The sequence below is a fragment of the Lissotriton vulgaris genome, chromosome 3_1 (genome assembly GCF_964263255.1).
Source record: "Lissotriton vulgaris chromosome 3_1, aLisVul1.2, whole genome shotgun sequence".
NCBI classification, from domain to species: domain Eukaryota; kingdom Metazoa; phylum Chordata; class Amphibia; order Caudata; family Salamandridae; genus Lissotriton; species Lissotriton vulgaris.
The window spans coordinates 782,024,140-782,096,228 of NC_141689.1; positions in this window are offsets into that span (position 1 = coordinate 782,024,140).

Here is a 72,089-nt window from a genome sequence, read left to right on the forward strand (position 1 = left end):
AAGTTATGTGGTGTCGCTTAATGTCATTTTTGACACTTTTTCTTTCTGGCTTTAAATATATGTTGTGAATAGATTTGTCATATTAGGCAGGTTGGCAGGTGAGGTGATGATTGGTGGGGAGATACTTCCGATCCCTTTATGGCATCGGTTTAGACCAAAATAACATCGGCGTCAGTGGACCTTCCCAGGGAGGCTGGCAGCAAGTTAAAAGGAGGTAGCAGAGACGCAGATGTTGGGGGTGTCGCTGACACACGGCTCTTAACTGTCAACTTCTTGCGCAGGCGCAGTTGGCGCAAGCAGGCACAGGCTCTTGGGGAATGAGGAACTTGTGTGTAGGTGTGCCAAAAGTAACTCACCTTAGGGCAGCTGGGTCCTTCTGGAAGGGGGATTTAAGAAGAAGGTTTACAGAACCAATCATGATCTCACTCAGAAAAGTGATTCATTTTTGTTCGTTGCACAGGGACAAACTAGTTATGGTTGCTAATCCAATAGTATCAGGCAAAAGGCAGAGAATGATGACTTGCTATCACATATTTTCCATTTCTAGGCATCCACACCTTGCAAACAAATCATGTTAGAACCCATCCCCAAGTGGTACCAATGGCCTAAATTTGGGGTCCTGGCTCCTGGACTAAATCTAAAAGGGAGGAAATAACACAAACTAGCCAACAGACCTGAGACGCTGCAAGAAGAAGCTTCCATGTACCAGAGTCCAAAGCTAGGTCTCACAATATGTTAATAATTTGGTTACTGTGCACATTTTTTGATGTGTAAAAATGTTTTTGTGTGTGTGAGATAAATCCGGCTGGGGGTCTTACGACCCCCTAACCCAAAGAGCTGGTTTCAGGCCTTTTTATTGACTTTGATGGTATTGTGATGGGCGGGAAGGTGCAGAGTGGTGTGTGTGCAGGGTGGGGGGGGGGTTGGAGGGGGGGGGGGGAGGTACCCATGGAACAACGGCAACTCCTTGGCTATAAAGATTTAAATCATCACCATCTTTTGAAGAAAATTTGCAAAAAAGAAATTAAGAACGAATTTGGTCTTTAACTAGCTATATATTTAACCCATAGCTTTTTGCATAGATTACTGATGAAAAATATAATATATAAATAGAATATTTACCGCCCACACAGCTCGCTGCCTCGATTCTGCATAAAGGCCTTGACCGTACCGTACTTCACGTGGAGAGCTCATAGTGCACATATCCCTGTGCACATTTTGTGCATCATTTCTAGATCGGAAATGCTTTTGTTTTGATGTGCAGCCACAAAATGAATTACAACGGGTGAAATAGTCTATTTTCAAGTAGGAATAGTGACCAAATACATACATCTTCCTGTTTTCAGTTTGACAGGTCTGATTTCGTAAAGCATGAGAAAAATACAAATAGATTATAATGATTTAGTAGAGCTGAGTGATGACATTATTAACAGACCATAAAGATAGTGACCTGAAAAAAGGAGATCGAATAGATGTGTACACTAATTTAATATGCAGCAGATGGGAAATATTTGCTCTGACCATCAATACAGTAAACACTATGCTTGATTGTGGAAGGCTAACTATTTTGTCCCCTGACGTAGCTCTTTAAACGAAGGTTATAATTAACCTTTGTGTGCGTGTCTGTCATGGAGGGCAGGTGTCTGCGGCTGTCTGCTGAGGCAGGCATTTCTCTCATACCCGAACGTGCAGAGCTCTGATGGTGGAAGTGTTTAGCCAGGGCCGTGAAAAACACAAACATCTTCTTCAACTGTGTTTTTTGGGACATCTATAGGCAATTCTTATAACCTTCAGAAGCTAAAAACCCCTCCACTTATCACATGTCATCATAGGCTTTGTGTTTTTTTAAAATCTCAAAGGCACATCTCAGTCCTTGACATGGCAGTGATGGAGCAGGGTTTTCGCAAAAAGAAACCTGCTCGAATGAACACCCCCGTAATACATACTAACAGTGTGCAGTGGAAACTAACATACAAAAACACATGAAACACATGGGAAACTGCTTTGCGCATGCGTGCACTAATGTGAATTAATGCATGAAAGACCTAAGCAGCATTTACATTGCACTACGAAAGAAACAAGAGATAATGGGCCGCATTTCATGTCTTGCATTTTAATTTTAAAAACAATAATAAATAATACCACTTTTGCTTAAAACTTTGCTAAGAATATATTAACATGGGATAGTGCAAAGGTGGGTGGTAAACAGTGAAAAGTGCATTTCTGTGTAATTAATGCCTATGTTTTGTTCGTCATAGTGAGATAAATGGGCCTGGACTGTCTAAAGTTGACATGATTGTTGAGCTAGAGGGAAAAAAACATGAAATGATAAAGAAAATAGACAGAAAAGCCTAAGCACAGCAGAAGAGGTGCAAAGGTCCAAGGCCGATCAGCTGAGAAAGACATAGTTTGCCAGCCAAGAAACGAGTCTGGCTGTGGGACCCAAGACTTCTTCCACAGAGATAGCTGAGAGACACATGAGAAATAAATGAAAAAGTTACTTGTAATGAAATAAATGAACGAGCCAAAATGTATGTCATGAGAAGGGCTGTAGAGCAAAAGAGTATAGTAATTTTAGATAAAATCATGATGGTGTGACAGACCACCTACCGGCCCATCCAATGAGAAGCCGAATTCTAAGAATTGTTTAAACTAATGTAGGTTGGACATGTAGGTTTTAGGGTAAAAGTGTGGTGCCTTTGGGGGTGTGGTTGAGAGCGTCAGCAGGAGAGAGAAGAGCGTCATCGGGGAGAGAGCAGAGAGGGATGATGCGTCACTGCCCGTCGGTTTGCAGAGAGGCCTAGCTGTTCCTGTCCCTGTCCCATTCCGTAGTTCTGAAGTCTTAGATCACTGACTCTATTTCAGGAGACCCCCACTACATCCTTGGCCAGGGGGTGGGATTTCACTGATCTTTGGGTTAGTATTTTCCTTCTGCCTGGTACTTTGCATAATCATTTGCAAATGTATTTTTGTCTCTGAAACGTATGTCTCTTCAACAATGCCCTCCGGCATATGTATATATTTTCACATTATTTGCTGAAACTATTGTCTCTTAATCTATCCACTCTGTCATGTGCATATTGTTCATTTGATGATGAGTGACACTGTTTGCAGTTGCTGATGTTTTTCTCTCCCTTTTGTGAATTTCATGATTTGCATTTGTAACCTGTACGTGATGAGCATTTATTATTCACATTTATTTGAGATAAACTTTATCAATCTTACAGAGATTCTGTGAATATTTAGCTAACTAAATAGTTAGGTAGATAATATTATTATTACCATCAATGACTCAACCAATTGGTCCATCAACCAGAGGAAAGAGAGTTGATATACAGGTTTAGTTCTGTATCGAGAAATGTTAGACATGAACCTGTGAAGAAAACACAATTCACGCCATTAAAACTTGACCCCCAGCGCATAAGGGATTAGGGTCAATGTGTATGGGCCATTTGTATGTGATGTTATCGAGTATTGATCCCTGATTAGGTGTCACACTGGTTTAGCAGCAAGACAGGAGAAGGAACATTGTGTGGTGTTGTTAAACCAAATGCTGAAGACTCGACACAGGTACCTCTGGTGAACGCACCTGACTCTAGCGGCATTGCCAGCTGGGTGGAGTGTCCATCTCTTTTCACAGCATCATATTTCTCAGACAATATTGTTCCTGGCATGATTCAAGGGGGTGATTTATGTTGTTTGCTTCACTCAGGCGCCTCCTCTGAAACATGAGCCTATAAATCAGCCCGCATTATGAGGCAGTGATTGGGTCTCTTTTATTTGGCTACTCGCTCAGCCTGTTGAAAGGAGAGGCCATATTAGAGGAGGAACCTGCGTCATTGCTTCGGAATGTTGAGGGTTTGTATATACAAAAAAACAACCACTGGCTGATGTTTTACAACAAAAATCATGACCTTTGGGCGGGATTAGAAACACTAGGGCGCAAGGCACTCGCAGCAAGCCTCATTCGCAACAGTGTTGAGGAGAGGGGACACATATCCGTTTCCCTAAGGTTACATCTCCAAACGCGTGTATTTCTTTAGCATGTGATTAAAAGCATTATCAATAAAAGCAAACACAACAAACCAGGAAAGAAGAAAAACATATTTCTTGCAACAAAAGCTTTTTTCTTTCACTTATTAAAAGTGCAGCAGGATTAAAAGAAGACTGCTGAATGAAAAACGGTTGTGTGTGTTTGTGTCACATGTCGAAGCGGAAATCTGCTCTGAAAGCCAAAGTGAAGACTTAAGTATAAATACCTAAAATGTAGCAGGCCCTCTCAGTCGGATCATAGGATGTAGAATAAAACCTCCCTTCAGAAGCACGTTTTAACATTTCTCAAACATAGGAACACACTGTTAAAGCAAAAAGAGGAAGCACAGCTGTAAGGCGCAGATAAGGACAAAGTCATTGTTTTTCTTTTAATTACGGCTTGATAAAGACGTTTTACTACCTACCCGGAATGGGTAAAATTAGAGTCCTTTCATTTACAATTTTTTTAACAGCTTAGTCATTTGCATTTTAGCAGTCATTTCTCGAGTTGTGTTCAAGCAATCACAGATCGCATAGCGAAGTAATTAGGCTATCACAGCAAGGATGGATAAACGCGCCGACAATTTATTTGTAGAAAAGCATCAAAAACTCATTGAAACCTGCCGTGGTTTGTGACTGCAGTAGATTAAAGTGAGAGACAGCGGTAAAGCTAAGTGTGCCCATGCTTGTAAAGGCGTCTAAAAAAACACAGAATAGCCATAAAGAGTATGAAATAAAACATTTAACGAATATATCATTAGATCAGGCAGTTGACATGACTGGAAAACAAATAAGGAAACAGCCTTGATTTTCTACAACATCTGGTCTTGGGTGATGACGTTTTGACTTTGCCAATGTTTGTTTTGTATGAATGTTATTTGGATGAAGGCACGAACTGTATGAAAACAAGTGTTGCCTAAAAGCTTCATTAGTAGTCCCTGACACTGAGGTGGACTACCTATTGTGTGTATGTGTAACTTCTGCAAGTGAACAGTCACTTGCAGTCAGATAAGCCAATGGCTGATATGGGTTGAACCCTAGGCCCAATACTGTGTGATGTGATGGGTGGGAACAAAACATGAATGACAAAACAGCAGACCAGTGGATGAAGAGGGCTGAATGAGAGCCCCTGTAAGTCAGCATCTCTAGTATTAAAAGCAAAGCTCTTTGCTAACGCCATACCTAATAAGAATGTCTTAAATATTCATCTGCATTCAGGAAGTTATTACTAAACGAAATGTATTGAGTAGGTTATCACATAAAAATGCTATATTAGAGGTCTGATGAGCAAAAATAATTTGCAATTGTAAAGCCAGACTGGTTGAGCTGGTGTAACAGACTGCCAATTCGCAATGCACAAATATGCATAGTGAGTACCAGTTGCCTTTGTGAACAGCAATAGACAAATGTGAAGGGTTGGATGGCATATGAGCGTTCCTCCTGCAAAGGTTATGCAGAAATAATTTGAGACAGTTCCTCTATTCTCAAAGGATGGAATAATAACCGAAAGCCAAGGGTAGGTGGTGAGCATTAGCAAATTGTAAACTGTCAATTTCTGACACCATACCTTTGAGTGTGCAGGCACCAGGAGGAGCGGTTAGTGGTCCCATATGGATCACAGCATGCTCTTGCTGATGTTTCATTTACAATTTGTGACTTTTTCAAGCATTGTTACCCCTGTGCCTTTAATGGACAGTGACAGGGGTCGCAATGCCAGCACTTTGCAAATTCAAAGCTGATACAGATGTCTACTGTCTCCGGTAGTCCTTTGTCCCAGCATTTCAGTCAGTCAGTCATATGAACTTTATTTCGGTTCAATGAACCATAACAGTGCACAGTGCAAAGACATTATAAATACATGAAAAGATTCATAGATATACAACACATCCCAAAAGCAGTGTAAACATATCAAAAAAACTCCAGTCATATCACATCGATTTACAAAATGCTATCCCCACCCCAGCATTTATTATTGTCTACTATAGGGTGCATAGCAGGTTCTTGCCCAATTAATATTAACAAGATTGCTGGTGCGCTGCTCACTTCACAGTCTCTATCCATTGGAAGGATTGGTGAATCCTTTCCTGTGCAAATGCTAAGGTTGGTCCCTGGTCTAAGATTTTTTTCTTTGAAATTCACACCAGTGAAAGAAGGATAACATTGAAGATGAGACAAGTAAGGCCTATTTTGTGATGGTGAACTGACCACTTTTGCTTAAAGTCTCTTTGTAAAACAAGACTAGTTGTATAACTGTAGGGGAGAGGCATCAATAGTCAGATGCCTTTTATACCTCCTTTAGAGGGTTGCAGGTCTTGTATGCATAACATATTATTGCCGTTCGAGGTCAGGATGGGGCATAATGTCACTTACTCATGAACAAATACATTTTTTTCCGACAGCTGTACCTGATCAAAGAAATAGGGCATTGTTTGACTTGGTATCTTTTGGCGTGTTTCCCCTGTCTTTTTGCTTTCTGACCTCCTAGTTTTGCCTCTGTTTCTGCTGTTTTTGTGCCTCTGCACACTTTCTCACTGCTGTTCAGTGTTAAAGTGCAAGTTCTCCTGTTGTAAATTGTTGTTATGGATTGGTGATTCCATGATTTGTTATTTGATTTACTAGTCAGTCCCTAGTACAGTGCAGTGTATGCGCCCAGGGTCTGTAAATCAAATCTTGCTATTGGGCTTGCAGCATTGGTTGTGCCACACACTCTAGCAGCCCCTTAAAGGTATCTCAGACCTGCCACTGCAGTGTCGGTGTGCAGTCTAGTACTGCCATGTCGACATGGCAAGTGCACCTACTTGCCGGGCCCTACCCTTCCTATTTCTTGCATGTGAGGCAACCCAAATGTAGCCCCAAGGTACCACTATGGGCAGGGTGCAGTGCATGTGAAAGGTAGGACAAGCCCTGATGTGTGTGGAATATCCTGATAGTAAAATACTGCCAATTTCGTTTTTCACAATTAAAAGGCTATTGACCCATAGGAAAGCATGGGAGTACATTTATAACATATTATAAATCTAACTTCCCATTGAGACCAGCTAGGAAAATAAAGTTTAGTATGCCTGAACTCAGATTTAAAGATGCATCTTTTACTAAAAGTTATTTTTACATTCTGTGTTTGAAAATACCACTTTTAGAAGTAGGTATTTTCTTGCTTAGAATCCTGTGGGCCTCTGCTAGGATGGGTATTGACTGTCTGGCTTTGGAGTGACAGGGGATGGGGATGTGCAGTGGCTCCAGAGAGTCTGGATGAGTCAGGGCTGGGCTTAATAGACCTGGGCTGCATTTAGAGTAGTGGGAGGAGATTTCCTTGCACCTGAATGGGCCTGGTCTGCTGTAGACAATGCTGTCTCCGCCTCCTGCTGGGAAGCTGGGCCAGAGAGGACCAAACTGGTTTGGACTAACCACAGACACTGTCTGCCTGAGAGGACAAAGGAATATGGAGTATAAATATTTTGGCCCAGATCCCAGAACTTTAGAACTCTTTTGGACCCAGAAAAAGAGCTGGAGAAGCTGTGAGGAGGATCCACCACTTACTTCATGTTAGCTTTGTTGGCCTGCAGTGGCTGCTTCTGTCTTGGGCAGTGAAAGGACTGGACTGACCTTTCTGCAACTTATTTATTGAGTTTCTGAAAGGGCTTGCCCCCTGTTCAAAAAGTCTCATGAACAGCAAAGACTTCAAGTCCTTCTGCCATCAGCATTGGGGACTGTGTGTTTTGTGCTGCAACAGAAGAAAAAATACTCGACACCTTCTACGACGCCACAGCTGTCTCCGTGTCCTGAAAGCACCACAAAGGGCACTGCTGCACTTTGCACCGCAATCCTGGTCTCACTGATGCCGGCACCTGACACATCAACGCTGGTGCTTGCACTGTGGTTCGAGGGCACCGCTCGTACGTTACATGACGCACCGTCCTCATCCTGTACCGTAGCCTTGGTTCATGGACGGCATTGCCATCGACTCCAGTTCATCAGCCGACAACAGCGCTTCAGCAACGACGATGCCATGGCTTCCACCGTGACCTGCCAGCACCGAAACTAGCACTGCATCAATTCGCACCACAACCCTTGTCTCACCAATGTCGCTTTACAACCGTCACTGAGCCGCTGCATGCACCGCAACCTGAGGGCACCACATGCCACTGCACTTTGCACTGCAGCCCCAACACCTGCCGACGCCAGCGCTCTCGACTTCAACTGCAAGGAGTTTGATCTACAACGCATGTGACTTCAAGGGCCCGACAACTCCTGCACCAACCTCCAGAACTGACGCCTCCAAACGCCGGACTTACGGGGCTTATCGAGAGGTCGCCAACTCCCTACATTTCTAAAGGTACTGTTTGGCGGGTATTCCCGACACCGTAGCAGGCCCACAATGCCAAGGTGAGCCAGAACAGTTTGGATATGTTGTTCACAACGCAGTGATAGTCCCAGACAGAGCTATTGACTTCAAGGGACTGTATTTCCAGTCTATTTTGATAACTGAAGATTTCTGAGAGCAGTATGGTGGATTTTTATTGTTTCTGGTCTTGTATTTTATATATAACTATATTGGATATTTTTCTAAACTGTTGTGTTGTCCTTTTGTAGTGTCATCACTGTATTACTGTTGGTTATGTGCAAATGCTTTGCACACTGCCTCTAAGATAAGCCTGACTGCTTGTGCCAAGCTACCAGGGGGGTGAGCAGGGGTTATTTTAGGAGTGTAACTCCCTTATCCTGACTAGAAGGAAGGGTCCTTACTTGGACAAAGGTGCAAACCCTTGCCAACTAGAGACCCTTATTTCTAACAGGCATTAACTAAGGTGTGAAGGTGATGGAAAATGTTTCTGGCCAGCAGGAGTCACCACCTACCAGCAGTTGCTCTCCTGGCAGTGGCGAATTTACATGGGGGTTCTTGCACAGGAAAAAAATGCTCAGAATTACAATAGTTGTTTGTTAGTTTGGTAGCTGCTCCTTGTTGTGTTGTTGTGTGGATGTAGAGGGGCATTAGTGTGCCTTCCAAAGTCCATGTGGCACATGGAGAGTCCCAGTGAATCTCTCCATTTCTATGGAGGGAGTGGTGTACAAGACCTCCTTACACTTAATGATTAACTGATTGACTGAGGACACTTATGTAGCACACTCCATCACAAAACGCATCTGCTGGAAATCATGGCCCATTAGTGCTGTCTCTCAGTAGGTAATCCTTGAGCAGTTGAGAGTAGTCAGTAGTACAGAATAATCCATTTAAAAAAAAAGACTTTTATTGAAAACTTATAATAACATACAACCAAAAATATACATTACAAATCAAACACTATAAAAACCATATAATACAATTGTTGAAAAACAATGATTGTTCATAAAGGATTCTGAGAAAGAAAAAGCACCTAAAAGGAAAAGCAAGAAAGAAACGAAAAAAGACTTAATCATTAAACTGACATAAACATTCTCAGGGTTCCGTTGCTCTGACCAAGTGATAAATCTGACTGGGACAGTGCACCTTACCGAGCAGGCAGTCCTGAGATGGTATTATTTATGAGGAGAAAGTGGGGGTCCAAATGGGATACTTGGCGGAGAGCGGTTGCTGCCAACCCGTAACTCAATCACCACTCGGGGGATCTGTTTGAGTAGGGACAGCTTGAGAAGGGAGAAGCGTTTGCTGCAGATGTGTACGATAAATGCACCATATGTCCCGGGGCTTGGAAGTTGGGGGTTGGAGTGTGGCATATGTCCCGGATTGGAGGCTACAGTAAGCTAGGCTACAGAGCCAAGCCGACTTGGTAGGGCGTGACCGTGCCCCCCACTAGACAGCGATCTCTTGCTTGGCTAATAATAATGCTATTGCTACAAAGCACCTATGGCAGAGTTTAATGCAGTTAACTAGCCCTAACAGACCCAGTTTCAGAGAGGGTAATAGGGGGGTTTCAATTATTTGTTCAATTGTTGAAAAAACTTCTTGCAGGTATGTCAAAATATGGGGCCACCCAGGCCATATGTACGAAATCGGCATACGGTACAACATTTTTTGCCTCACCACATTCAAAATCCACCAGCCGCCACTGGTCAGGAGGCCAGATCCGGTTCAGCGAAGATGCGCCATGCGCAGTTTGCATGGTAGCACCGGAAGGCGCAGCTTTCTTCTGAGGAAATATAAATTTTATGGTCAAGAAATGTTCCCTAACGTGTACCCCACCGTCTCCATGTACAAGCTTAAAGTGCATGTAACTTCCCTCCTGTGCCAGCTATGAAGACGCAAATACATTTGCGTCCAACGTTAACATGTTCTCTTTCAGATCCACCCTGAACGGGTTGAATATTCCGTTCCTAAGTATGCCGTGCCAACGTCTTTATGTAGTATACTTTACACGTTTTCCAGCTCTGGCGAAGTAGGCCCCTGAATTCTGCCTTCGAGTTTTTCCTGCCTTCTGACTCTGAAAGCCTCAGCCTGGGCTGCCTCTGTACCCGTGACCTCTGCCTTACTCCCTGCACGGCTAACGGCGCTTAGTCCAGCCTGCTGCCTGCCAAGACTGTATTCAACCTTCGAATTATCTGCTCCGCTCCTCAAACATACATTCCTGCCTACTAGCTCAAGTAAAGATTCTTCCAGCTGCAGAGCAAAGGGCCCAGCCTCACTGTCTCCGTGCAAGTAATTCATAGCTTCTGTTACCATGGTAGGCCCATGCCCCCTCGCATCTCATGCAGACACGTAGACGCTTATACACGCACTCACAGTCAGTATAGAATAGCCTCTGCCCAAGAGACCTTTCCCTCTAGATAATATGGTTCCCAAACATCAGATATCAGATATGATATAGGTACAAGTTGATCTGACATGCCAGACTTCTGTCTCTTTCCGCTAGTGTAAATGTCAAGTCCCCTGCACCCTCCAGCTTCACGTCAATCACACGTCATGCAGCTGCGCGTGCATCCAGACCTCAGATTTCTGCTGACACTGCAAGATTCTGCTATGTATCCACCCACTTGTGACACTTTTATGTGACGTTTCTAGCACACACCTCTATGTTCACGCCCAGTTCACGCCTCCTGATTACGTATTGCTAACACGTGTATGCTTTTATCTTGTTTCTCTCAGCTGTTACGCCTACTGTATTGGTATCTATTGTATGATTTAAGTATAAAAGTTATGTCTTGTCAATAAAGTATGCTCTATCCCTTCCTGCACCCCAGTGGTGTCAGGAATCCGATATCCGGTTCAAGAACCATTCCTTTTTAAGGAATAAAACCCCTAAGAACTCTAACACCACGGACTCTGCGTCTTTCTTTCCGATTGAGTTATTTTTGTTTAAGTACTTACCTGCATAGAAATTAGGACGGTAAATCAAATATTTACCACATTATTTTGGCGCCCGAACAGGGACCCCTCCCCCACCTTACGCGCCGGTTGGTGCGTTGCAACCTTTGCCCCCTGCCATAAGTCAAGACGGACAATTACGCGTACCCGCAGGATTTCCTGTATCTCCCTCTGGCCCACGGAGGTGACGGAGACTGCGATCAGCACCCAGACGAGGCGGTGAGGAGTGCGGAGGATCCCGACCAGAGCCTAGCCGAAAGAAGCAAGGTCCGAGGTGTCAAGAGGCCCACCAGTTTCCGAAATATCCACGTGTCGAGTCGAGTCGAGCCGAGTCCGGTCCAGTCCAGTCGAGTTTTCCGAGGCCTTCTGTTCCGTGCTTCCCGGTGAGTACCATTGCTGGGACGTATCTAGACGGGTGCATTATTATGTATCCGGTAAAGACGGGTTTGGGTACACAAACGCGGTCTGCACTGTTTTAGACAGTGTATCTGTACTGTTTAGCAGTATATCAAGCATTCAAGTTCTTGCACTGTTCTCGACAGTGTATCTGTGCTGTTTAGCGGCACATCTAGTATCAAGGTAGTCATATATGTTCAAAATGTTTTTCATGTAATTAATGTCGTGGTATGAGTGACTGTTTGATGTACATTACTGTGTTTTTGTGTAACTAGCTGTGTTCAGAGTAGGTAACAAGTATCGAGTATCCAGTACTAAGTAACAAGATGCCGTTTTTCAATAAATTAAGACAGATAGGAACTAGGAAAGGGATACTAGAGGAAGAAATTCCTATCCCCCCTAGGGACACTCCTGGAAATTTTATGTACCATAAGCATGGCTTAGATGCCATACTGTATCTAGATTTATGGGCCGATTATACCCAGCACCTAGACGAGAGACGCAGATGGCCTGTTACAGGAACATGGGATGCCGAGTGCATCATGAAGGTAGAAGAAGCACTATGGAAAAAGAAAGCCAGACAATCTCAGAAAGACGCCATAGAATTTTGGCGTAAAGAATCACATAAACGTGCCGAAAAAGCGCTCCGTAAAGAAGACAGACATAGAGAAGAGTCGGTTAGAGTCCGAGAAAATGAATTAGTTAATGAAGGGATCCGAGTGAAAGCAGAACAAGTAGACCATATGCGAAATAATCTTGTAAATGGCATGTACTTAGTGGCCGAGGGTTCGCCTGAAGCCACTTCAGAAATACCGAAGGATCTGCCGCCACCATTGGTTCCGACTAAAGTAAGTCACAGGACCACTAAAGACATATTCCTTGCTTCCTATCTAGACGATGTAGCACCCGCTTACACCAATCCACGTGCCCGCGTCCCGCCTACTGACGGTGACGGAGGTGGCAATCCGCCCCAAGACAATATCCAGCCATTACCGCAACAAGGATCACCCGTTCGACAGCCTGCTCCGCCTGCTCCTCCACCTCCACCACTTCCCACACCTAAGATTGACACAACAAATCCGTTTACGCCTGACCCTAGTAAGAGACAAGTTCAGGTACAGATACCGACTCCACAGACATACAATTTTCAAGCCTCCGCTACAGGAGGTGCGACCGGAGGTCTCCAGACCCCGCCAGCAACACACAGATTACACCTTAGGGACATGTTGAAGCAACGTACACTGATGTTTAATAACCCCCCACACCCCATAGGCTCACCTTTCTTTAATATTAGAGTATATACCGTGGAGCCAGGAGTGGAGATTGCTAAGGAACAGGGGCGGGTTGACCTGAAAACAAGGTCACCATCTCTTGTTTCCCATGGTTGGAGTCACTGCATTAAAATTTGCAGTGCTGATATAGCTCTTTGACTATCTCTTCACAGTGCAAGATGCTGTAAGAGTGAAGAGAGGACGAGAGAGTTCTAATGCTAGCCTGATATCTACCTCTATCCATGCATACCATCATTGTGAGCAAAGAGCACAGTTGTCTTCAATTTTGCAAGTAGCCAGAAGCTTATCAGTGTTTGTGTTTGCCTGAGGGTTGTCTGATTTATTTTGCTTTTCAAATGTTTGGGTAATTCACCACATCTTAAGTGTGTTTAAATTTCAGATTTTCATTTTCAGTGACAACCTCCTTTTGAACGCAACATAATTATTAATTATATCAGAATCAAAAAGAAAATCTCTTGGTTACTCAATCATGTTACACCCATAGGAGCACATTTACAAGCCCCTTGTGCCGCTGCTACAGCACTTTTTTTTTTTACACAGCGGCAGTGCAATCAATGCTCCACACTGCTCCATATCTATAAACTGATGCATTGGGTCCAATGCGTCAATTCATAGAGACCTGCGTCACATTATAGCTGCACCAGGTATAATGTATGCAGGGTAGGCATTACCATGGAAAAAAGGCCAGTGGAAGTGGCGCAGTGAAATTTACATTTCACTGCGTCACTCTATGACTGGACTGCGGCAAAATCCTTATGCCTGCTCAGACCAGGCGTAAGGATTGACAAAGGGCTTTTACAGTGGGACTCTCCTATGTATTCTGATGCTTTGCTGGAATTGCATCATTTTATGACCAACTCCTGCAATGCCTCCTTTTTGCTCCAACATATGCGTCAGAATTTCTGACACATCTGTTAAATCCTTGCATCATGGAGCCCTGCATTGCACATTCAGCACGTCCATGGTGTTGCATGGACATTTGGGGGCAGGTGCAAGGAAAACGATACAGCGATGCGTCAGTTTCTTGCAAATGAAGCTCATAGGATATTAGATTAAAGGTAGTTAGGAGTTCTAGTTAAAGCCATTGCAAAAGCACAGGATCTTTTTGACATGGGGTACGTCCTCTGTGATCAGATGGGGTGTAGTAAATAGGTAGTCTGTCTTGTGACATAACACTTGATTTCTATTCCCGAAACTCTGCTTTAATACAAAAAAACAAAAATGCAGCAAAGATCTATTTGTTCCATTATTAAGACTTGTGAAATGGAGAATTGAGAAAATTGTGTTTTTAACATGGGAAACTTGAGACACATTTTTATAATAAAGCGGAGAAAATAATATTTAAAATATAGAAAATGGCAACAGGTTAAAGGCAAAATAAATTAGGTAAATTTTTGTTATCTTTATAGCAAAATGAGTGCAGTAATAGTACATTCTATTTTTAGAAAATAGTTTTTCATAGACTAGCATGGTAATTTTGGGTTTGGCAAAAGCAGTTCATCCACTATAAACCAGTAGGCGTCCTCCACCGCCAAACTCCCATTTCTTTCATCTATTTTAGAAATGGCAGAACCACTTGGTTTTCAATGGTGGAGCCGCAGCTAGCTTTGCTCTCAGAAACCTTTACCCAGCACCCCGTCCTCAACAGGGTGACCAGCCAAAATGCATCAGAAGGCCCACCTTTTCTATGGTGGAACTTCTGAAGCTGATTTTACATGTGTATGACCACCATGCAAGGCATGATAGCCGCAAAAAGTCCAAGATCACAGAGCGTTAACTCCGACACATCCTCATGCAATTTCTGCCTTCCTCCAATTCCAGATGGCAGGGATCAGAAGTAAAAATGTTTCAATCAATTAATAGCATGCTCCGGTGCTCCAGTAGGTTGACTCAAAAATGAGGGACTTGCACACTCTTGAGGCAAAGTGCACAGAACATGCCAGTGATGACAAAAGTGCAGTAAGAACTATGCACATGAGTTTCGCAGTGTTTTTCTTGAATGTATCAAAGATCAACCGATAAGGACCGACTGGGTGCACAATGGTTAGCCCCACAAATTCTAAGAGAAATTGTTCTCTGGAATGCTACCCTTGGTACTGGGGTGTAGGGACCCACCCACTTTAGCGGCTTAAGAGAGGGTAGCCACTGCGCCCCATGGTCTTGCAATTGGGTCCCACTATATATGGTTTGTTTTATATCTGTCCTCTTATGCCTGCAGACAAAGACTCATAAAAATATCTATGGGAAGAGCAGGGGAGGGCTGAGATGGAGGCCAAGAACTGCTAGGGGAGTCAAGTTTAGAAAAGGAGAGGGCACTAGAAATGATGAAAATCTAATTCTAAATACAAAAGAATGACCCGAAAAAAGTAATTGGGGGGACATGATTAAAGGGGTTGAGATAAGATCAAAAAAATTGTTTGAAAAAAGGAAACATTTTGGTAGCTAAGAAATAGAAAGGAGGAAGGTGTGAGGGATAAAAAAGGTAAAGGGAAGGAAACAAGGAAGGAAATATGTAAGGAAGGAAGGAAAAGTGAAAGGAGAAGAGAAAGAAAGGAAGGGTGAAAACAACAAAGAAAGGGTGCACGGATGAACAGTTGGACGGATTAAAGCTTGGATCAAGGGGGAAGGAGCAATAAAAACGGTTGGAAGGAAAGGTAAAAGGATAAATTGATGATTTGGTGGATGTAATGTTGGATAAAAGGTTGTGAGCATAAATGGATGGAAGAGTGAAGGGACAGAAAATCGATATGTGAAGGGAATGGTCATTAAATGGATGGAATGATGAAAGGATGGATGGATAGATGAATGTAAGGATGGATGAGTGAAAGAATGGATGAATAAATGAAAGAATTTATAGATTGTTGTAATAAAATGAAGGATGGGGCAAATGATCCAAGAATAGATGGATAGAAAGGCGGGAGGATGAATGGATTGTTTGGGGGATGCACAGGTAAAGAGAACTAATATACGAACTGTTGGGCTTACTGTTTCTCTCATTTGGTGTCATTAGAGATAAGGTTAAAGGTGATGGCTGTTTACATTTTTTGGCTACTCCCTTGCCCATGTACACCATTTAAAAGACAAGGAATACATTAATAAATAGTACGTGAGGTGGTGGTGGTGAAGTAGAATACAATGGAGTGAATTAACAAATCGTTTAATATGTCTTTTTTTTCACGGTGCAAATGTGAAAGAATGCGATGAAGTGACAAGGTAAGGCCATGCATTCAGACATCTCTTTACTTGGGAGGGTAAGAGGTGGGCCATTACATTCTTAGAGGATGAGTCTACATCAAACAGCAAGTGGTTATCTTCAAGCAGAAGTGATCATCTTTGGAAAAGACAGTTATTTCTAGTCCACAGCTTGATGGGCCTCAGAACTCGGACTAACCACCATCCCATCGAGCTAAGCAGGGAACCTAAGGATCGTAATTAATAATTAAATCTCAATGCCTAACCAGGTTAACACAGCCTCTAATCTCCTGAAGAAAGTTTTTAGATGACTCCTGCAAAAACATCCAAAGTTCTGTTCCACTTATTACTCACACACACATCAAATCACCCTAAAGACCTCCACTGGCTACCCATACACCAAGGCACCCTCTTCAAACTCCTCACTTACACATACAAAGCATTACACAAGCAACAACCCAAACTCCTGAACTGCTGCATTAACTTCTACACCCTGATGAAACACCTATGCTCTGCCAACACCTGCTCGCCCACATCCCCCATTACTGGAGAGTCAGATCCACGGGTCACACCTTTTCTTACTTAGCTCCTAAAGCTTGGGACAACATTATGTTATACATTACAGCTGTCAATTCCATTTTAGAATTTTGTAAAAAAAAAAAAAAGAAAACTTAAAACCTGGCTTTTTAAATTGGATCTAATCAGGACAGCTCCTCCCCTCCTTAGTTGCCTAGATGCCCCTTCACTTTACCTTAAGTTGAAATCATTACAACATAACGTAAGATAACATAATGTAGAGTAACGTAACATAACATAACAGAACAGAACATACCATGCAGTTATTGACTTAAAAAACGTAGCCCCTGAGCACTCATATGGAAAGAATCTTGAATTGGCAGTAGCTTTCCTGATTACAAGGCAACAAAGGCCCAGATGAGATGGAGATCCATGAAGGTAGACGAGAACCAATCACATAGATCAGGTGGTAAGTGGAGAATCTCACTCAAATGCTGCATACTGCATATGAACAGTGTGAGGGCCAAGTTCTGAGGAAAGCATTACATACCATGTGGCAGATGTCAGAAGAAAGGCCTTGCTTCAATATGGTATGAAAGGAGTATGAGGAAACTGCTCAGCTAGGCAGTTTAGTTCTTTTTTAGGAGCTATGTGAAGAGACGTTTTGCCCCTCTATCATTTTGGTAAGAAGGAAGAAATGGGCATTTCAGTGAGTGAAAGGTGAAAGTTGTGATGAACGAAGGTCATCACAACCGCCACACCCCCTTAAGTGAGACGGGCAGCTGTGTCAATTCCAAACACTCTAGTCAGTAGCGGTCGGCAGTAGGTGTTTCTATAGGGCGGTGACGTGGGCAGGAGGAGGGGCAGGGTGGGGGGAAATAATGTATGGATTACGGAGTTTTACAGGTAAGTAAACATTTAAATACATAAAACGAATTTCGTTGCGCACACTGCATCACATTTGGTGATGCAGTGTGCGCAACGAAATTCGTTTTATGTATTTAAATGTTTACTTACCTGTAAAACTCCGTAATCCATACATTATTTCCCCCCACCCTGCCCCTCCTCCTGCCCACGTCACCGCCCTATAGAAACACCTACTGCCGACCGCTACTGACTCTAGTTGATTTAACAGTGATGGAATATGGGCCTTGCTGAGCCGGTTAAATTGCTGCCTAAAACATTAAATATTGCCATTTTGGGAACAAACCATTTTCGATATTTGACAATTCCAGGTAGACACATTGGAAGTACTGTCTTTACTTCTGGTGGCTGTGACACTGCTGCCCCTCTGTCCGCTACTATGTGTCTAGGTGTGTGCTGAGGATGTGATCTTGTTGCTGTATTTTATGGACGCTAAAGAAGAAGACATTTTATTAAAGTTGTGAAAATTAGGGAAAATCTGTAAGTACGGACAGGGATCAACTTGTGAATCCTAAACAAAGAACTAATAACCCCCTCAGCAAATGCAGAAACATCGATTTCTCTGAGAATTTTCAGCTCCTATGAAATACACCAACAATAACAGCCCCTACATGAATCTGGGAATATGAAACCCTACTTTGGCCTCCAGTATCACCTGTTCCCTCCCAGTGTAAATGCTGGTTCATCACAAATTTCGGAGGCTTCCTCCATTTCCATCTGAGTTATGCTCCCACAGTAGAAAAAATACAAGGACTACTAACCAGCAGTGCTCGTCTCAATAGTCCAAGGATCACAACTCCTGTTTTTTACCACAGCAGTGTCTGTTCTTGCCCTTAGCATTTTCTATAGTCCAATGTTTTGTCCAAACAGATACATATAGAGTTACTTTGAGACTTCATTTAGATGCCTGAAATCCATTTCATTGAAAGGATAATTTATAGGTACCTTTTATTTGTGTTTAAAACTAAACAACATGATAGAAAAAAGCATGCTTTGGGTACAGCCTGGACCAATATGCAGAAATATCCCATTTAATCATATTGCTAAACATTTTTTTCTACTGTCATAACCTTTAATTGTATCAGAACTACAGTGGTTTGGGAAAAATATTTGTAATCAACAATTCATGTAAATTAATCGCATAAAAACATAGAAGAATATCAGAACAAAAAAATCTCAAAGGGGTACCCAACACGAAAATTATTACAAAAATGTGTTCTTTACTACAGTAACGAAATATGAAAAAACCATTACAAAAACATGGTGCTCACATAATAGCACAAAAGACATAATTCATGGCATAATATACAGTGTAAGATTAAATAAAATGGCTAAATGAAACAAGATTTTGAAACAAGAATCAGTCTAACAAATAACAGGAACAGAAAGTTGCAGTCATTGCTTCCTTATAACTGTAAGCCAAGGGTAGGCTTTGACGGCGTTTCAACCTGTATTATTTTAAGGTCATCATCAGGACAAGTACATATTTAGGGTTGTATCCAATAAAAAAATCTGAAATAAAGTTAAAAGCTACTTGTAAATGGGTACCACAACCATAAATTACTTTTTCAGTGTATGGAAGCATAGCACAAAGCAAGAGGTATCATGCGTAGTGGTCCAGATAAAAACCAACCAAATTGGTATTATTACAAAACCAGCCACCCTGAGATTAATCCCAGATGGAAAATTAAGTAAAAAGCGAAAGCAAAGTTAAAATTTACTGAGAAGTATCTGTCGCCAACCACCAACCATGTGAAAAGGGTGTGTGAATCCAAAATCAACAAAAGTCAACAAGTCACCAGCCAATCGACTTGCATATTTCAGGAGAAACATTCCAAATTGGAACCTATTATGCCAACGTCATAGGAGCTGCACCCAAAATTCTAAATGACAATAAAGAAATTAAGTTGCTTAAGTGCAGTCGCCGAATACAATTAGTATGAATCCAGCCATTAACAGAACTGATAAAAACTTACCAGAAAGAAGAAGAAAAAGCAATCAAATGCTGACACAGATCACAAATGATGTGCCAATCTACGGATCGGTGCAATTTTCCAACATGACTCATTGAGAGTTCAGAGCACAAAGCATCTGAACGCTATAAAAGGCAAACACTGTATTATTTATAAAGTGGAAAAATGATAAATTGGAGTCTCCTAACAAGTAAGCTTGAACGGCTTTACCGAAAGAATAAATCAAAAGGAGACTGCATCTCACTGTCCATCAATACGGTGTGGGCATGAAAAAATGACAGCGTCTCAAGTAGCACTCCTCTGGAATAAAGCTAACAAAAGATTTAAGTCTAGCTACCGGCTCAACCATTTCAAATCCAAAAGAAAAAATAATAATAAACATAATAAAGGACATGCCAATGAATTAATATAATTAGAGAAACCAAAAATGTCAAAATAATGAAAAATTGTAAAAAAAAAGGGGAATTATGGAAAGGTAGACGACCATGTAAAAAAACGGCTCCTAACTTGCGTCCCAAGAGACACTAATCCCGGCAAAAGAGTTAGACAAAAGACTCCGTCAACCCTCAAACTCAACTGTATAGAGTGCTGGATTGGTGACCCATCCCCAAGGGGGTAATACTTTATGTACAAAATGCCACACTCACAAAAATCAAGTAAGAAAAAGAAAAAAGAAAATAAGTCAAATAAGAAGAAATAATGCATACCACTTCTGTGCGAACAAAGGGATAGCAACGTTCCCTATACCTTGACAACAAATGATGAAAAACAATCTACATCAAAAGGCCGGTAATTTTGAAACAAATCTTATTAAATGCAGAAGGAACTTTGTAGTATCTTCATGTTATGTTTATCATGTTCCCTTTTACCTTGTTCTTAGCTGCTCAGCCAGTGTGAGTGTTCTGTGTGGAATGTGTGTGTGATGGACATGGGTGGAATGCTGGGGTGCCTGATGTGAGTGTGGACAGTTGGAAGATGGACTGATTAGCTAACAGGCTGCTCCTGGTGGGGCTGTTACCACAGATCTTATGGACTCAATAAATATCCTTCAAAGACACAACATGGCAACATCTACTATGTCACCTCTACGCGTGGGACGATACCACTACAATCTTCAAAGCAAAAAAACATAAACTGTAATGCAGGTAATAATAAGAAATTGCATAGAGCATACCAAAGTGGAATCTTAACAGATTCAGCCACATATAAATATGTATATATATGTATCAAGATCGCAATCAACCTTACATTGTGCCATGCTCCAATACAGGTTAAACATAAAAAAACCATAGCAAACAAATCCTATAGAGTGAAGGTACAACCTAAACAACGTAGAGAATAAATTGCACTTTAAATAGACAATTATTGTATCATAATATTTCAAACAAATAATCAAGATACATAACAAGTAGCAGAATTAAAGGATATTATACAGTACTAATTCTGCATTCATGTACATATATATATGGAAGTTGCCACACTACATCAAGAATGAAATTTAGACAAAAAAAATGTACAGTTCAAGAGTCTTAGTTTGAAATTAAAGAACTGCACCCCTCAAGCGTATTGAGACCATTATTGATGCTTTGGCACCTCAAGACCTTTAATTGGCCCATATAAAACTCAAACCAAATTAAACCTGGATGATTACATTACAGTTTTGTATCCGATTCTTGTTATTATTGCTTCTTTCTTTATCTTATGCAAGTTATGAATTATTTCCCTACACTCTAAAGCAATCTGAAATTATTGTTGGAAAGGGATTGAGTCTGCAGTCTTCTCTTTTCACAGTGGTAATCAACAAAGCAAATTATGCACATAACAGAATTCAGCTGTGATTTTCATATGCAGATTTAGTTATTTGAAAATGTATGTATTTATTGCAGTTTTATAGAGCACAAACAAGACCCGAATGAATAACAGATCTGTGTTGATCATACCTAGGATGATGAGGTGAGCTAAGGTGTAGGGAGGAGGTCAAGGCCATGGAATAGAAAACAAATCCCTAGGCAATTATAGAATTACAATTGCAAATCTCAAAATACACACATCATGTAATAATACTCCAATATGAACTCAGTGTAACACTAAAAAAACACATAAGGAATGCAGTTTTAATTTGAATAGTTAAAAACAAACTTTATTACAGTATGACAGCCTTTATTAATGTAGACAATACATAAAATATCTCTCTATGCCTTATTTTATATGTCGGTAACACATACATTCATTACAATGCAGATAATCAATCAAAGACTTAAACCGTGGCAACAAAAATAAGTCTTCTACGCATGTTTCTGCGCAAAATGCGCCTTTGTCAGGAAATGCCACACAATTACCTAAAAAATAATATTTTAAAGTTACACTGAGAATCTTCATATATACAAATTTGATTGACCACTACCTAGTGATATTTGCTAAAAATCACAAAAAATATATAGACAGATAACTTGTAGTAGAAAGTCTTATAGTGTCACCCTTGAAATGTGAGAAACAAAAAAGATATAGTGACTAGTTAGATATAGTTGATTTTATAAGAAAGAAGCCAAAAGCCACCATTGGTCCCTTTTCAGCTTAATTAAAAGCTTTAATCGACCCATAAACCTACCAATAATAGTGCTTACTTTTATTTTGTACATAAGTTACTTATTTGATTTTTAGTCCAGCGTAAGGATAGACGTTCAGAATCTAAAAGAAGTAATAAAACAATACCACATTAAATCTTATTTATGGAAAAGGACTTGCTTTTGTAGTAAAGAATGTAGAGGGCATAACAATTACCCTAATGTGTATCCTTCAGGGCACTGATATATATCTCTCAAAGATGTTTGTATATTTTTTATTTAAAAACAACGTATATTTCTTTAAAATCGGTATACAAAAACAATAATCAAACGTTAATACCAAGGTTTAATGGATATAATAATAAAAACTGATATTCATATAGATGTTTATCAATACCTGATTCTCTCACAACACAAGATCGTTGTGATGAGATAGTTAATAAACTCTTTTGCTGGTATGTATTCAGTCATTTTCAGAGGTGGTTTACCCCTCAGGAATACTCTGGAAGGCAACCGAAAACGACAATTAGTGTACTTTAGTCCCTAAAAATAGGGTACAGGCTCATATTCATTACTGAATTTCTAGAATATGTGGCATATGCTTAAACTATGGGGACGCTTTTCAGGGTTGGAAAGTGTATGATCGGTAGTTCATACTCAAAATTATCTATTTATACGAGATGGCGTATCTAAAACAGAACAGTATCTCAATATAGTCCTATATGTCAGTATTTTAAGGCTGGTTAATGGAAATACACGGATCATAGCGACTGTTCTATGCTTGACGCAGACTAAAACGTGGAGACCCTAATAATGGTTCTTGTTTACCGATATCTCGTACATACATTTTAACCTCTTTTCCTGCTTTACATATCTCTCTAATGGGGTCTAACCAAAGGGTGGACGCTGACAATAAGTTATTGCTAAATCTGAACTGTGGGCTTACCCCTCGAGCATTAACGGACTTACTTGCAGGGTAGGCCATCTTACATAACAAATGAAAGGTAAGCACTGGTGCTGTTTTGCCTTTCAGCATTCTGATATGCAGGTGCGGAGTCTGTTACTTTCCAGGATGGTATACTGAAATGCTTCCAAACAAGCAAGCACTGTCCTGTGTTAAATTCCAACCACAGCTTTAAATGGAATACCTCCTGCCTCTTTATAACTACAGCCCAAAGTCCAATTTATTCAGAAGCTAGACACTTTCCTTGTGGCCAGTCCTAAAGAAACCAATGGATTTAGGCCCATATTGCTGTACTGGGTGTAAGTGTTTGACATTGTTCAGCATTCCGTCCATCAATTGTTCTTTTTGCAGTTGTCACCCCAAGTGGGACAAGGATGCCCAAACGTGGTTCCTGCGATCACCATGCCACTGGATTCAGGCTTTCATGGCTGGTGAGGGTTGATACTGCAAAACAGGTCCTCAATTGATTGCTTCTGCTCCAGGGAGGACCTTGCCTGGCAATTCGTGTTGGACTGTTGCCATGGAGAGCAGAGTCAAGACTGATTTGCACATGGCTGGGTCCAAACTGGGATGGAGTGGTGAGCAGAAATATGATGGATTTAGGCCCTGGTCTCTGTACTGGGAGTGAGTGTTTGATATAGTTCCGTATTCTAACCATCAAATGATCTTTTTGAATTTGTCACCCCAAGTGGGACGGGGATGCCCAGACGTGGGTCCTATGCTCGCCATGTCACTGGATTCAGGCTATCCTGGCTGATGAAAGCTGAGATTAACCCTGGGCGATGTGGCAAAAAAAACGCGAGCCTGGAGAGTTGCTACTTCTCGCATGCTCACATGTGCTCGCGTATGCTCATGAGATGTTTTTGAAGTTTGGCAACGCGAATGACGTGTTCGGGAGAAATATCACATGAACTTCACCACGCGGTCGCCAATAGGTGCGGACATCAAGTTTTCCTATTCTTTGCATGGTTCTGGGGCCTGCTTTTCAATTCCTCTACAATCTTTGCAATCCTTATTTTTAAGACTATTTTTCTGATCTTTTTTATTTGCTTTCTATCCCTCTCTGTCCCTAAGTATATATTTTGTGTTTTATTTCTACTTTTACTGCGTTTTTTAAAACTTTTTTCTACTGTTTTATATTATTTCCTTTTTTACTCTCCTACTTCTTCCCCTGACTTTATTTTTTACTGCTACATTTTCTTTCCCGTCCCCCGGGCCCTCCCAGGACCATGGCTAAAGGATATACTGGCTCCAAGGGCAAGGCGCCTGCACCCAAGAAGAGCCCCCTTCCCTGTGGCAGACTGCGCCCAGAAGGAGTGCGGGCCTGTCCCTTTTTAGTGAGGCAGAGGTGGCCATAATTGTTTTTTTGGTGCAGCGCCACCTCCCCTTGACCTTGGCAGAAGGCCTGGCTCCGGGTACACTACCCAGGAGTGTCACCGCCCGTAACCAGCTGACCCACCGTTGGTCAGAGATCTTGGACCGGTGGCAGCACCTGCTGGACCTGCTAGGTGTTGAGGTCATGGGACTTGGTGAGCAGCAATACATATTGTGTGTTCTCTAGACTGTGTTACTTTTATTGCAAATATATTTTTTTCCGAATAGCAAGAAAGCTGCTGCTTACATTGCAGGTAATTTACATTTAAACATCTTCTGTGATTGTTATTCTTCTAGACACGGGTGCTCAATGCTGCCAATCTTACCTGTTTGTAATGTTGCAGCTGCATTCGCTTGGGTTTATTATGTAAGAGAGTTTACTTTAGAGAACTTAGGTTAGGTAATGCTAGAGAGACTGTAGTCCTTCCTTTGTCCTCCTGTCACTAGGATAGTGGTGGATTGATACGTAGTTTAGTTACTTAGCTCATTAGCATTAGTTGGTAATTTTTTAGCGGTCTGCGTGACTCATCCTCTCTCTGTCACATCATGTGTTGCTGAGTGCTGTTGGCTCACTCAAGTCCTTAGTAGAACCTTTTGTATTTTGTTATTGAGTGAGTGATTAGTAGGCTTAGCAGAACTTCAGCAGCAACCAACCAACAATTTGGTGTATGCAAAAATGTATGCAAGCGTCCTCCATCCATGCATTTTGAGGACTAAAGCAGAACAAGATGCCTCCAAATCCCATGGCCAGGACTGCTCCTCTGCCCAGGGCCCTGCTGCTGGCCCTAGTAAGTCCTCCAGTTGTTAATATTAATTATATTTCACTAACTTTTACGGCACCTTATTTTTTCCAGAACTATTATTCCCATTTCCTAATTTATTTTTTACCAAATCTTCTTCGATCTACACTATCTGTTTTTAAATTCTTGTTATCCCTGCCTCTAACTGCTTCTGCTCTGACTCTCTGTACTACTACTAATCTGTCTGTAGCTAAGCTTGCCCAGTTGGCCACTCTTTATTTTTATTCAAAAGCTTTTAAAACTGAGATTCACCCATATTTCGATCCACTGAGTCCAGTCCTTTGGGTTGTCTTCTTCTAGTCTTCTTAATCTTGAGAGACTTTGACAATTCCCACCAATATTGACTAACCAGATATTTTACTATTTTCGATAGGATAGGACATACTCCTAATAGTGTCTACTCTACTCTAGTACCCGATTTGTACTACTGATGTATGTGGTATATGAAAAATATATCCCACTGATGCGGAGGTGCTTCTCTCAGCTTGCTCCCCAGACACTGTTGCTGCGGGATGAATTTTTTGTTTCCCAAAAAACATATTGGGCGGCACACCAGTCTTGGCAAGTGCCACTTCTTCCTTCTTCTGTTTCTTCCCACTGGCAACTTTATTGGTACTGGAGGACCTGGTACATTTCTTTGGGGCCATCTTCTTCAGATGTCAGCAGGACGCAGTTGCACAAGTTACAGAGATGTCTGTGGTGGTCACACGTCATGTGACGTTGTGCACATAAGGACTTCTGTCTGGCAGTACAACAGGTGATGATGACACCTCTTCCTCAGTCTTTATGCACCTAAAAGCAAAGAAGCCAGAATAACATCAGTGAAATGTCGCATTTGTTGTTGTGGTTCAATTACTACTAGTACAAACAAACACATATGATATATAACTTAGTGTGTGGTGGTCACACTTGTTAGTGTAATATTATTATTACATTTTATTAACTCAGGTATTAAAAAAAATAACAACAGTGTAGCCATTTCTGAGACTTTGACAACAAGGACTTTCGTGGCATACTGTGTACACTCAGGAAGGATAGGAAAGAAGAAGAACAAAAACTAAAATACAAATATATGGTAAGTGGAACCTGTTTGGTATTAATTTGCGCATCACGTAATTCAGGGAGCTACAGCTGGCAAAGTGGATGGAAGCAGTAAGCCAAGAGGAACAAAGGAAAGACATGCAGGCCTATATGGTAAAAGCAGCACATTACTAAACTACCACCACAAAATGGCCACCAGCCACATGGTCACTCACAGTCACAACAAGCAGGAGGCCCAGAAAACATAACAATGAACTCAAGCAGGCCTATACTGCCAGGCAAACAAGGCATGCTAAACTACACAGCTGTAATGCAAGAAAATATGCAAAAACGAAAATCCACAGGGCTAAACGAGGTTTGCAAGTTACACAACAACCACACCACATACATATCCACAAAGGCATTTATTTACCACACACCAAAAAAGTGAACTACCCCCAAAATACACATTTTGCAATTCAATCTAATGCCATCCAAGCCCTAAATGATGTTTAAATTCAACAGATACCACAGAAACAGTTGTTTCTGCACCCATGAGCAGCTCTGGGCCTACTGGCTACCCACAATAAATGTAAAAAAAATGATGACAAGTGCAAAGCACTGGGAGGAGCCTGTTGGACAGGAACAGGAAGTTGGAGACTCTGGGCCACTTTCTTCCCCATAAAAACAAAGAAAGGAAAAAGGACTCCTTGCACAAAAAATTACAGCCAAATGTCAATCTGAGGATTTTTTTCATCCAAATCATTTTCGAGAAGGTGTTATGCTGCTCCAAAGATATTCTTCTCCAGATTGCAAATTCTGCATTTTCAGGATCCCGTTCTTCAGGAAACTACCGCCGGAAGTCAGATGGCGCGTCCGAATGACGTGTTTGCGATCGCACACTCTCACGGGACTGCTCAGCTGGCTACTAAAATGTAATGCTGCACGTGAACGGATAGGAAATCTCGCCGGCGAACGCAGGTATCCCGGTAAGTCACTACCGCACACGTGAAAACACATTTTTAAAGCGCAAACAAGAAAAAAACTCTGCTTTGCTATGAATCGCAGAGTTGTTGGTTTCTCCGCGTTCTACGTGGAACGCAGAGTTGCCAAAATCAGCAAACTACATGAGCGGAGAAGATTTTAACGCCCAGGGTTAGCGGAGACCCCAAAACTAGCCTGACAGTTCATAGGGCAGGGGCTGTGTGGCACGCAGATCCACTCTCGAATTCTGGTGACGCCAGGCATTCTCTGGTGGTGGGGCTTCCTGATGCTTGTGCTCTTCTTTCCTGCACTCTTCTGGGCTACCATAGGGTGGGCCCGCTCTTCACACCCATGCGGGTGCTGCAGGGGACAGACCAGGGAGCATGGTCAGACGACATGTTGCCGTGCCGCGGTGCTTTGCTAGCCAGCCGATGCCTTAGGCTGCAACAGTAAGAGGGAGTGAGGCAGGGCTTCAGCGGGATGTCCAGCATCCTGCTCAGGGGTGGCAGACGACCCTTTCTGTCACAGTACAGTGAGTGTCACTGGGCTTCTTGACTACAGAAGTGACCGCCAGAGGCAGCAGTGGGTTCATTGCTGGTGTAACAGGAGGGCTCTCACTCTCACCGGAGTCGGGTATCTGCATTTCCTCTCCATGAGGGACGATGGAGTGCCGTTCAGCAGACACGCTTGATCAGACCCACCTCATTGCCATTGTGGTGTTGTGGGCCCTGGGCCCACTTGCTGCTAATGATGACATATACGCATTGTAGCGGGTTACTGAACCGGACCCAGGGCATTTGTGCCTGGCCCCTTTTATTTGCAGTGTCACCTGACCGGTGATGCCAGTGATGGGTGGGTGTATGGTGTGGGGTGCAAACAGAGGCAGAACACTAGAACGTGTCCAGCAGGACACTACTAGGTCCACTCGCAGCAGCCCTGGGCAAAAGCAGGGACAGCCACAATGGGTGATGAGACTCGCTGTGCGAACACACAGAGAACCCAAGCTAACAGCTCTCCGGTTGATACGACCCAAAAGCTTGCACGTTGGGAGAAGCAGCCTGAAAAAAATGGTGGAGCCAGGCAGCAGCATGCAGCAAGAAGAGATCGAGGAATTTATCAGGATAGCAAGAGAAGCTGCAACTATGCATGGCAAAGAAAGGGTAATAGTTAAGGGGGACCCATGTGGATAGAACATGAAACAGAAAAAGAAAGAGGACAAAGAAAAGGCAATAGCCTCCCCACCCCCCGGAGCAAAACCCAGCACCAGCAAGAAGTCCAAGACTTCAAATGGTGAGCATCTAAGCACTATTGTGCAGACGTGCTTAAAACTGTTTGTGCCTTACTATTTGCCAACACTAGGGGGGATCAGACATGCAGGAGAGAAGCAAGGCATTGGTTCCCAGGGGAGCAGAAAACAAAGTTGGGGGACACACAATTTTACATTTACATTTACATTTACATTTACATTTACACAAGCTCCACAGGCACTGGCCCATAGGTCCCAAGTAAACTAGCTCCCCTTGGAGAGACACCGACAACAAGCAATACTCATTCAGCCCCCACGGAAATGTAGGCGAGCACATCAGGTGGAAAAGTTCAAGGCCAGATGGGGCAGATTAGCACCAGAGGCAGACACGAGGGGCACACTGGGGAACCCATCAAACTGACAAGGGTCACAGAGGCCTAGGGAGTCTGATACCTTTGGCAGTTAAAGAATGTATCTAGCAGAAAGAGTTCATAGACTTTTTAACATCACTGGAGATTCAAGTAGCAGGGCTAGATCTTACCACCTTGACAAGAAAAAATGAGAACATGAAAGCGAGGGCTTGGGTCAGAAAGGAAAACTGGTTGGACACTCCTAGGATAATGGCTTGTGTGATAGTTGAAACGTTCCTGCACTGCACAAAAGATTTATGGTTATAGGAGTCCAAAATTCAAGAAGCTTACAGGCAATTAGCGGGGAAAGCATGGTTGGACTACGATAAGTGCTTTAGGCCTAAAATGCAGGTGCACCGAGACATGAAGTGGGACGGAAAGGACGTATCTGGCTACATGCATAAGATGATGGTATCCAGGGACACCAAGTATTGTCCAGGGAAGCCGAAGCAGTCCTTATGGAAGGGCCACTTCAGGGGACACCAGGAGAAACAGAAGTCCTTATTTAAGCAGAAGCACTTTTCAAGTTGGAAAGGGGAGCCACCCGGGAAAGGGTCCACAGAGATATGCTTCAAATATGACAGGGATAAATGCACCTGTGGCTCAACATGAAAGTTCAGGCATGCATGCTCTACCTGTGTAGGGTAGCACCCAGTGGCAGAATGGAAGAATGGCAGTGGAGACAAAGAGACAAGAAAGAGAAGGGGATGGCCGGGGTTCCCACTAGCCTGCTCTCCCATCTGACACACAGGTTACGACAGCTAGCTAACCAATATGACAATACAGCAGATGCACACCTGCTATGAAAGGGCCTTGGAAAGGGTTTAAAAATTACAGGACGAAAACCAGATCTTGGGCACAAGCACACCTGGTGGCCATAGTCCATTTCTCCAAACTTTCCACCGGGGAGGACCGCACCACCTCACACTATCTCAAAGTAGGGCTTAAGGGAAGGTGGTGCCTGGAGGGGAGAAGGGAAGACAAGAAGTGACCCATTGAATGCCGCACCCTAGTGTGCCTGGTGAGTTTCCTGTACTCCATAGGTACGGACACCACAGAGGTTATACTTTTTAGGGTGGCTTTTATGCTAGCTTTCTTTAGAGCATTCAGTTTAAGCGAGGTGGTGGTGTCATCCAAGCAGGAGACATTGGTGGACTGTCTCCAAACATGTGACATACAGCTGGGCACAGGGCAGGTCAAGGTAAAACTGAGGAGGTCCAAAACTGACCAGCAGGCAAGAGGGACACTGGTACAACCACAGTGCCTGCCACACAAAAATCAGTGCCCGTTTCACATGAATATTGGGCAATCCGCCCAGCAGGAGAGGGTCCTATTTACAAGCACAGCAATGGGGAGTGCCTGAGCAGGTTTCAGTTTCAGGTGGTGCTTAAGATGGCACTCTCCAAAGCAGGGCTGCCAGCACCGGAATTCGGCACACACTCTTTTCGCATTGAGGCAGCAACAACAGCTGCAAGGTTGGGAGTAACGTCTGAGGGCATTAAATGTATAGGCATGTGGCGCTCCTCAGTCTACAAGCGGTACATGAGAATCCCAAAGGAAGTACTACCCTGGAGCCAGCTGACTCCAAAACCCTCCCCAGCACAATTTTATGACACCTACTGTTTAGCAAGCAGGCACCGCTTGTCTTGGCAGGAGACCGAAAGACAATGGCCTGGAATGTGGGGCATTCATTAATTTGGAGGCCCCAAGAGTGGTGGGCACGGGGTGGAAAAGCTGTACTCCACTGACCCAGCATGATGAACATAAGTTGGATGGGGGACTCCTGACTGCGCTAGGAACATCTGAGGGATACATTAGAGATATTGCATAAGAAGTACACAGCCGAACAAGAACTGCTTATTGTGAACCTAGGAGGGATCAACCTAGTACAGTTGGGTAGAAAGGAGCTCCTGGGGCACATCATACATGACCTACCAAGGCTTCCAGGCTGTCTGGAAGCACCAGCTTGATTTAGTTGGAGAGTGTGACCAGGAAGAAGTGGAGGGTGGCCTTGTCTACTAGTGCTCTGGAGAAATAAAAAAAAACAGAAGCTCAATGTGTTGGCTTCCAAATACTGCAGGGAAATGGATGGGAAACCATTAAGCACGGCCTAATCAACTTGAGGTGCCTGGAATATTTTAGTAAGTACAGGGTACACGTGTCAGAAGTAGGAACAGAGATATTCCGGGCCAATCTATGGGCAGCCATGGCAATAGCAGGTGCCAGTTAAGAACGCCCAGCCAGTGGATGGAGGTGCTCGAGGACGTAAGCATACAAGCAGTGTGGTGGTACATGATTTAAATAAATGTAGCTTAAGGTGGTTTAAATGGCCATACCCGACCACGGCGGGGTGCCAGACTTGGTACTTGTGCTGGGATCCCTCTTGGCAGAATTAGACGGCCTCAGAACATGGCCCTGTAGCCAGGGCCACCAGTTGATGGACCACACAGAGTAGGTGACAGCAGCAAGTTGGGCCTAAAATAAATTGTGCAGATGGTAACACTCCAGCTCAAAAGACTCCATTTCACATCTAAAACCATCATAATGATTTATGTTGTGATTTAAGACTCTATGACAAGGCAGCAATATCACTGTATCATTGATGTGTGGCATAACTTACGACCTGGTGACAAGACAACTGTATTTGTGTCTGATTTATGGCATGATTTATGGTGACATTGTAGCCCAAGAGAGTGATTCTGGTTTATGATGCCAATTGATTGACAATTATTGTTTTTATGACATGAGGGCATGCAGGATGATGTATGACCACTAATAAGGTTGAAGCGGGGTAACTATTGTTCAACCTTGATGATAATAAAGCTGCAGCCAAACTTCCAAACACATTCAGCATGTAGTGTTTCATTAAGGAATGGGAGTTGCCATGTACAATGTTTAATGATTTTATTTCCTTAAATATATTCTTCATTTCCTACCATTACCATCCATGCAATTTAAGTTTTACCTTTAACTTTCATTAAAAAGATGAATGAATTAAATAGAGTCTCAGCTTTGGAAATCATATTTTAATTTGTGATTATGGTTCAGGAAGATTCTAAACCAACAACTTTTGATAATTATTTTTTCAATCTATGAAAATCTAAAGATTTTCCTTTGTGAAAATGGGAGAAACTTATTTTTAATTAAAATCAAATATGAACCATTGAGTGGTAACAGCTAATATGAATTTTAACTTCAGAAACCTGATATGAGAAAACACTGTTAAACCTTAGTATAACTTCAAAAATATTGCTGGTCCTTAATATCGTTTCTGAAATATAGTGAAGTCCAAAACATCAGGGGCTAATTTTATTGCAATTAAGAATATTGTTTATTTCCTGTATATGTAATATTACTGTAGGTAAAATTTACTTTTAAATTTCATTATACATACTTTTTTTTGTAAACTGTTTATTTTCTTTAATTTTAATTTTTTTTATCTTTCAATTGATTTGTTTAGTGTTTTCAATTTTAGATTTTAGTATGATAATGTTCTATCAGTAGATTGTAGGCATTTTAGGGGTAGGGTAAAAAGAGTTTTCAAAATGTTCAATTTGTTCATTTAGTATTGTTTTGAATTGATTGTTTAATAGCTAATATTGTTATAAGTTGAATTAGAATTAATTCTTTTGAGTCATTTTAGAATATTATTCAAATTATTCAAATATATATTTTTTTCATTCTATTCATAAAAATGTAATATGTTTCAATGTTTTTGTATGTTTTAGAGATTTAGTCACCCATTAGCATGGCGGGCGGACAGCCACCGCCCGACCGGCGGTGGCGATCCACCCGCCAAAACACCCCGCTGGGAGTACATTTTTGCCCGCCACATTAACATGGCAGGGGTACCGCAGCAGTCGGAAAGGCCGTCCGCCACTTTTCCGCCAGTAGGCATTCGTCACGATTGCCTACCGGGCGGAAAAGGCCCATAATATGGTGGCCCCATATTATTATGTGTGCAGAGAAACGCCTTTCCATGGCGGAGACTCCGCCATGGAAAGGCATGCAGTGTTTACTTTGGGGGCCCATTGCGGGCCCCCCAGGAGGTGGGGGGCTGCACCTGGAGGGTACCCATGGTACCCCCTACATTGGCATTCACAAGGTGGCAGGCACCGCGCTGTGCCTGTCACGTTGTGCATGCCAATGCACAACATGCATTTTCAACGTTATGGCGGGTGCTGCTTACAGCATCGCCCACCACAATGTTGAATATGCGCGATGTGACCGCCAGGGTGGTCGCATCCTAATTGGCAGTGCCGGACCGCCGCACCACTGGCAGCCGGTTCCAGCACTACTAGGATGGCGGGCGGACTGAAGTCCACCTGCCATCCTAATGGGGGCCTTTGTGTGAAATGGTTTTGGTGATATATACATTTTCATTTTGTAATACATTAAATATTACTTGGTTAATTAATTAATGGCATAATAATCATTTATTATAATTATTTTTTATAATTAACATATTTTATTAAAAGTTTCTAAATTATATTATATCATATTTTTTAATATTTGCTGGTTTTCTTCAGTTTTTTAACTGATGTTATAAAGGGCTACTGAGTGATTGAGTGCTGAATATTATTTTAAATTGAACATATGAAATAATTTTTTTATATTTGAATCATTTAACTGTAATCTTTTTAAAGGTAATTGTTATTAACTAAATATTGTGTTTGTTTTAAATTGTGAATAACTAATTTAAAATATGTTTAAAAAAGTATAGTTATTGCTTTTATTACTTGTTATAAAAAAAATTACTTTTGTTTTGTTAGAGTTTGTTTCTTTATTGATTTAATAGCGTTTGGTCTTTTAAAATTCTTTACATTGGTTTTATTATTTTTAATTATGTTGTAAAATTGAGGAATGTTAATAGCTTATAAGCTCTGGATTTTATTTCTTTCTTTAATAACTTTGGAGATGGAATAATATTTCAGAACCCCTCCACCCACCACCAAAGTATAATATTTCTGTATGTGTGAATGGGGAATTGTAAATCGGCCCGCCTCCAACAGCACACTCCAACATTTCCTCAATTTGGCTAGGCTAGCAGTAATCGTAAATCTGACACTCCCAAAGTTCAACTCTTTCCCAGAGGTGGAATGGGAATACTAAATCTGACGCGCCCAAAATTTTAAATGCAACCACCAGAGTCTAACACTTTCCCCAATAAGGTTAAGTTTGGGGACCCCAACCCCTTTTTCTAACTCTTACCTCTATAGTCTACTGGAGCCACTCACAGCTGAGGTATGGTATGGCACCCCTTGCCAAAGCACTCCCTCACCCCTTTTTGGGGAAGGATCTAGTATGTAGGCCTTGGAGTATCAGAGACCCCTGTGATAGAGTCCACTGCGTAAAGGGAGCCTCCCGCAGCAGAGATAGGGAAGTAAGCTGTGATATACAAAAACTAAACTTAACAGAGGGTCAAGAAGGGGAAAACATATTTAGAGACCTGGTGGTATCCTATACCCCAGTCCAACTATCTCAACACATACAAGGATACTACTGGTCTATTAACAAGTGGCTAGAAATGGAAAAGCAAAAGTGCAACGTATGTCAACAAAAGTGGAAGTGTTGTTTCGCAAAAGGAAAAAAAAACATCAGCCCACTGTAATGATCCCAGGAGACAGTTGTAGTGGAGAAGAGAAGCTTTAATGGAGAGAAACAGCTTGAACATCCACAGTATGCAAGAGACAGGCTAACACTGCCCAACTCCCACATATAGAATACAGAACTAAAGTAGAACCATAACAATTCTTAAAGAACTACAACAACTCTTAAAGGGGCATACTACACCCACCCAATAGCGGAGCATCATCATCTGGGATTTTGTGTGACAAAACTGGTATCTACGAGGTATCTCACTTGTTGTCATTGTGAGAGGAAACCTATTACTAGATCCACCAGTGATGAGAAGCCATAAAGTGTGATATGGTGGTGCTGTAAAATATATTTGCAGTGCTAGAGTAGTGATATTAAATCATAAATGTGAAACTAAAATTGACTATTATGATGCCAAATAGACAATTTATTATGGGGGTCATCATAATGTCAAGATTAAAAAACAGCGTGTGGATAGTATGAGAAATATTAACTATCATCTGATTGAAAAAATGGTCGACATGTTTCAGCCATGTGTGGTGGAAATTTATACCAATGGCTTTCTTCAGGACCGAATAGATAACACTACTGCAAAGTACGTGAAAGTTTAACAAAAACTCAATCAATCCTACCAAGTATTGAATTCCAGATGGTAGGAGAGTAATCTCTAGGAGTAGATTTCTTTCCTGAAATGAGAAACATGTATATACATATATACAGACACAAACGATACGTTTTAAATGCATTACAAATTCATGTAATAGCCACAGTGAATGTTCTTGGAATTCTTTAATTAATTCAACTCACCCAAAATTGCTTTGAGAATGGCCTCACCTCTCCTGGCACTCGCTCAGGTGAAGAGGCCCGCTCTATGGAAATGAAAAATAGTATGGAGCACCTGTTATTCCTCCATCACTTGTCATGTCTACATATTGTCTTGGTACTGTGTTTTGTGTAAAAAGAAGCTTGAAGGAAACTCAATCAATTCTGATGAAAACATGCACTCATGTAAAAGTCTATTCAATTAAGCAGAGCAGGTTACAATAAATTTTGCTTTGAGTGCCATGATGGTATTCTTTTGAAAAGAACGAATGTGTTTGCATGAATATCTAGACAAGACATACGGTGAAAATGCCTTCATGATTTTTTTATTAGTTAAGAGAAAAATGGATCGCCAAACACAAAGAGCTGACAATGTTGAGCCCAGCGTGCCAAAAACCTTCTTCTAGAAAGCAGGTGAGCGCCTCAGAAGGAAAGACCAGCATCTGCATAATGGAGCGGTGTACAGCGAGCAGCAATACAGCCAGGCAACCAACAGAGTCCATTGTCAAGTAGCATAGCCCTACCTGTACGTCGGTACCTCAAGCTTAGTCCTAAACTGAGGGGGAGGTACCAGACGAGACCGGAAGGCTTGCTTTTAAATCCTATGTTCGCGCCAGAATTGGATGCGGACCAGATAGAGAACTGCCGACCTGTAGCGGGATAGCACAAGCATTTCCGCTCGGTTGACCACGTGGTATATTAGATGGTGAGAGATGTGTTATGTTATGTTAATTAAAATTTATAAAGCGCGCATACGCCCATGGGCTTCTTGGCGCTGGGAAAGAGATTAATAACACAACAAGGAAAATACCAATAACAATCACTACTCAAGGTATGCCTGTGTGAAAAGCAGGGTTTTGTAGGCCCGTCGGAAAGTAAGGAGGTCCCTACTCTGTCTAAGAGTCAGAGGCAAAGAATTCCACAAGGAGGCTGCCAAGAAGTGGAAACAACTGCCTCCCTGTCGGTTTCTCCTAAACCGGGGTACCTCCAGTAGATCTTTATGGGCTGATCGCAAACTACGCGAGGGGGTGTATCTCCCTATCAGCTGCCTTATAAACAGCGGGCCCTTGCCTTGTAAGGCCTTGAAAATAATGCACCCTGCTTTAAAAGCCGCTCTCTGGGCCACAGGTAGCCAGTGTAGTTTCTCAAGTCCTGTTTTGATAGATTCCCATTTGGGTACCTTACAGATCAGCCTGGCAGCTTGATTCTGAAGATATTGCAATCTTCTAAGTTGACCTGCAGGCAAGCCCAGATATAGGCTGTTGGAAAAATCAATATGGGAGAGGACTAGGGCAGTGACTACTTGGATCAAAGCTGAATGAGTAAGGAGGTGTGCGATTTATTTTTATTTTTCTTAATTGGAAAAAACCTGAGGAAACCACTGTTCCGATCTGTGATTTTAGGGAAAGATCCTCATTGATGGTCACTCCCAAACTCTTTACCGAGTGCGAGTTTTTGGGAGGGAGGCCCATGTCTAAAGGCCAGAAATGAGGGCCTCAACTGATCTCGCTTTTCCCAGGCAAGATCAGCTCGGTCTTTCCTGGGTTCAGTTTAAGATGGTTTGAGGACATCCACCTCTGAATGTGGGACATAGTTGCCTGAAAATCCTCAACAGCATCGGGCGAGTTTAATGTAAAGACTAACTGTCATCTGCATAGTTGTATGTGGTTACTTTGTAATTTCTCAGTGAAAACAATAAAGGCCTCATGTACAAATTAAATTAAATATTATAGGAGACAAAGAGGAGCCCTGGGGGACCCCGCAGAAGGAATTGATTTTAGAAGCTGTGAATGACCCTAGCCGAACAGACTGAGTGCGTTCCAATATAAAAGAATGCAGCAAGGCCAAGGCAGAATCTCTGAGGCCGGCCTGTTCGACACGGTTGACCAGAATGGAGTAGTCAACCGTGTCGAACGCTGCAGACAGGTCAAGAAGCACTAAAGCCTGATGGAGGTTATTATCGGCGTTGGACCTCAGAGTGTTCTGAACGGCCAGTATCACTGCCTCTGTAGAGTGGCTGATTAGGTTGCAAATATTCAGAATCCTCTATGGATTTCGATAGGCAGTTGGTGACATGAGCCTCCAGGATCTTTGAGAGGTAGGGCAGGAGAGAAATTGGCCGATAGTTTGTGAGGTCAAGGGGGTCTTTACCGGGTTTTTTTGTCAGAGGGATCAGTAGGGCCTGTTTAAAGCTGCATGGGACCATTCCACACCGGTGGGATTCGTTAAGCAATGGTAACATGCCATTGGGAATAGCATGTCCGATCTCCCTCATAATGTGCGGAGGGCACATGTCCTCAGGGGATCCTGACTTTACTCTGTTTAATAGAGCTGAGAAGGTTTTTAAGTCCATGAGAGGGAAGGAGTGAAGTGTTAATGGATTATAAAAACAATCATCCAAGGTGGTGCACACAGGAAGTTTGGATATATCTTGTTTGATAGTGAGTATCTTTTCACTGAAAAAATTATTTAAAGAGTCGCAGAGTGCTTGTGTAGGGACTACAGGAGGGGGAGGTTCTATCGTCATTGCATAAGTCGTTCACAATTCTGAAAATTTCCTTCGACTTGTTGGTAGATGTTAGTATTTTAGTCGAGAAATATTCAGTGTTGTGTTTAAGAAGGAGTTTTTGGTACCCTTTCCTAGCTAGACAGTAAGCTGCCCTAGCTTGTGGGCAATATTTTAATCGCCATGCTCTTTCTTGCTGACGGACATCCAGCTTTAGTTTTTTTAGGTCAGGTGTAAACCTCCTATGGGCATCGTTTCTTGAACTGCCAAAGTTGATCAGGGGAGCATGATCATTAGTGGCTGTGTTTATCCATTCTCTGAGCCTAGAGTCCGCTGCCTCTACGTCAGTGCTCAATGAGGGGAGGGAAGTAGTTAGTGAGTTTAAAAATGCAGGCATGTCCACTGAATTCCATTTCCTAGTGGTCCTGCTGGCTTGTAGCCTAAATTGAGTGATTTTATCTATAAAAAATGAGAACCCTATAGTGTAATGGTCAGACCAACTGCAAGGTTTTATATCGATGGAGTGAATTGATAAGTTTGAAGTCCAAATTTAGTTGAGGCTGTGGCCCTTCTGATGGGTCGAGGTGTTAATATATTGGGTCAAGTTAATATCATTTAAAAGATCTTTCATCTCTGCTGCTTGCGGATCTAATAGTAGGTTGTCGAACCAATAGTTTAAATCTCCGATCAGGAGTAATTTGGAATGGTTCGTAACTAAGAGGGCCAGCTGCTCTGCTAGAATGGCAGAAAATGTGGTCATTGTTTGTGGCGGACGGTACAGGAGAACCACTACCAGTGTTCCGTTGATGGTATCTAGTTTGGCCACTATGTTTTCTGAATTGGGCAGAGGTAGAGATGGTAATTGCCTGAGTTGATATTTTTTATTAATGATAATGGCCACTCCTCCCCCAACCTTCCCTGAGGGACGGATTGCTGATATTATATAATAATCAGCTGGTAAAGCAGCTAAAATGTCCGGTAGAGAATCTGGGGTAAGCCATGTTTCTGTTAATAACAGCATATCCGGTTTCATGTCTGTTAATAACAAAAATATATCCGTCTGATGTCTAGTCATTGAGCGGGTGTTTAAATAAATGCAGCTGAAATTGCATGTTGCGCCTGATGTGGTTGCATGCACTGAGTACTTAGGTATAGACTCAGCTGCCAAGGTACCAGAGTTACTGATACCAAGACGAGATGTTCGTTTCATCGTGTTGGGCGGCACTGGGGGGCACATCATAGGTTTAAGTTTTTGAGCCAGTAGCATAGCAGATGAATAGGTAAAAAGACGGGCAGAGTCCTTGGCCCCTGGCCCCGGACGCTCGCGGACGACCGTAGACGAGCTTAACTCTAGCGCAACTCCGGCGCGCCTCCGTCGTGCCCGCTGCGCTCGTCCACTGCGCTCCCTCCAACACATTGCGTTTTATGTGAGTGAGCCTCGAGCAACTGGACCGCTGCCTCAGGTCCCAGTGCTCTCTGGCTCCTCCCAATATGGCGCCCGTTCTCGCCACCAGACCGGCAATGAAAGCCGCGGTAGGCGAGCCGCCCTCCACTCGATCGGCAGAGGAGCCGCGGTGGACCGGGGCAGAGGGGCCGCTAGCTGCAGGTAATATATAGCAGTGTAACTTGCGCTAAATACGTTTTAAGCAGGCGTGTTAGTCAACATGAAGCTGCCTAAATAAACAGGGTTTAAAGTGCTACAATCATGCACAAAAACACTCCAAAGGTGCAGCGTTTACAAGAGAATGCAATTATTAAAATAACCACTATTAGCTCAGTGATTCAGGTATCGCATTTAAAATAATACAAGCAGGTTGAGGTTAAAAAGATTCTCAATGGTCTGCCCTTGTGTAGGCTCTCTCTCCAATGGCGCCGGGAAGCTGACACCTACCCGGTTCAGTGAGAACATGCGGACCAGAAGGGGAACCATCGACAGAACCGGAAACTAACAGAGTTTAGCACCACGTTATTAATTCCGTGGTAAAAAAAGGGTGCCGTATTGTTTCCGAATAATTTCTTTCAATGATTGGTTTAAGGAAGCAGCGGACAGAGTGGAACAACCATGGCTCCAGATGAGATAGCCAATCAAACGCTCCCAAACTATTGGAAAAGGTTTCTTGTTAATGCGTCACAAAAAGGTTTATTTCCTGTATACGCGTCAAAGTGCAGGCCCGCAGGACTGGCTCTGATCTTATCCAATTGGTTGAAAGGGCGCCTCTGTTTGGCCAATCCAAGACTACTGTTTCCGCCGTACTCAGTGTGAAAAATGAATCACCGCATTAAACATGAAATCGGCCCGACCCATAGAATGTGCCACAATGAGGTCGTAACCGTTTATTTTGGCTCCCATAGTTTCCACATAGTGGAATACAAAGTACAAAGAATGATATATTAAAAGTAGACACACACACTAGATGTCAAAATTGTATCAGATCATTAGGGTTCTCTCCTGTGCGTAAATTTCCAATTTCATAGATGTTTCTCCTGCGTGTGTATCCACTCAGTGGCAGAGGATATACGCATTAAGTGGCAATAAAATAGCCCCAAAGGCTGGGGTGGGCAGGAGGATGGGAAAGACACTAGACAGTCCATTACGTGTCAAAGTTACTGATATGTCTATGCTTAAGGCGTAAAGTTTGCAGCAATATGATGGTTAGCATCACAAAGATATTTATCTATGATGCATTTTGCATATCAATCAGTTCGGGAGTAACCTGGATTTACAATATGAAAAGGGACATGAAATAATTACATGTGTATTAGAACTCATGTAGTGATGGATCTAAATGTCAAATCAGTATGCATTCATATATCACCAATCAGATCGTCACCCAAGGAATGTCATTGTTTAAGTCTACTATATCGCATTTGAGCTTAAAAATCCATTTTTGCTCTTTAATGAACAAATAGCAATTAAGATCTTACTATAGAGAATAGTATCCCCTGCTGGGTATTTTCATTATTATGTAGCCTATTTTCTCGTATAACATGAGTCAGTTGTGACTTGGAATCATTTTTCAATACTTTATATTTTCCTTGTCTTTTTGAGAAATGTGGTCAATAGTTTGTGTCAGGGTTCCCATACGATGTCTGTGAGTGAGTGATCTCATAGTTTAGCTGTCTAGCTTCCTCAACCAGGAAGCAAAAACCTAGGCCACCACCAGGGTACTCTCGGGTTAGACCACATAAGGACCTACGGTGCTCAGCCCCCAGTGCTTCTGATTCTGGTTACGACTGAGGTGGAGCCGGAATCCTTGGACTGTTCCCTCCTCCACAGCTTCGTAAGTAACAGCTATTCCGCTACAGAACCGACACAGGAGTGTCGGTGTTTCCCTTGGTGTAACTTGCGTAGGAGTGCGTAGTTACTTCCAGCTGTGACTGTTCTGCGGATCAAAAGAGCAGAAGTGCTTTTCAGCCACTTGTTAAGGCACATTATTTTGACAATTCAATTCACAGAGATAGTTCGGCACACCACAGAATATTCAATGAACAGTATCAGAGAAGTCAAAAAATATCAATAAGCCATTATGTGTTCTTTTCTTTCTTTATTTTCAGTCTTCATAAAGTAGCCAAAGTAGCCAACGCGTTTCGTCCAGAGGACTTCTTCAGGGCGAATTAATGGGATGTGGTATGGTGTACAGGATTTTGTCAATTGGAACAGTTTTCTCCAGCAATAAAAATTAGACCTGTCTCCAGATGCTGTGTTGGCAGCTATCCTTTTGTTTTTGTGGTTGTAGGTTTTAGAGAGAAGGAGACAGGTCTAATTTTTATTGCTGGAGAAAACTGTTCCAATTGACAAAATCCTGTACACCATACCACATCCCATTAATTCGCCCTGAAGAAGTCCTCTGGACGAAACGCGTTGGCTACTTTGGCTACTTTATGAAGACTGAAAATAAAGAAAGAAAAGAACACATAATGGCTTATTGATATTTTTTGACTTCTCTGATACTGTTCATTGAATATTCTGTGGTGTGCCGAACTATCTCTGTGAATTGTATATAGTGCCTTGGCACTAATTTTGGAGGCCTAGGGGTATATGGCCTCAGGTTCTTGGCACCCCTAGTTATAACGTGACCAAGACTCATTAGACTGAGTGCAGTTAAGTGTCCCACCCTATACCCTGTTCTAGTGCTATAAATTATTTTGACAATTCACCATTGGCCTCTCCACGGTAAGTGCTGGAACGCGTTACCATTTAACAAGACGCAGCGGCAATCTCAGCCCCAACTTTACCAGGCACGCGCAGGACCACGTTGCCTTTCCCTCTTCTCCTTTTACTTTTTGGCACATTGTTAATTCCCTCATATCGGTAATCGCAGGAGCGGGTTACCGTCGGTTGTGACTCAGTGGCAAATTCAGCCCTGAATGTACAAAGCACGCATAGGAGCGCATTGCCTTATTCCCTTTTTGTCTTGTTGGGGCTTTCTGGGATCCCTGCACTGAGGTAAGCACAGGAGCGCATTACCTATTTTACTGCAGTCTCCACGCAAGGCGCTGACAGCTGTCTGTCTACACTAGCGCAGGAGCGCTTTTGTGGTTTTCTGTTTGGCGTGGCTAGCGCAGGAGCGCTTGGTCACATTTCAGCCATTTGCTTTGGTAAAAGCGCAGACTCACTTTCCATTCCATTGTAGCCAGGGTAAGCGCTGGAGCATTACTTTCCAGCTTACTCTGTTCATAGCGCAGGAGAGCTTGGTTCTTGTTTTACTTTTGTTTGGAATCCACTGCTTCATTACTTCCTTTATCAACTCTGGTGTGCCTAATTGATGTTACTTGTACCCTTGGTGTGTAATTCCAGTCGAGTGCCACATTGCAGGTGACTATTGTTTTTTCCCTAAATTGGTTTTCTCAGAGCGTGTATGTATGTGTGTGGTGAGGGCAGTGTTAATTAACTGTTGATTTTTGCTTCTAGGCAGCAGTCCAGGGGGGGTTCCTACCTCACCATTGGGTATTTCCAACCGGGCCTTCACACTGCAAACAACGTCATCACCTTTAGGATTCCTTCCCCCGGCCTCCACCACCACCCGGGTCAGGTAATACACTAGGACAGGGGAGCAGGTGGGAGACAGTGGAGGTTGTTCATGTCATCCCACTGAGACTACTCTACAAGCAGAAGGTAAGACTTGTGTGGTCCTGCCAGTTTGTCGCGTTTACTTCTCCTTCTTTATTTCATTTCTGACAGTCTTCGCACAATGTTTTTAATATATGGCTTTCCTAACCTCCTACCCACTACCTATTGTGCCCATTTCATTAGCGAGGTACTGCCGGGCGAGCCACCGTTACCCAGTAACGTTTCCATGTCCGTTCTGATGTCAATATGCCAAGGGCTTCCAATGGCCCATGTCAGGTCAGATGTTACTTAACTAAATTATTTAAGCATATCGAATTTTAAATGTACCCGGGACCACAGAGACTACCTCTCAACAGAATTCCATTGTAAGTACCATTGTTAGGGCCATATGTATCAAGCTAAATTGCATTAGCAAACGCCGAAATTCGTAGAATTTCGGCATTTGCGAATGCAATTTAGACAAATGGTATGTATTAAGGCAAAATAAGGAATCGCAAAATTTGCGAATCCTTATTTTGCAATTGCATTTAAGGAATCGCAAATTTTGCGATTCCTTAAATGCAATGTAAGAAGCACCAAAAACGTGCAATTTGGCCTTAAGGAATCGCAAATTACCACCAACTTGAAGTTGATGGTAATTTGCAATTTCTTTCACAAATGCACTTGTTGGTATTTGTAAAGGTGCCATGTGGCGCACATACATGCACTTAGGGCATGTATGTGCGCCATATGCGCACACATGTACATTTTAGGGGTGCATCAGGATGTCCTTATGACACCCTTGCACCCTTGAAAATATTCTCAATTTGCGATTCTCAAATTGCTAATCACAAATTGAGAATAACTTCCCATTCATTCCTATGGGCCTCCTGGCCCATAGAAATGAATGGGAAAGTATTCCTTAATTGCTATTCGCAATTTGCTAATCGCAATTAAGGAATATTAAGAAATCGCTAAAAAATTGTGATTTTTTATATGCATCCCTATTTGCAATTCTCAAATAGCGATTTCTGAAAAATAGCTATTTGAGAATCGCAAATCAGGATGTTGATACATATGGCCCTTAGAGCCGTTAGATCCTGTTAGCCATTTGTTATATCGATAGTACCGTAGGCACCACTGACGTAGACCATGGAGCTCGAGCTTTCATGTCCATGCGAGCGGTTGTCTAAATTTACTTACCGGTTATCAGCAACTTTTTAACATCATTTATTTTCTCCTTATTTGGAGTTCACATACTTCATTGAGTATCGGTCCTTTTGACCTTAGTGAAAATCCAGGTATTTTAAAGCACTAAACTTTGAATAGGCTTAGCGAATTTCAAAATTCATGTTGTTAGCACATTGGCAAGCCCCTTGGTTTCACTAACTGCAGTTGATTACAATACACGTTTTTAGGGATTGAAGAAACCGGATACTCTTACTAACAGCAGTTTTTTATACTGTACTTTACTTATTTCTTCTTCCAGACTATATGACTACATCAAGATTGATCTGGTAACTGCAATCTCTTCTTCGTTCAGATACATTTCTTAAGAATCTTCTAATCATTTTCAACAGAAAATTTGCACTTATTTTTCTTGGGGCTCCCGCTTTGCGCGTTTCCATGAAATAACTGTATGAAATGGAACAACTACAGTATCAAACTGATAGTATATGTTGATGATACTAGGGATATGTGTTTATCTCTATAGCCTTGAACTTGTGGCCTATAAGACTGCATTGAGACTTGTTTATGTCTCCTGTAGCTAGTATAACATCTATGTCTTATAATAACTTCTATTGTGCAAAATATGTCGATATATTTTTGACCATTGTTCTGCCAACCTTTGTTCTCATCCAACTGTTTTGCTTTATTTTTTATAATTTCTGTTCTTATTCACTTTGTATATAATCCACACTCTTTCTCTAGATGTGCCTTTAAACATGTGTGCTTTAATAATATATGATGTATAAAAGAAAACTTATATATATGTATTGTTAGACCTGGCATCTTTGGCGTGATTACCCCCATCTTTTTGCCTCTGCCTCCTGTATTTTTTGATGCTGTGCTGGATTTCGTTTTTGCTGGTTTAGATGCTTTGGACACTCTGCCACTGCTGACCAGTGCCAGAGTGTAAGTGCTCCCTATGTAAATTGTTATTCTGATTGGATATACATGTTTGGCATATTTGTATTACCATGAAGTCCCTAGTAAAGTGCACTGGGTGTGCCAGGGCTGGTGATGACAAATGCTACTAGTGGGCCTGCAGCACTGATTGTGCCACCCACAGGAGTAGCTCTAAAATGGTGTCTCAGGCCTGCCACTGCAGCGCCTATGGGCAGTTTAGAACTGCCATGTCCTCCTGGTCAGTGTCCCCACTGACCAGGCCTAACCCTTCCCTTTTCGTGCACATCAGTCACCCCTATGGAAGGCCCAAGGTACCCCCCTGGGCAGGGTGCAGTGTATGTGAAAGGTAGAGCATGTACTAGTGCAGGTACCATGCTCTGGTAGTGAATCACAGCCATTTTCGTTTTTCACTATTGTAAGGCTATCTTGCTCCATAGGTTAACATGGGGGATGCTGGCTACAGTGGTTAACAGCATTTCTTCCCATAGGAACAAGATAGGACATAAGTATCTAGTATCCCTGAACTCAGAATTTAATAATACATCTTTTAGGAAAGGTGGTTTTTAAATCCTGTGTTTGAGAACAGCACTTTTAGAAAGTTGCTGTTCTCTTGTCTGACCCTTCTGTGTGCCTGGGCCTGTTTGTGTATTGACTGTCTGGTTTGTGAGTGACAGGGGCTGGGGAATTCCCCCAGAGGCTGGATGAGTCAGCACTAGGCTGAATGAAGCAATCGCAACCTGAGTGGTGGGAGGAGTTAGCACCTGGGCTGAATAGGGCTGTGCCTGCCTGCCACAATGCTGGCTCCACCTCCTGCTGGGCGGCTGAGGACTCTGCCCCTCACTCTGAAAGGAAAGATGCAGCCAGCAAAACAAAGTGCTCAGGATCCACCCAGAACTGGTTCAGACCGGGCTCAGGGCCCACATGCACAGAGAGAACAAAGACTTTAGGGGTATAAGTACAGGACCCCTGACAACAGAAAATTAGATCATCCTGGAATCAAGAAGGAACCTCTGCCAAGGAGAAAGCTGACTCTGAAGAAGGAAGACTGTCCTGCTGTTGCTCTGCTGGACTGACCTGCTGTTGCTTTGCTGCCAAGGAGAGGGGAAGGACTTTGCTGTGAGCTGTGTCCCCTGTCTTGAAGGAATCTCCAAGGGCCTGAGAAGAGCTGGCTCCCTGTTTTTGAAGTCCCAGGAACAAAAGGACTTCACCCCCAGTTTCCCTGAACTCTGCTGAGAGAGTTCTGTCCTTCCTAGAGTGCTTGATCCAGTTGTGGGGCCTCTGGAAGTTGAACCTGAGCTGGGAAGCTTGAAACTAAGCTTGAGAGACTTTTGAAGCTGAAAAGTGTCGCATCGCTCGCTTGCGGAGCGCATCCCCGACAGTGCGAGAAGTTTCCCGCCGCTACGAAGGTCGAGATCGGCGCAGCGCCTGACGCCGCTGCCGGAGCCGTCGCATCCTTCGTTTGCGGGACGCACCAGACCGGTGCGGGAGAATCGAACATCGCTACGAGTGTCGTCGCAGAGCCTGTCGTCGCTGGGTGAGATCGCCGCACCGCTTGCTTGCGGACCGCATCACGTCGCTGCGAGCACCGTCGCAGAACCATCGCATCGAGGAGCTGCGAGAGAGAGGATCACCGCTGGACCGCGCATCGTCGCCCCGGAGATCGTCGCAGCCCCTACGAGATCATCGCATCGTGCCTTTGCGAGAACAGACTTCCTACGGAACCTACGCACCGGAATCCACGCAAGCGGCCTTCCTCCCCATACAGACCGGATTCGTCGCAACACGCCCGCTGCTGCAGCGGGGCTGTCGCATCGCCTCCCCAGGGTCTCAGGAGTGACGCATCGCTTGTTTTCCACCGCACCAGCTTCCTGCTTGTGGAACTTTGTTGCATCTAAAAGGTACTGTGAGTAAACGTGACGCAACTGTGAACTTTTCACGCATCTGTGGATTATTTTAACGCAACTTAAAGAACTTTGATTACAACCTGAAGAACTCTTTTGAAACCATATCCTTGAACTGTGTATGTTGGATTTTTGTCGTTTTGGTCTTGTGTAGTTTAGAATAAATACCTTTATTTTCCTAAACTGTTGTGGAATCAGTCTGTGGTGTTTTCACTGTGTTACTGTGAGTGTTGGTACAAATACTTAACGCATTGCCTCTGGTTAGCCTAGACTGCTCAGGCCAAGCTACCTTGAGGGCGAGCAGGGGTTATCTGAGAGGGTTATCTCCTTGTCCTGACTAGAAGCAAGGGTCCCTATTTGGACAGTGGTACCTACCTCTGCCAACTAGAGACCCCCAGTTCTAACATTGGTGGTCAGGCGGTGGGATTTGAACTTGTATTTGTACTTGACCCACAGTAATTGGTGTACATCACTAGTGAGTGCAGACCATTACGCCACCGCATACTACTGGTTTTTGAGTTTTTGAATTCTGTTGTTGAGTAACTCTTCGAAAAGCATCATGTCTCAGAATGGGAAGGCACCCAGTGAGAGGGCAGAAGCAGAATTAGAGTTTTGCATTGAAGATTTGTGTTCATACAGAGTTGAGCAACTGAAGAAATTCTGCCTTGAGTTTGAGTGCCCCATAAAAAGCACCTACAGAAAGGAGGAGCTACAGAGAATCTTGAGAGCCCATTGGGAGGCACGAGAGGAAGATGATGTGGATGTAGAAAATGCTTTTCAAAGCACAGATCTGCCAGTGGGCAGAGTAGGCTCAGGAGCTGGCAGCAACCACTCCAGTAGGGGCCTCACCCCAGAAGAGTTACAAGAAAATCAAAGAATAAGAGAATATGACTTGGAGGTCATGAAAATGAAAATGAGGCAATTGGAAGTAGAGAAGGCGGCGGAGGAGAGCAAGGATGCCCGTGCCTTAGAGGAAAAGAAATTGCTTTTGGCTCATGAATTGAGAATAAAAGAGCTGGATCTGAAAAACAAGGAGGTGGATGCCAGTTCTAATGGTGGCAGCGCGCAGCCAGTGCATGGGGGTAAAGTATATATTCCCAAAGACCTGGTACAGAATTACCATAGGAGTGAGGATATTTATGCCTGGTTCACTTCGTATGAAATTGCATTGAAGATGAATGATGTGCCTGACAAGTATTGGGGGGCGGGCCTGTGGAAACATTTTGAGGCGTCTGGGAGGAGTGCTCTAGAGCCTTTAGAGTTGACAGGTGCCATGACCTACCCCAATATGAAGGAGGCCTTATGTCTCAGGTATGGCCTTACTCCAGAGCAGTACAGACTGCAGTTTAGAAACTCCAAGAAGAAAGAGTCTGAGACTTGGATGGAGTGTGTGAATGGGTACTCGCGTGCACTGGAAGGTTGGATGAAGGGCAGTAAAGTAACTGATTTGAAGGGGTTGTTGCATTTAATCAGTTGGGAGCACTTGAGTAGTCTTTGTGTTCCAGAGCTGCGCCAGCATCTTTTAGACAGCAAGCTGACAGACCCCATTGAGCTTGCTAAGGAGGCGGACCGCTGGTCCAGTACCAGGGTCCACAAAGGAATTGTGGGTACCACAGCCAAAGGTGGGCAGGGTCCCCAGCAGAAGAGTGGGGGGGACAAGGGTAACCAAAAGGAGTTCTCGCAAGGGCCCCAAAGTAGTTCCCAGGAAAAGGATTCCCAACCCCCCAAGCCTAAACAGCCATGGCCCTCTAAGGGTAGGCGGGACAAGAGAAATAACCAGGGCCCCCCTACCTGCTATCACTGCAACGAGGTGGGCCATATTGCTCCGAAATGTCCCAAGAAGAAGCCCGCACCCACTGGTGCTCCCGCCCCAGCGTTAGCTAGTGTAGCTTTGGGGGGGGATTTGGTTTCTAGTGATTGGGGAGAGCTAGCAGTTATGACCCTTGTCTCGCTAGGAGACCAAGAGGTGGTCCAGGAAACCTTACTGCCCTCTAACACTAAGAAATATGGGCAGAAGGTGACCATCAATGGGAGGGAGGTTGAGGCTCTGAGAGACACCGGAGCCAGTGTGACATCCGTGAGGTGTCAGTGGGTGTCTGACGAGCAAATCATCCCTGGTGTACTCCGCCCTGTAGTGGCCGCTGACAGCTCAGTGCGCCTCTGCAAGATAGCGAAGGTTTCCTTTGAATGGGGAGGAGTCTCTGGTCTTTTGGAGGTAGTTGTCAGTGATGCCTTGCCTGTGGACTGTCTGTTAGGCAACGACCTGGAGAGTTCTCCATGGAAAGACATAGAACACCGAACTCACTTGGAGATGTTGGGTCTGCCTGCGTGGATCTGCGTGACCACGCGTGCTATGGCAGCCAGTAAGGGTGAAGCAGCAGAACTGGAGCCTGAAACAGTGGCCCAGAGACCTGCCAGGAGAGGAAGAGGCAGAGGGCGCGGGAAACCAGCCCCAGCCGTTCCCACGGTCCAGGAGGAAGCAGAACCTGAGGGGGATGCCCTGGAACCTACAGGGGAACAGGTGGCCGAACTGGGAGACCTACCTGAGCTGACCCATTGGCAGCAAGAAGGTGGTCCCTCCAGGGAGGAGTTCTGCAGGGAGCAGAAGGAATGCCCTTCCCTCATTGGTCTGCGGCAACAGGCTGTAGATCAGGCAGCAGGTGGAGCAGTCAAAGATCACTATGTTTACTGGGAAGGTGACCTACTGTATAGCGAGCCTAAGTTTGCTGAGCCCGGTGCAGCCCGTGTGCTGGTGGTACCCGAGCGCTTCAGAAACTTCCTAATGGGTCTGGCTCATGACGTGCCTCTCGCAGGACATCTGGGGCAAGACAAGACCCTGAACCGGCTTGTCACCCACTTCCACTGGCCCCAGATGAGGAAGCACGTCGGTTCCTTTTGCAGATCTTGCCAAACCTGTCAAGCTAGTGGCAAGACTGGAATGAAGTTGAAGGCCCCCCTTCAACCCTTCCCAGTGGTGAGCACCCCTTTCGAGCGGGTGGGCATAGATATCGTAGGGCCCCTGGACCCCAAGACAGCCTTAGGCAACAGGTTCATCCTGGTCTTGGTGGACCATGCCACCCGGTACCCGGAAGCAGTCCCTCTCAGGACAATCACAGCACCCGTGGTGGGCCGTGCATTGATGGGGATCTTTTCCCGTGTGGGGTTCCCCAGAGAGGTGGTCTCCGACCGGGGTACCAACTTCATCTCTAGGTACATGAAGTCTCTGTGGGAGGAGTGTGGGGTAACTTATAAGTTCACCACTCCTTACCACCCTCAAGGAAACGGGTTGGTTGAAAGGTTCAACCGGACCCTGAAAGGTATGATTATGGGTCTAGCGGAGCCCATGAGACGGAAGTGGGACGTCTTGTTACCATGCCTGTTGTTTGCCTACAGGGAGGTGCCTCAGAAGTCCTTAGGGTTCAGTCCCTTTGAGCTCCTGTATGGCCACCCTGTCAGAGGACCTCTCTCACTGGTGAAGGAGGGTTGGGAAAAGTCCCGTGGGAAAACCCCCCAGGATGTGTTCAGCTATGTGCTGGCCATCCGCAACCAGACACAACGCTTCAGGAAACTCGCTCAGGCGAACCTGGAAGCAAGCCAGGAAGAAATGAAAAGATGGTACGACCAGAATACCACTCTGGTCGAATTTCAACCTGGGCAAAAAGTGTGGGTGATGGCGCCAGTGGAGCCTTGCGCGCTCCAGGACAAGTGGTCTGGGCCATACGAGGTGGTGGAAAGGAAGAGTGAGGTAACCTACCTGGTTAACCTGGAGACTCCCAGGCAGCCCCTGAGAGTTTTGCACGTGAACCGCCTCAAACCACACTTTGAGAGGTCTGAAGTAACCATGCTCATGGCTACAGATGCGGGAATGGAAGAGGATAGTGATCCTCTCCCTGACCTCCTGGCAGTTAAGGAGCACGATGGGTCAGTGGATGGTGTGGTCCTCTCGCCCACCCTGACCCCAGAACAGCAGAGCGACTGTCGCCAAGTGTTGGGTCAGTTCTCCTCTCTGTTCTCCCTGACCCCAGGAGTCACCAACTGGTGCGTCCATGACGTGGACACTGGAGACAGTCTGCCTGTGAAGCAAAAATTTTACAGGGTAGCTGACAAGGTCAGGGCCAGCATCAAGGAAGAGGTTTCCAAGATGTTGGCGCTAGGGGTGATTGAGCCCTCCAGCAGCCCCTGGGCTAGCCCAGTGGTCTTGGTCCCCAAGAAAGCTGCTACCCCCGGTGGCCCGCCAGAACTCCGGTTCTGCGTGGACTACCGTGGGCTCAATGCGGTCACGAAGACTGACGCACACCCTATCCCCAGAGCTGATGAGCTCGTGGATCGGTTGGGAGCTGCCAAGTACCTCAGTACGTTCGATTTGACTTCGGGGTACTGGCAGATTGCCTTAACTGAGGGGGCCAAAGAGAGGTCAGCATTCTCAACGCCAGAGGGGCACTTCCAGTTCCGTGTCATGCCCTTTGGGTTGAAGAATGCCCCTGCCACGTTCCAGAGACTGGTTAACCAGGTACTGTCCGGGCTGGAGGAATTCAGCGCCGCATACCTGGATGACATTGCTGTGTTCAGCTCCACGTGGGAAGAACACTTGCAACACCTCTGCGAAGTGTTGAAGGCTCTGCAGAAGGCAGGCCTCACTATCAAGGCCAGTAAGTGCCAGATAGGGCAGGGATCGGTGGTGTATTTGGGACACCAGGTGGGGAGCGGCCAGGTGGCGCCCCTACAGGCAAAGATTGATACCATTCTGGCTTGGGAGCCCCCCAAGACCCAGACAGAGGTGAGAGCCTTTCTAGGACTCACCGGGTATTACAGACGGTTTGTCAAGGGATATGGCACCATTGTCGCCCCCTTGACAGAACTCACTTCCAAGAAGTTGCCCAAAAGAGTTGACTGGACTGACGCCTGCCAAACTGCTTTTGAGGCCCTGAAGACTGCGATGTGCACAGCACCGGTGCTCAAGGCACCTGACTTTTCCAGTGAGTTCATAGTTCAGACGGACGCTTCAGAGCATGGTGTGGGAGCAGTACTCTCACAAGCCACTGAGGAGAATGGAGACCAGCCAGTAGCTTTCATTAGTCGGAGGCTACTCCCCAGGGAACAGAAGTGGAGTGCGATTGAAAGGGAGGCTTTTGCTGTGGTCTGGGCTCTGAAAAAGTTGAGGCCCTACCTGTTTGGGACTCACTTTCGTGTTCAGACCGACCACAGGCCCCTCAGGTGGTTAATGCACATGAGGGGTGAAAATCCAAAACTGTTGAGGTGGTCCATCTCCCTACAGGGAATGGACTTTACGGTGGAACACCGCCCTGGTACAGAACACGCCAACGCTGATGGTCTGTCCAGGTTTTTCCGCCTTAGTGAAGAGAACTCCCAAGAGGGTGGGTAGTTCTCCCCACTTTCAGCTGGAGGGGACACGTGTTAGACCTGGCATCTTTGGCGTGATTACCCCCATCTTTTTGCCTCTGCCTCCTGTATTTTTTGATGCTGTGCTGGATTTCGTTTTTGCTGGTTTAGATGCTTTGGACACTCTGCCACTGCTGACCAGTGCCAGAGTGTAAGTGCTCCCTATGTAAATTGTTATTCTGATTGGATATACATGTTTGGCATATTTGTATTACCATGAAGTCCCTAGTAAAGTGCACTGGGTGTGCCAGGGCTGGTGATGACAAATGCTACTAGTGGGCCTGCAGCACTGATTGTGCCACCCACAGGAGTAGCTCTAAAATGGTGTCTCAGGCCTGCCACTGCAGCGCCTATGGGCAGTTTAGAACTGCCATGTCCTCCTGGTCAGTGTCCCCACTGACCAGGCCTAACCCTTCCCTTTTCGTGCACATCAGTCACCCCTATGGAAGGCCCAAGGTACCCCCCTGGGCAGGGTGCAGTGTATGTGAAAGGTAGAGCATGTACTAGTGCAGGTACCATGCTCTGGTAGTGAATCACAGCCATTTTCGTTTTTCACTATTGTAAGGCTATCTTGCTCCATAGGTTAACATGGGGGATGCTGGCTACAGTGGTTAACAGCATTTCTTCCCATAGGAACAAGATAGGACATAAGTATCTAGTATCCCTGAACTCAGAATTTAATAATACATCTTTTAGGAAAGGTGGTTTTTAAATCCTGTGTTTGAGAACAGCACTTTTAGAAAGTTGCTGTTCTCTTGTCTGACCCTTCTGTGTGCCTGGGCCTGTTTGTGTATTGACTGTCTGGTTTGTGAGTGACAGGGGCTGGGGAATTCCCCCAGAGGCTGGATGAGTCAGCACTAGGCTGAATGAAGCAATCGCAACCTGAGTGGTGGGAGGAGTTAGCACCTGGGCTGAATAGGGCTGTGCCTGCCTGCCACAATGCTGGCTCCACCTCCTGCTGGGCGGCTGAGGACTCTGCCCCTCACTCTGAAAGGAAAGATGCAGCCAGCAAAACAAAGTGCTCAGGATCCACCCAGAACTGGTTCAGACCGGGCTCAGGGCCCACATGCACAGAGAGAACAAAGACTTTAGGGGTATAAGTACAGGACCCCTGACAACAGAAAATTAGATCATCCTGGAATCAAGAAGGAACCTCTGCCAAGGAGAAAGCTGACTCTGAAGAAGGAAGACTGTCCTGCTGTTGCTCTGCTGGACTGACCTGCTGTTGCTTTGCTGCCAAGGAGAGGGGAAGGACTTTGCTGTGAGCTGTGTCCCCTGTCTTGAAGGAATCTCCAAGGGCCTGAGAAGAGCTGGCTCCCTGTTTTTGAAGTCCCAGGAACAAAAGGACTTCACCCCCAGTTTCCCTGAACTCTGCTGAGAGAGTTCTGTCCTTCCTAGAGTGCTTGATCCAGTTGTGGGGCCTCTGGAAGTTGAACCTGAGCTGGGAAGCTTGAAACTAAGCTTGAGAGACTTTTGAAGCTGAAAAGTGTCGCATCGCTCGCTTGCGGAGCGCATCCCCGACAGTGCGAGAAGTTTCCCGCCGCTACGAAGGTCGAGATCGGCGCAGCGCCTGACGCCGCTGCCGGAGCCGTCGCATCCTTCGTTTGCGGGACGCACCAGACCGGTGCGGGAGAATCGAACATCGCTACGAGTGTCGTCGCAGAGCCTGTCGTCGCTGGGTGAGATCGCCGCACCGCTTGCTTGCGGACCGCATCACGTCGCTGCGAGCACCGTCGCAGAACCATCGCATCGAGGAGCTGCGAGAGAGAGGATCACCGCTGGACCGCGCATCGTCGCCCCGGAGATCGTCGCAGCCCCTACGAGATCATCGCATCGTGCCTTTGCGAGAACAGACTTCCTACGGAACCTACGCACCGGAATCCACGCAAGCGGCCTTCCTCCCCATACAGACCGGATTCGTCGCAACACGCCCGCTGCTGCAGCGGGGCTGTCGCATCGCCTCCCCAGGGTCTCAGGAGTGACGCATCGCTTGTTTTCCACCGCACCAGCTTCCTGCTTGTGGAACTTTGTTGCATCTAAAAGGTACTGTGAGTAAACGTGACGCAACTGTGAACTTTTCACGCATCTGTGGATTATTTTAACGCAACTTAAAGAACTTTGATTACAACCTGAAGAACTCTTTTGAAACCATATCCTTGAACTGTGTATGTTGGATTTTTGTCGTTTTGGTCTTGTGTAGTTTAGAATAAATACCTTTATTTTCCTAAACTGTTGTGGAATCAGTCTGTGGTGTTTTCACTGTGTTACTGTGAGTGTTGGTACAAATACTTAACGCATTGCCTCTGGTTAGCCTAGACTGCTCAGGCCAAGCTACCTTGAGGGCGAGCAGGGGTTATCTGAGAGGGTTATCTCCTTGTCCTGACTAGAAGCAAGGGTCCCTATTTGGACAGTGGTACCTACCTCTGCCAACTAGAGACCCCCAGTTCTAACATGTATATATATATATATTCTAATGTGAGTGACAGTGACATCTTAAAAAAAAGATATGCACTGTATATTTAGATGAATAAATGATGTTATGATTGAAATGATATGACTATACTTAGTTGAAAGATTAATATTTTGTGCTATGCAATGCGACATTCATATTTTAGCATAATTTCATCATGAACAAGCTGTGTTTCATATGGACCTCAAATCTTGCTTCTCTTCTAATATGAATTTATGAGCTTAACAGTCTGACGCCTATGGGAACTTTTTGTAAAGTTGCTACTCATGTTCTTACTTTCAATCGCTTCCTCTGACATTTGTAGCACAAATTGAATTAACTGGCAACAAAAACTGTTACATGTTAGAGTCGATGCTTGAGAACTAGCAGACAAAAGATGAAAGCGTAAACTCATCTATTTACTGAGTGTCACATTGTTCATATGACTAACCATACAAAAATTCTAAGGAAATTATGCTTTATGGATTACTTACTTCTTCTGGATTTGTATACTTTATACCTACTACATCTTCTCATCTTATCAAAGCCACCAATGGTGCAGAGTGGTCTGACAAATTCGGTGATGTCAAGGGGTGCCACCCCGGAACTAATGATGTATAATTGCTCAAGACTTTTGAACTGGAGAGAGAGAACTTTTGCATGATTGATTGGCTTGCTTCTTCACCCATTTTTCAGCATTGAGACTGGTGCCTTGGACATCTAAAGACAACATGAACTGTGATGAAATACTACGATCTGCTGCCAGCTGCTATGCTAGCATATTAGAATCTTTTTGGCTGAAAGGTTCGTGCCATACAACTGTGACTCTGATGTTACAGCAGCGGACTTAGACAGATTTCCTGTCTTTAAAGAACTGGAACTGGTTATTTGGAACACACTAAACTCTCCTAAGGGTTTGATGAGGTTCAACTGATATCCCATTCATATAAATGTCGTAGATGCCCCTAATCTACTGTGGATGAGGAAGCTTCATATTACTGTCATCTTTGTAACCTGTAGTGTTGGTTTACTTAATAAATCTTCAAAATTTGTATCATTTAAATGTCCTTTGCTCTTAAATCTAAAATACTAAACTGTGACATTTAACCTAAATCTGCTGGTTTTGTCTCACAATTGCCTCATGGGTAAATCAATTGATTATCATGTTTCCCCTTTCTTTTTGATAAATTGAGTTTCTAAATTTTATGAACATAAAATGTGAATGTAGCAATTGTCTTATTCCTGGTCCTCATTCGATAATTCCTTATCCTCGAAATATGGCAATGCCTTTCAGCACAGAACAAGATCCATCGGAGGACTAAGGAGATTGACAGGTAGCCATAGGTTGAAGTAGAAAAGGATAGGATATTTAAATTATAGATATGAAAAGCTCAGCATGCTAATTCTACAACACACACCTATAAAATGACACAGGTGCTATTTTATTTCTTATTTTATTTACCGACCCAAGATGGCGGATGCCACTTGGCACTGTAAATAAAAGAAAAACGTGAATGGTGCTAAAGCAAATTTGAGCAAGCGGAGTGGCCCAGCGGCAAATAAGAGCTGCATGGTGCTTCAAAAAATATTAAATGTTAAAAAAAAGGACAACTGAAGAGCAAGAAGAGCGTTTGGAGGAAGCAACGAGAACTGGGAAGGTGTGAGTTTACAAAAAATACATATATATCTGTTTGATGTAACAAAGAAATGTAAAACAGCACATGATGGAAAGAGCTACCCAAAATTGGTATGGTTTGTATTGTCGGGGAGAAGCACATGAGAGAGAGCAGCATACGAGGGAGAGGGCAAAACGGAACGCAGGGCAGGCATTTGTAGGGGAAGAAGCACACATAGGAGGAAGATAGAAAAAACATACACTGTCATGAAGTGTTAAACAAAAAAAAATACTTCTGTAAAACTGAGTAGCGGAAGGATACAATACAGTTACGAGGCTATGCTCCAAGAAAGGGATAAACACAAAAAGAGGAAGGAAGAGGATTGAATTTGGTAAGTTTTTAGTGTAGCCTCAAAGTGTGTTTTGCAACTAAACAGCTGAAAGCTATCTGTTAGGTGAGCCCTAAAAACGTTCAGTATTGGTAAAAAGCAAAAGGTTTTTTGCTGATGCGGTGTAAAATTGGCAAAAAAAAAGAAAAAATGTGTCATGATGCTACACTTTCGCAAAGCAATTCTACATCATGACGATACTGGAGCCTGTGTTATTTCGTAGACAAACACATGCTTGATGACACATGCACTTACATGCCTCACCATGCACGTAATGAATGAGGCAGGTGCCATTTCACGTATTATGTTTTATTTACCAATTTAATATTGCAGATGCCACTTGGCACTATAAATCAAAAGAAAATGAATTCTGCTAAAGTGCATTTGAGCAAACGGACCAGCCCTCATCAAATGGCAGCTACAACAAATGTTAAAAAAGTAAAGAAAAGAAATAAAAGAGCCACTAGTGGTGGCCGTGTAAGTGGACGTAAGCAATGAGTAGTGGGCAGGTTGGGATTATATACAATAAAGATAACGCTGTTTGTGGTGGACAAAGGAAGTTAAAAACAGCACACGGAGAGAGAGAAAGTCTGAGCGTGAAAGAGTGGGTTGGTAGGACAGAAGTACATCAGAGAAAGAGTAGCACACTAGGAAAAGCGCAACATGGAGCACAGCCAAGTGATTTCTCAAGGGATAAGCACCCTAGTATGACAGCTGGAAAACACATACACCATCATGGAAGAGCTTAACATCAAAGAAACAAAACTATAAAAGTTAGTTGGGTGAGCCCTAAAAACGTTCAGTATTGGTAAAAAGCAAACGTTTTTTGCTGATGCGGTGTTAAATTGGCAAACAGAAAGAAAAAAAAGAAAAAATGTGTCATGATGCAACACTTTCGCAAAATAATTCCACATCATGACGATACTGGAGCCTGTGTTATTCAGTAGGCACACACATGCTTGATGGCATATGCAATTACATGCGTCACCATGCACGTACACATCGATTGAATGAGGCAGGTGCCATTTCATGTATTTTATTTTATACCAATCTAATATTGCAGATGCCACTTGGCACTATAAATAAAAAGAAAATGAATTCTGCTAAAGTGCATTTGAGCAAACGGACCAGCCCTCATCAAATGGCAGCTACAACAAATTTCAAAAAAATAAAAGAGCCACTAGTGGTGGCCGTGTAAGTGGACGTAGGCAATGAATAGTGGGCAGGTTGGGATTACATACAATAAAGATAACGCTTTTTGTGGTGGACAAAGGAGGTTAAAAACAGCACACAGAGAGAGAGAGAAAGCCTGAGCATGGAAGAGTGGGTTGTAGGACAGAAGTACATCAGAGAAAGAGTAGCACACTAGGAAAAGAGCAACATGGAGCACAGCAAGCGATTTCTCAAGGGATAAGCACCCTAGTATGACAGCTGGAAAACACATACACTGTCATGGAAGAGCTTAACAACAAAGAAACAAAACTATAAAAGTAAGTAGTGGAAGGATACAATGCAGCCAATTAAAAGGATAACCAACAGGCTCTGCTCCAGGGGCGTGACAATCACAAGAAAGGAAGGAAGAGGAATTAAAGCTATTGATTTACAAGCAGGCAAATGAGAGTGACAATAAAGCCAACCAATGGAAGCAGTGGGCGTCCTTTATGACCATTCTAAGTTCTTAGTATAGCCCACAAAAGGCCTTTGGCTAAAAGGCAGCTAAAAGCTGCCGAGTACGTTAAACCTTGAAACGTATAACGACAATAACTTGTTGTGGCCTTTTTCTGATGCCCTTTGCAACGAGTAAAGGTTCCCAAATAGCCTAATGTGTTTCTGTTAGCTGCGACTACTTGTAAAAAAAGGCAAGCCTCCTTTACTCTCCTGTGCTTAGAGGGCTCTAACTAAATCTCCCGTAAAGCTTGCATTAACAATGTCAACATATTTGGTTAGTGTTTTTACCAAACGCCTACTCCCAAATCCCTTTCACGTGCTTCCCTTGCAAGCTTTAATGTACCTGATTAATCCTGACTCGTCTTAATGCTCTGAGGAATGGAGCAATGACCTCAGCTGAACACCAGCGAGGTGATTAATGTTACATGAGCAGGGATATTTTTTACTCTCCATCCTGAATAAACACAGACATGCTGTATTCGGTTACAGGCCTCTGCTCAATTGGAAATGTAGGGCGGCTTTACGAAGCAATGTTTCCCACGCAATAAACAGCGTAGAGGAAACATGGCTCCAGTTAAAGAAAACGCTGTTTCAGGCTAAAGTCCCAGTGATCATAAAAGATAGATGGCACAATAAACACAGGCACAGGCAGGACAAACCAATGCCAGGAAGGCCACTGATTACATTTTCCAACTCTCCAGCACCTTCTGAGACATAAGCGTCGCACAAAAGGTCTGTGTTAAACAAAATACAGTCATTTTGTCTGGATTTTTTTCCACAGCTACTGAGAGACGCAATCTGATTTTCCCCGCTGACCGCTTGTGTTTTAAAATATCGTGATTTGGGAAGACAAGCACATAGTTGCTGTGATTGTCAAATATCCTAAATCAAGTGGAGAAAATGCAATAAAGCACAGTTTCCATGGCAACACCTTGAAACCGAGTACCCTGCATTACGAGCCGGCTCTCATCCGCGGTCATTATTTGTTGACAGGCATAAATTGAACTTTAAAACGTTAATTTCAGACACAAAACTGGAATGCTGAACTAAGTGCCATTATTAAAATGCTTCCAGGGCATTTGCAGCACACCAGCACCAGTTATTTTATCATTTACGTAGGCCTAAAAATAAATGCTGATGACTTGAGTCTTTCAGCACTCCCTTCAATAAAAAAAAACATGGTAAGTGTGTGTCTCCAAGGCAAATTAAGTCCTATTCCACTCCCCCCGAGGCCACTGAAAGGATTCTACTGCGAGGAGGCCTACACTGTAACACACGCGCAGCTAAACAAACGCTACAGTGCCTACTTTTGCGCAGAAAAATGTATTAATATATGAAAGGTAAATAGGCATTTATTTCGTGTCAAGCAACAAGTTTTACGAGTTTATGTGTTTACGTGCGGGTACTTTTGGAAATGACCACGCAGGGCCAGAAAACATAAAAACACAAGTCAGCCTGACTAGGGGAACATCAACAACCATAACGCGGGTCCAGTTTATTTTCCCACCAACGTTACACCGGCTTTCAGGACATGTTAAGCTAAACAATGTTCTTATCGTCTAATAAGGGGAATCAGAAGGCCTGTTTTTCTCACTGCTACCTGTAATCAGTGATTATATGATAACAAACCATTGCACAACCGACAACAGCTGAAGGGCCAGTGCATGCCACAGCCCAACCTACTCACTCTGGTAAATCTGTAATACCTTCTTTAAATAACTTAGTCTTGAGATGTATAGATTTTATCATTCTTCCTACCTTCAGTGTATACTCTTTTGTAACGAAGCACAGTCATCATGTAGAATTATTGATAAAAGCAAAAGTGTCAAACATGGTGCCTCTGCACCGAACATGAAAACAGTCTATGGTACATGTATAGCTAGCTCCGGACCATGGACATGAATTAAGGGTTGCCAGGGGTAGCACTTGCTGGACCTTGTTGCTCACTGCGAAGCCTGTCGTTGCCTTTGTGACCCCTGCAGTCCCAGATTTCTGTTTGATGGTGCAGAAGCTTTCCCATGTTCTTCCTTTACCAGACTCTGCTCCATTGCCTTGTTCTTTTTCTTTGTTAGCACTTGCTGCAGGGGGCAGTGGACTGCTCTAGGGCACTGATGGCCCAGCAGCTGATGACACAAACTGGACACCTGACCCAACAATTGTAGGAATCAGGGCTGTCAATTCTGATATTGAACTTGTGAGGCTCAATCAGAGAGTAGTCTGTGCGCCCAAAGGATCTATCTAGTGGTACACTGGTGAAGGCGATGTGTGAAATCAACCCTACCCAGGGCAAAACTGTAGCACTGTTAAGTCAGGAAAGAGCAGTCTTTCTAAGAATTTCTTCCTGCACTGCCCACATACGGCCAGATTCATGAACGGAAAATCAGCTCGCAAAGGGCCAGATTCTGAGAATCTGGCCCTTTGCAAGCGCAATTTTTGCATTTGGGATTCATCATCCCAAATGAAAAAAATCGCTATTATAGAATTCGCAAATTTGCGAGGAATTGCATTTAAAGAATCTCTATTTGAGATTCCTTAAATGCAATTCATGAAACATTTAAAAATTGCGAATTTTCAATTTCGGCCCGCTATTTACCGCGAAGTCAAACCTCGTGGTAAATAGCGGAAACTTAGAAAAATGCATCGACTCACATTGGCGGGGATATCCAAGGTCAAGATTGCTCCTCGAAGCAGCAGACAGATTGGACATTGTATCCAAGTCTACAGACTCCCGATTCTACGGAGCCTCCAGTTCTTCGAGAAAAAACTTCAGAAGAAACATTCTGGACTTGGTTATCCCCGCCAATGTGAATTGATGGACTCTCCAAGAAGCAATCCAGACCTCACAGCAGATTAATACTGCCCGGATCTCAACCGCCTGCAAATAGCACAGAGGCCATTCACCCACCCCAGCCACAGGCGCTGCTGACAAGGCCAGACCCCCCGGTCCTATTTTAACTAATTGAATTCGGGGCGGATTCTAAATAATTCAGGCAGGCAAATGCTTTTTAAAAACTTTAGTCCTGAGGTTGATCCCAACTAACTAGAGCAAAAAGGGATCGAAACGTTGACTGTTGTAAACACTTTCACAGCCTAACCATTGTATTCTAACCTTGCTGTCTCTAGTGTTTATTGGCAATACTTGAGATTGTTATCACTGAGTTAAAAGTGGCCAAACATTGCTCAAAATTTGCCTGTGTACCCCTTTTCCTTATATGTTTGTTTGTCTCAAAGTATGGTACAGGATTGTGCCTTCTAACCAAGTAACACCTTCTTATCATTTGAAATAAATACCCTGCCCGGCTGGGCAGAGGCAAATATAGTCTCCTATTATGGCCAATATTATTTTGTTCATGTTGATTCTGATAAGCTAAGGACCTTTGTGTTTTCAGAGAATACTTCCCCGTGGTCCTGAGCCATTGTTTGGGTACCCTTGTTATAATTAAATAGGTATGTCCATAGTGCATCACAGAATCAAAGAATGTCCATACTTTCAGAATCTGGGCATTTTATCCCAATAGATCACATTTTCTTTTCACACCTAAGGGGAACTTAAGCAGCCAAAAATGATGTGAGTCTAATAACTATGTTACAAGTATCTGAAGGAAAAAGTAAGCAGTACCTTCTAACTGACAGGTAAAGTGACAAAAAAATATTTACTGCTTTAGTTTCTCAGTTTCTAAATATTTGGTGAATTCCTGAGAGTTAGGGACAAAATACATTATATCGTCCACTATAACTCCATGTGCTGCAATGTGATCTTCGGAATTAAAACACAACAAGTAAGAGGGGCGGGGGATCAGTCCAAATAGGCACTTGACTGACAAACAAACTGCCTCCATATACTTTAATGGAGTCACCTGCTTGCAACCCTTCATGACTCTCTGAACAAGCACTTGCAATGCAATAGGTCTTGCATTTGTAAAGTTTAAAGTTGTTGGTATTGTAAATGGCAATGTTTTTTGTATGGTCTGGTCTGTTGTGCACCCTCAAAACCCATGAAAAGCTTCCTCCCCCACCGAGAGCATGGTCTGGTCTGTTGTGCACTCTCAGACCCCATAAAAAGCCCCTTCCCCCACCCGAGAGCATGGTCTGGTCTGTTGTGCACCCTCAGACCTCATGTGAAGCACCCCCTCCCCCACCTAAGAGCATGACTTGGTCTCTTGTACACCCTCAGCCCCATGTTAAGCCCCCTCCTCCATCTGAGAGAAATATACTGTGGATATTAATAACGTTCACCCCAACGGGGTCTCTTGGCGCTTAATAACAGATGTTTGTTGCTAAAAAAGCTAATGAAAGCGCCTCTTGTGAGTGTGAGTGATCTGGTGCCTCCGTCTGTGGATAGGACCCACTCTGCCCCTCCTTGTCTTAGGGGTGGGTGTTCTCAGAACTGTGCCCATGAGGCCTGTAGGGACCCCCGATAAATATACACACATAGTTACACAATACCTATTTACTTATGACAGCGCTGAGGAGGGAGAAAGATAGGAGAGGACGGAATCAAGAGACAGTATTGTATGGCGTAAGTGATAGTGAGACAGGGAGCAGTAGACTGAGGAGTACAGGAATTAGAGAGTGCTAGAAGAAAGAAAGAGGGTAGACAGCAAGAGACAGGGTAGAGAGCAAAAGATCGGGAGTTGGATCAAAGAGCCTGCAGAAACCTACCACAAGTTTGGGTTAAAATCTCCCCATGCGAAGAGCCAGGCCATGCCTGCCCCGCCCATGAGGCCCTTCTTGAAACCTTCGTCAGAGGGGGTAAAAAAACAACAACAACAAAAACTGAAACAAAGCACAGTGCCCCTGAAGGGGACACTGCGCCCCCCCCAAAAAAAAGAAAATACACTAAAAGTAAATCCTTAATGACATTCTGCACTATTGTGCATCACTTTTGGTCACCTTTGAACTGCCACAAGATGGTGATAAATGTAGTCCTTTCCCAGACCTGAAAAGCTCCATAGCGCTTATCTTGTTGCACTTGCATAGTGCCCATTTAACGAAACGCTGCGATGGGGCTTCTGGGGGGTCCATGCCCTTAATATACAGACTGCACTTAGATCTCTGCAGCAGGCGTTCAACCACTGATCTACCTCCTGCTCAGGGTTATTAGTTCACCGATCAGTCTCACCACATCTGCGCAAGCCTGACCCAGCTGTCCACGGGAACCACATTCATCTCATTAGCATAATCTGATAATACAAGCTAACACAGCTCTTTAAATCCTGCTGGGGTGTGTAATTGATGGAAATCCTGTCCGAATAGATTAACCTGCAAGTGCCCCACAGCGCCCAGAAAGTCACTGAGATCAAAATATGTGCTATACAATCTGAAACTCCCAGGGGGAGAGACAAGTTCTGAGGTTCCGTGACGATTTGAACCCGTGTTTTCAACATTGTCGTAAATACATAATTTTGGTATCAGTGAACCGCAAATGATCCATTTAGCATATCCTGGTGTTTTCGCTGTGCTACGAGCAAGAGTACTCCTGTTACAAAAACATTTCCGATCTACCCATGGCATCCATCTTAGATCATGGCAGCCATTTTGTGTTTCTTGCCCTCACATACGCAATGACCTCTGATTACTTCATTTCGATTAAGGACACGTAGACTTAGCCGGAGATTCACCTCTCTAGTGACACGTGCACCTTAGAACAGAACACGCTGTGGCTGCATGACTCGACAAAGGCTGCCTCCTCTGCCCGAGGCCAGTCCTGCTATACTGGTTCTTGTGTTCGTTGGCCTGATCATGATTAGGCGGCCGAAGTTGGTAGCCTTGCCCATTTACGACCCACAAACATCTCTTATCCTGCTTTTCTATCTTCCGCACCTGGCTCCGTTCCTTTCTTTCTGAATCTTTATTAGGGGGAGGTAACGAAATTTACGATGAGGCGGTCCGGCTCTTGAATGAAATGTTGACATGGGATTGTGATGGAACAGTGGGAACCCCTCTTCGTAATGTTTGACATCAGATATTATCGACGATTCTTGTGCAACGCCAAATATTTATTGTTTAGGACACAAAGGTGTGGGAATGTACCAACATGTGAAGAATTCGCCTGAAGGCCAATATTTTGTATATAAGGAGCAACCTTTCTTGTACAAATCGAACAGGCTCCTAGATACTGCCCATGTGTAGTTTCTGTGACTTCTGTGTCCCTGCAGTAATAAACCTTTGGTCTTTGACGCCACCATCGAGAAGCCCGTGTTTCTGTTTATTTGTGCACCGAGACAGGTAGAACTCCGGGGTCTTCGGGTGTTATCCCTGACACCTCTGGACGGAACCAAAAAGTCCAGAACTCCAATTGGCGCCCAACGTGGGACGACGTCATTCGGTACCGGTCCAAAAGCCTGAAGAGTTCGAGAAGCTTCGTGTGAAGATTCCTGAGGGAGGCGCCCCACTTCATCGATCCCGGCATATCGCAAAAGTGGCCCGACGTTCTCTTCCACGAGGGTTCCCGTTCAGGACGGCTGCAGTGGTCCGTTGCCTTGACCGTCGCCCTGTCTTGGACCCGAGGTGCAGTCCTTAGTACAGCGAGACGAGACGGGTTTCTCCTTGGTGACGTCTTCAGTGCCTCAGTTAAGTATTTAGTGGTTGCTAGTTGATTACTTTGTAAGGGTTGTTAAAATCCTTTTTGGTTCTTGGTTTGGTTTGGTTTCGTAAGATTATCACTGGTTGTTCTGGTTACGATAATCTATTGGTTTAGTTTGGGTATCGATACATTTGTTCGCTTTTGGTAGGCCTAAGTTCTTGGTTCGAGTGCACATTCCTGTTTGTGTTTTTGTTCGTTCTGTGTTCCGGATTGCAAAATGGTAAGTCGGAAAAATTGTATGTTGTCGTGTTTTGGTTGCAACAGTGATTCCCGGCTGGAGGACTCATGTCTGGTTCCTCCGATTGGGACTCCTCTATATGATCTTTATTGTAAGTTTGGTGTGGGTCCTATATCTTCTAATGAGGTGTGGGTCCGCTATACAGACAAAGACGGTGTCCTTAGTTGGCCACTGCATGGTAGTTTTGAACCCGAAATCCTTGACAATTTAGAAGCGAAATTGTTTAAGAAGAAAGCCCGGCCAGCAATGTTTGATTCTTTCCGTTACTGGCGAAAAGAATCTAAACAGAGAGAAATTAAAAGGTTAAAGAAAGAACAGAAAGAGCAAGAGTTGACTTTAGAGCAGGCTGCTAAGCAGCTGCAAGTCAACGAGTCTGAGAAGGCAATGGAGGTGGCTATTAGAGAGCGTAATTTAGCGATCGACAAGTGCTATCCTGCCTTGCCATCGAGTACAACTAAGATAGTAGAGGACCCCGAAAGCGATCCTCTGTTGTCTTACTTGTTACGGTCACCCCCACCGTATGCACAAGGTGCTACGGCTCCGCCTGTACCGAATGTTCAATTGCCGGTTGCTGGACAACCTGGTATTCCTGCTCCTGCCCCTCAGAATCAAGCTCCTCTACCACCTGTGGTTAATGTGAATGTTCCTTCGGCACCCCCTCTTCCTGGGTTGCCAGTATCTTTGCCTATACCTGTATCGCTTACACCTACTGCTTCGCAAGCTACCTTATCTGATACTCCTACTGTTCCTGGTCTATCTGTTCCTACTGCTACTGTGTTTTCTACATCTGCTAGTATTATGACTCCGCTTTCTGTTCGTCGAAGAATCACTGATTCTGTCTCTAATATTCTGTCTCCTTTCTATAAAACTTTAATTAAGACTCCTGCCTCTGAGTCTGTACAGAGACGTAGTCAGCTTCCAAGTACTGAGGAACGGGGAATCTTAGATTCCACGGCTCTTAGATGGATTTCGAAGAGTAGGAGATATAGTACGAGAGATGTACTAGATACTTTTATGCAGTGGAATGAACCAACGCAACAATATGTTTTCGACGAGATGTGCTCCCTGTTGCGTGATGAGTTAGAAGAAGATGATTCTGAATCGAACTTAGAAGAATTCATTAATGTTCAGAAAGAGTTTGCTGCAGGTATGATAGTAGGTCAAAATATAAAAGAAGCGATGGAACTGATTTTAAGCTATAGGAATGATCCATCTCTTCGTTCACCGAGAGATTTGGAAAAACAAAGTACGAAGCTGAATCGCCAATATCCAATGAGGGAGGTTCCTCCAATTTGGCGTGAAGCTGTGCAAGCTGATGCAGTAAATGGTATTGCAGCCGCTCCGGCGCAATTCCAGAGAGTGTGGATACACATTCCGTGGAAGCGAGCTGAAGTGTTAGCAGTGAAACAGGCCTTGCCAGATCCGCGTAAGAATCCTGCTGGATACTATAAAGAATTAGCACAGACAGTTGAGGCCTGTGTGATGAATTTAGCGGACATTGACATGTTATTTGGGAATGTAGTTCCGCAACCAATTTGGGCTAAAATTCGTAAAGAAAATCATCCAGTTGCCCTAGGTGGTGTTTGGGCAGCTATCATAGCGGCGGATGGTCAGCAAATAGGTGGTTCCAAACCCGAACCTCTAATTGCTAATCTTCCAGGTAGGATAATTGACTTGATGAAGACTCTGATGCCAGCATTGCGTGTTAATTGGGACAAGTTGTCCGCATGCAGGCAGAAGAAAGACGAAAGTGTCTCCGACTTCTTCACGAGGTTCGAAGAGACTTTTGTGGATCACAGTGGTCAGGATATGAGCACGGAGGGAGGACAGAGATTGTTTGTCGATAAATTTGTACACAATCTACTACCAGAGCTCTGCAATAAATTGAAAGATTCCGAGAGTGCGTGGGCTGTCTCTACAACTGCGCAAATACTTGCAACTGCACAGTATTATGAAAATAGGGATAAAGAGGAGAAGGAGAAGTCAGATAAGAAAACGAAAGATTTAAAAACTAAAGTTCTTTTGCAACAGGCATATCCGCCTCGCATGAATCAGACTAATACGCAGCAAGGGTCATATCAGAGAACAGATTATAGTTCACTGAGGCCCCAATATCAGTGGAACCAGTGTGCGTACTGTAAGAAAGAGGGTCACTACAAAAACGACTGTCCGATCTTAGCGCAAAATAATGCTGCAGCAGCTCAGAGAGGTTGTGGTGGTTCTATGCAAAATTCTAGAGGTCGAGGACGAGGTGCTATGCCTCCACAAACGAATGATCGCCCTTCTAATCACTTTGATCAATGAAATGGACAGTCTGCCCAACAAAATAGATCCCAACAGTATCATGTTGAGGACTATTGTGAAGTAGATGAGGGATTTCAACAGAGTGGGTACTAGGACAGCCATGGACAGAGAGAGGGAGTAGTATCAGTTCCAGTGGATCAGAGTGGGCCTTATGTCGCAGTAGCAACATCAGGTGTAGTCGAACCGTTTCTGTTGGATACTGGTGCCGCAAAAAGTTCTATCATTCATGCGAAACTCCCTGGCGCACCTTTGTCCGGCTTAACAAATGTTTCTGTAGGTTTTTCAGGCGCCCCTGTTTACAATCCCGTATCTGGTCCTTTGTCTATTTCTGTTGGACCGTGTCAATTGAAAGCACCCTTGATTTTGACGACAGGTTGTAATGAAAATCTGCTTGGTTTAGACTTGTTAAAACGCCTATATGCGACATTGTACTGTTCTCCGTCAGGAGTACAGCTTACATTGGGTAAAAGAATCACCTCTCCGATGTACTTGTCAATGGATGCACTCCCGCCAGAGCTGCGTTCACTCCCTGATACTCTTTGGGCGACTGGTCCTAACGATGTAGGCCTTTTGGAAATACCACCATATGTAGTCACTTTGAAAGCTAATGTTAAATTTCCACAAATTCCTCAATACAAGATTTCTAATGAAGGTGAACGTGCACTTTTGTTGATTGTGCAAGACTTGATTAAGAAAGGTGTAGTTGAAGAAACTAGAGGCAATGTCTGTAACAGTCCTGTATTACCGATTTTGAAACGTACTGATCCCTCAAAGCCTCCAGTGTATAGGTTTGTTATAGATCTCAGAGAGGTTAATAAGATTGTGGTTCCGCAGTTTCCTGTGGTTCCAGACATTACTGCATTGTTAACGTTGATTCCTGCTACAGCCACGTGGTTTTCAGTTATCGACTTGAAGAATGCCTTTTTCAGCATTCCAATAGCCGAGGAAAGCAGAGATATTTTCGGCTTCTCTCTAGGAGGTCGAAGCTTCAGGTTTAAACGTGCTCCACAAGGCTATTGTGAGAGTCCGTCCATTTACAGTCAGGCATTAAAAAGTCAGTTAGATTCCTTTGTACTTCCTCCTGGTTCTGCTCTAGTACAGTATGTAGACGATCTTTTGGTGGCTGCCAATGACAAGGAAACTTGCAAAGCAGCTACAATTTCGTTATTGCATCATTTGTCTAATTTGAATCATAAGGTGTCACCTTCAAAAATGCAATACTGCTGCCAAGAAGTGACCTACCTAGGTCATCTCTTGTCAAAGGAGGGAAGGAAGTTGACCCCAGAAAGAATAAAAGCAATTACGCAGATGAGTATTCCCCGCAAACAGCGAGAAGTACGTGCCTTTTTAGGTATTACCTCGTACTGTAGGCAGTGGATTCCAAATTTTTCTCTTTTAGCAAAACCATTGGTAGCTTTGACTGGGAAAGGTGTTCCGAGTCCGGTGCCATGGTCTGCTGAATGTCAGGAGAGTTTTTCTGAGTTACGAAATGCATTATGTTCAGCTCCTGTATTGGGTACACCCGATTACAGTAAACCATTTACGCTCTATGTTCATGAGAGAGAAGGTTGCGAGTTGAGTGTTCTGACACAGAGATTTGGTGATAAACAACGCCCCTGCGCGTATTTTTCATCAACGTTAGACCCGGTAGCTAGAGCATTACCTAGTTGTTTGAGAGCTACAGCGGCAGCTGCAGCTTCCATTCGACAATCTGCTGGTTTGGTGATGAACAACATGCTAGTGGTCATGGTTCCTCATGCTGTGGACACACTCATGAATCGAACCAAGACGCAACACCTTACCAGCGCTAGATTATCAGGCTATGAGCTGACATTGCTAGCTAGTCATATTCAAATCAAAAGATGCAATGTATTGAATCCAGCAACATTGTTGCCGACTAACCAGGAGTCGAGTGATTCTGAACCCCATGATTGTTGTTTCAGAACCGAGGAAGAGACTAAAGGACGAATTGATCTAAAAGACACTCCGTTGTCAGAACCAGATGGCACGTTGTATGTCGATGGGTCATGTTTTAAATTGGAGAATGGTGATGTGACTGCTGCCTATGCAGTAACGACTTTGAGTACAATTGTGGAGACTGCAAGAGTGAGTCAGAATTCTGCCCAAGCTGCAGAATTAATTGCTCTAACTAGAGCGTGTGTTTTAGCAAAGGGAAAGAGAGTGAATGTGTTCACAGATAGTCAGTACGCGTTCGGCGTGGCCCATAGTTTTGGCCGTTTGTGGAAAGAAAGAGGTTTCATTACGTCCCATGGGACTAAGATTCAACATGGTCAGCTAGTTAACGACTTGTTGGAATCTCTAACCTTGCCAACTGAAGTTGCGATTGTGAAATGCAGTGCTCATAAAGCAATCACGGATGATGTTGGTCGTGGGAATGCTTTTGCTGATGAGACCGCTAAACAGACAGCTAGAAATATGATGAGTAGGATGTATGTTGTAACATCTGCAAGATGGATTTACGAGTCTGGAATGTGTGAGGACACAGTGGAAAGTGTGAAAGAAATTCAGAAAGAAGCGACTGAGGAGGAAAAGCGTGCATGGAAAGAGAGTACGGGTAAATTAGACTCGAGTGGATGTTGGATTGATTTGTCGGAGCAACAGCGTTGGATGTTGCCTGATGCGTACGTGCTTGCAGTGGTGACGATGGCACATGGAACAGCACACATTAGTTCTAAAGGGATTTGTAAGATGTTAGCTCCAGTCTGGAAGAATGATGGGATTAGTAAGTGTGCAGAGAGAGTGGTGAAAAATTGTATGGTATGCCTGATGCATAATCCTGGCAAGGGAGTCCCAACACCTGCTGGTCACTTCGCTCCTCCCTCTTGTCCCTTTGAAGTGATTCAGTTAGATTTCATTCACATGGATCGTTGCAACAACCTAAAATACGTCCTGGTGGTAGTCTGTGCTTTCTCCAGATGGATCGAAGCATATCCACTAAAGGACAACACTGCCCTATCAACTGCCAAAATCCTTCTTAAGGAATACTTCCCTAGGTACGGAATGCCACGGATTGTATGGTCAGATAACGGAAGTGAGTTTGTAGGGAAAGTTATGCAGAGTGTTTGTGCTGGTTTAGGAATTAAGCAAAAATTCCACAGTGCAAATCATCCCCAGTCTGCTGGTTTAGTTTAGGGTTACAATGGCACCCTCAAACTAAAACTCGCTAAAATACAGGCATCCACGGGTTTATCCTGGCCAGAGGCACTACCCTTGGCTTTGTTATCAACGAGAGCGACTGTACATTCTAGAGTTGGGCTTAGTCCCTACGAGATAGTTTTCGGTCGTCCCGCTAAAGTTTGGGGAGTGCCTAGGCCAAAAGAATTTTGTTCTCTGGAATATCCAATGTTGATTGATTACCTTTACGACTTGACTGCTAAATTGAGTCTTATTCACCAACAGGTTTTCGATGCATTGCCAAAGCCAGCGGAGAGTCCTGGTCATCAGCTGAAACCTGGCGACCACGTCGTGGTACGGAACTTTGCCAGGACGAAGAACCTTCAGCCCAGATTTGTCGGCCCCTATCAAGTGCTGCTAGCGACGAGAACTGCTATTCGTGTGGCCGGCCGCAAACATTGGATACACACGACACATGTCAAACGTGTGCCTCTGCCACTTCCTTATGACAACTGGGTTAAGAAGGGAATTGGTGCCTCTGAGTTCGAGCGAACACCCAAGTTTATCCCTTTCAGCGATGCCGAGCTGATAACTGACACATCGAACTCTGACTCTCATCCTGAAACTACTCCTTTGAATTCTGAACATTTGTCCTCTGCATCCGAAGAAACTCTGCCGTCTGCGAACTTGAACATTGCAACGTCTGCTGAAAATACGCTGTTTCCAGATCAAACAGCTCCTGCAAAACTGAGATACAATTTACGGTCTCGCAATATGGACAAATAAAGCAGGAAACTGCCTATTGTGATATTTGAATTTTGATACTTTTTCCCTCAGCCAGGAAGTTTGCTATTGTTTCTATTGTTTGGGTAGCCGTAGGGTCGTGGCTGTGTGCCTAGTTGAATCTGCGGGGGTCAGACACAAGGTCGATCTTTCTGTTAGTTCTGGGAACTCCCAGGGCTGATAGAGGCATTTTCATCTACGTACACATCATCAGTGGTCGCGAGCGGATTGTAGAAGATGGAGCTTCCTGCGCTGCAACGAGAAAATGTGATTTATGTTCGCAGAAACAGACTTTACAGAATTCTCCACAGCAAATGTTTTCTGATGCAATGTGCTATTACATTTTTAATTGTTTTGATAACGTTGGTGGGTGGAATTGTCTTTGGTGTGAATTTGATTTTTATGCCAGTAACTACAGTACCTCCCCTTGATCCAGCTACTTCTACTGTTTCTTCTATACACTCTTTTCACTTGTTTCCTGAACATGAGCAAGCTCGACGCTCAGAATTCATTAATAACACTTTTGTACAG